This window comes from Mytilus edulis, chromosome 14 (genome assembly GCF_963676685.1).
Source record: "Mytilus edulis chromosome 14, xbMytEdul2.2, whole genome shotgun sequence".
NCBI classification, from domain to species: domain Eukaryota; kingdom Metazoa; phylum Mollusca; class Bivalvia; order Mytilida; family Mytilidae; genus Mytilus; species Mytilus edulis.
The window spans coordinates 70497767-70569855 of record NC_092357.1 but is presented as its reverse complement, the minus strand read 5'-3'; the positions used below and the strand labels follow the sequence as shown (position 1 = coordinate 70569855).

The 72089-nt window shown below is 31.9% G+C and overlaps 1 protein-coding gene and 2 long non-coding RNA genes across 3 annotated transcripts; 2 read left to right on the top strand and 1 right to left on the bottom strand.

Annotated features, from left to right (window-relative positions):
- The first annotated feature begins 12311 nt into the window (after positions 1-12311).
- On the top strand, positions 12312-43448 carry LOC139504444 (uncharacterized). Its single transcript, XM_071294529.1, has 5 exons — positions 12312-12534; positions 14039-14280; positions 19780-20368; positions 36999-37058; positions 40405-43448. Exons 1-5 carry the CDS (start codon positions 12312-12314, stop codon positions 43446-43448), a joined length of 4158 nt encoding a protein of 1385 aa, XP_071150630.1.
- An 8469-nt stretch (positions 43449-51917) lies between these two features.
- Positions 51918-56705, bottom strand: LOC139503776 (uncharacterized). The gene is made up of 3 exons (XR_011659190.1): positions 56359-56705; positions 53159-53246; positions 51918-52417 (listed from the first exon to the last, which is right to left on the bottom strand). It is a non-coding gene; the product is annotated as an uncharacterized lncRNA (long non-coding RNA).
- Positions 56706-63070: 6365 nt separating this feature from the next.
- On the top strand, positions 63071-67376 carry LOC139503775 (uncharacterized). The gene is made up of 3 exons (XR_011659189.1): positions 63071-63188; positions 65184-65382; positions 66763-67376. It is a non-coding gene; the product is annotated as an uncharacterized lncRNA (long non-coding RNA).
- The last annotated feature ends 4713 nt before the right edge of the window (positions 67377-72089 follow it).

Here is a 72089-nt window from a genome sequence, read left to right as displayed (position 1 = left end):
TAATTATTTCTTTGTAAACTCTGTAGCATTAACACGTCATAGGGAACATTAGTTTTACAAAAGGAATATCTAATAAAATAATTTCTGAAGGGAAGAAACGCCTAACGCAGAATTGGTAAGTTATTATGACATAAAGCTACCTTAATTCATTCATTTACCTATAAGATAAGAAAATGTGGTATGATTGCCAATGAAAAAAACTCTGCATAATAGACCATATGATTCAGAAATTTAAAACAACTATAGGTCGCCGTACGTATTCGGCAATGAATAAAGCACATACCGTATATATTTGTCCTGTATGCTTTATAGTTTGGCCTGTCCGTATAACTCTCTTATTGCTTTGTGAAGGCCTTACAATCCTATGTCTTACCTCCGTAGATACTTTATCTCACTTTCACTGCACTATCATAAGTAAAAAGAAAATTCACAACCTCATTTTAAGAAACATTAATTTCCAATCCCGTCCTCTGTTCCCCAGATATGACCTACCAAATTAGACTTATCACAGGGTGTTTACTAAGTTGAGCATTTGATTAACTAGTGTTCATAAAATTTATGATTATTGCATTATTGCATCATATACATTTATGCATATATGCATTCTATAATAAGGTGCCAAATTAATCTCACAGCAGAAACAAAACAAGGTTTCAACTTGTGGCTTTGTTTGTTCTGATCGTATGCAGTCTGATTCATAACATATTTTACTTGGCTTTCTCTTACCTTGTGATGTCATGTGCAAAAGTGTCTATACAGTATGGTTGTATGGCATTCTCATTTTATTGTCTTGTATCCTAATCGTCTTCGTATGATCTCTGTACTTTCTTATCTCAAGGTATGTCGCTAATAAAAACTGCAATTATGAAGGGTGGTAACTGTGATGTTATCATGTTGTCACCAATTGAGTGATACTATCCCCATCACCATTTACAAGTTAATTTTTATTTTTCATTTTTACATTATATTTTTTTTTATTCTATTTGATTTTATACTATATCATCATTTTTTATAACGAATAATTATTTACCACAAAGATATTAAAGACCTTGTAAATCGTTAAACTTTTGAAAAAAAGACCAATTTAAATACTTATATGATTTAAATGGTTGAGATCTTTTCAAATAATTGAACAGCGATTTGATCAATATGATATTTGTGGTAAATAATTAGTAAACAGAGCCATGTTAAGTTGACGTATACGAATACATGTATTTCAAAATATGATTCATTTTTTTTTAAACAAAAAAGGTTAGGCGCGCATTGATCGTTATAAAAAATGATGATATAGTATAAAATCAAATAGAATAAAAAAATATATATAATGTAAAAATGAAAAATAAAAATTAAATATATCTTCAATAATATACATTGATATCTTATACCAGACGTTTTTGTATGAAATTCAAGTAAAACAAATACAAAACCAACAAAGAAATTCATTGATTTTGAAACCATTATTTATCAATCAATACTTTAACACAGTTTTATTTGTATTCAAATTGATATTGTCAATCATTTCCCTTAATGTAAAATTAAGCAGATGTGGTTTGATTGCCAATAACACAGCTATCCACCAGAGTTCAAATAACGTGGATGAAAATAATGTTAGGCAATTATTTGGGTTTCCATAACGAGGAAACATATTCTGGCACCCACAAGAATAAGGTTAGCAAATTCTAACAACAAAACTCATGACCTAATTTATAACAAATCAATTTACAAAAAGCAAATACAACAGAACAAAAATACCAACAGCTACTGAAATACAGGCTCTTGACTTCTGAACAGGCTTTAAAGAATGTTGCCGGCTCTAAAATGGTTGTGTGCGCTAACTAACTTTTCCCAGACGATTGATATTTGTTTTTAAATTCACGTGTGTTTAATTCGATCTCCTATGTATGATGCGGGTTTTTTCCCGTTTTTCAACCGATGCAGTGGTAGAATCTATCATTTAACTCATGAACAATTATTATGTATAAATCTAACACGTATCATATTCCACCAGATTTAAATGCTTGAACTATTCAATGGTACTTTAGTGTATCAGCGTTTTTGACTTAATGATTTCTTTATAGACTCTGTACATATAAACACGTCATAAGGAACATTAGTTTTACACAAGGAATATATAATAATTTAATTTCTGAAGGGAAGAAATGCCTTACGCAAAATCGGTAAGTTATTATGACATAAAGCTACGTTAATTCATTCATTTAACTATAAGATAAGCAAATGTGGTATGATTGCCAATGAAAAAACTCTGCCTAATAGACTATATGATTCAGAAATTTAAAACAACTATAGGTCGCCGTACGGATTCGGCAATGAATAAAGAACATGCCGTATATATTTGTCCTGTATGCTTTATAGTTTGGCCTGTCCGTATAACTCTCTTATTAATTTGTGAATGCCTAACAATGCTCTGTCTTACATCCGTAGATACTTAACCTCACTTTTACTTCACTATCATAAGTAAATGGAAAGTTCACAACCTAATTTTAAGAAACATTAATTCCAAATCCCGACCTCCCTTCCCCAAATATGACCTACCAAATAAGACTTATCACAGGGATTTCACTTAGTTGAGCATGAGATAAACAAGTGTTCATAAAATTTATAATTTTGGATAATATATATTAATAAATATATGCATTCTATAGTAAGGTGCCACATTAATATAACAGAAGACGCAATACAAGGTTTCAACTTGTGGCCTTGTTTGTTCTGATCGTTTGGCAGTCTGATTATAATATATTATAACGTTAATTGAAATGGAACTAACTTTGAAATATTTTGAAATTTTTAATATGTGTGATCCTTTGTTGTCTGTACAGCATTTTGTGACTGAGACGAACTAAATAAAGTTTCTAGATTCAGTATCTATTAAAACACAAAACTGTATGTGTACATGTACGTCATGAAATATTTAACTTTTGTTGTATGACCAAGCATAAAGGCACATATGGAGAAGGATCTGCAACCTCCCTCCCCCCACGGAGTGCCTGTATAGCCCGGTTTGTGTGACTTAAGACTTCAGTCTTCTGTGTTATGTTTTGAAAACTGTTTTTGGTATTGTCGTCACTATAAGTCATCCTTTTTTTTAAGATTTTGAACGACTAACGTTTTAACATTTTTCATTTCATTTTTCGACGTAGCTAATTTTTATTTTAGAATTGATATCGACATATACATATATGTAAGGGTATCTTGTAGTAATAATTCATATGTAAAATTTAAACGTATTGAAAGTCTTCTTCCACAAAATTCGTTCTAATAATTGCCCTCAAAAGTTCAAAAGACGTATGTCTTATGTTCTCTTAAGTGAATTCCATTTAATAGTGGGTAACATAGCGACCCACTAAAGTTGACCATAAACAGACACTTGATACTTTATCTTAACATTTAAATTCATACAAAGCAAATCGGTTCAATGAATCCACTGATATACTGACAATAAAAGCTCTTTAATTATATTAAAATTAAGATCTATTTTTTTGTCCAGTTTAAATGGAATTTGTGTTTAAAAAAAAATCATGCTTTTTATCAATTTGTATTCTATATTTATAATCCTGGTACCTTTGATACCTATTGAAACAACACTGCAGTACTAATGTGTGTCTAGCATTTAGAGAATGTCAGAATCAAAGGCTATTAGTATGATATATGCTATTATGAAAAAAAAACCAGTACATGTGATTATACCTTGTTTACGGTGGATATGAATGGTCGAAATCCACCAAGAATGTCTTTCTGGCTAGTAACAATTATACCTATTCATTTGAAGCAACCTAAACTGCGAGTATTAATGTTGATGATTTCTTAGATTTCTTGCCGTCTAAGGTGTGAATATTAACGTTGATAATTTAGTTATGATATGCATGTATCTACTTGTCATTTTCCTCCCCGGCTGGACTTCTTGCTAAAACATACTTCCTCCGGTTTTGTCTATCTTTTTGTATTTAAAGAATTAAATCACAAAAAATACTGCACTCAGAGGAAAATTCAAAACGGAAAGTCCGTAATCAAATGGCAAAAGCAAAAGATTAAACACATCAAACGAATGGACAACTGTACTTGGTACAGGCATTTTCCTAATGTAGAAAATAGAAGAATGAACCTGGTTTTATAGCTAGCTACACGTCTCACTGATATGACAGTCGCATCAAATTCCATTATGATGACAACGATGCGTGAACAGAGATAACACGAAGACTATTTAGACGCAAGACAAACAATGTACGTGATCAATGGCAAAATGGGCTTCTCTTCATGATCAACTGTAACCCATCTATTGCAGTTTCGATGTTATTGCTCTCAACCAAGTGTTCCGTAATCTCCTTGGCTTTCTCTCACATTGTGGTTCCATATGCAAAAGTGTCTTTACAGTATAATTGTATGGCATTCTCGATATTGTCCTGCATCTAAATCGTCTTCGTATGATCTTCGTATTTTTTTTTTATCTCAAGGTATGTCGGTAATAAAAACTTCAATTTAAAGTGTGGTAATTTTGATGTTATCATGTTGTTATAATGCTGTTAATCAGTAGACACCAATAAGGTGAAACTGTCTCCATCATCATTTACAAGTTTAATTTTATTCATCATTTATTTACATTATATTGTTTTATTTACGGTACTTGTATACCGATTTATTCTATATAATAGTATATTATAACATCATTTTTAGAATGACCAATGAGCGTTAAACCTTTTTTTTCCATTGAATATCGAATCATATGTTCAAATGATGGTATACGTCAACTTAACATGGACCTATTTATTTTCCACAAAGATCATATCGATCATATCGCTGTACAATTATTTGAGAAGATCTTCACCATTTAAAGCCAATACGCATTTTAATTAGTCTGTATACAAAAGTTTAATGATTTACAAGGTCAATGATGTACATTGATATCTCATACCAGACGTTGTTGTAATAGACATGTTACGAAAAGGTATATTCACGACGCTGAGGTTGACAATTTACACATTAAATGTGGGGACTATGTCAAAACACAAAAACAGAAAAGAGATTAGCTTTTCATACATTGGATATTGATTCTTTGGAGACAAGTTATTACAAATATTCCGTATGAAAGAATATTCAATAGCATTTGAACCATAAGAAATATATGAAATAGATAATCATAAATTCTTTGATATTTCAAAGTTTAAAAAACTTTAATGCATAAAAAAGATGGGAGGAAAAGGTGGGCAGGTAAATGTGATAGATGTGCAGAGCAGCGGAGACACGGGGTACATACTTGTGTTAATTTTTAGGGAAAACTGTATGTATGACAAATGTGTGATCTCTATGGGCATGCTATCACTTAATAGACCTTGCAAATAATCTCAAGTTTTATAAAAAAAATTATACCTTCTCGGAATATATGTAAGGGTCATTTTTATATACATTGTTATGAAATGCAAACAAAGAGGTGACCATATGTATTTTGGTTAAGTTTTTTGCACCCTAATTTTTTATCTAACGTGGTCTATTTTATAACACCTAAACATGATTTTTATACATTTCAACAAAAACTTGTTGCATTATAGTTTTAGAAAAAATGCTGCCGGTCTTTCCTCTATTTTAGATACCAATCCTAAGGATTTCTCTAAAACCGTGTGTACCTGTACCTATTGATAATTTACGGAGGTAAAAGTCGTTTTGTCATTTTACACCCCCCCCCACCCCCCCACCCAAACCCAAATAAAAATCAAATGGTAACCCCTTAGTTTGAGTGAACATGTTTTTTTATATTAGTTTTAATTGTCTTTGAACTAGCATGCAGTATATGCGAGTACTTTTTGCTTTACTTCAGTGCTTTGTCTATCGGTTGTATGTTGGTTGTTTATAAGCCTCGTGTCGATCTTATGAAATAAGCCAATTAACTTATTTTAATTTGTAGTTGGCCATTATTTTGAACTGCAACATTGAGCGCTCACAAACATGTTTAACCCTGTCATACTTTTAATTGAACCAAGTTTAGAGTTAGATTTCCCCAAATATTTTGTCATCTTAGCGGATAAAATTTATCCATGTCGATCGCCCCTCGTTCCCACCACTCAATCCTGCACTCGTAAACATTTCGTAAACATTTCACGTCTTATATTCGATGTTACGCTATGATGTTCTAGATAATGTGATTTAAATTAACCAAGAAGCACATCTGTTTAAATCTTTAATCAATGTTTTGACACCGTCCCCACATTTAAAGTCTAATTTGTCAACCTCAGCGTCGAGAATATACCTTTTCGTAACATGTCTATTAAATTCAAGTAAAACAACTTAAAAGAAAACAAAGAAAATCGTTGATTTTAAAACCACTATTTATCAATTAATACTTTAACTCAGTTTTCTCTGTACTCAAATTGTTATTGTCAGACATTTCCCCTAATATAAAATGAAGCAGATGTGGTTTGATTGCCAATAACACAACTATTCATGATAGTTCAAATAACGGGGATGAAAGTAATGATAGGCAACTATACGTCTTTCAACAACGAGAAAACACATACTGGCCCCGACAAGAACAAGGTTTACCAATTCTAACAACAAAGCTCATGACCTAATTTATCACAAACGATATACGAAAAGCAAAATATAACAGACCAAAAAAAAAAACGTCAACCTAAAGGCTCTTGACTTTTGGACAGGCTTCGAAGAATGTTGCCGGGTTTAAAATGGCTGTGTGCGCTAACTAATACTTTTCCCAGACGGTTGATATTTAGATTCACGTGTGTTTAATTTTATCTCCTTTCTTCATTGGTCAAAGTTCGTGTTGATGTAACACATTACAACGTTGCATAAAATAAAATAAAATTGTTTTGGATGTCTCTAAAAAAAAAGAGATAAAGTTTTCCTACACACAGATAAATGTAGCCGTATGTGGCACAATTTTTTGGAATTTGTGGTCATCAATGCTCTTCATCTTTGCTTGACTTTCTTTACTATTTGAACAGAGCGTCACTGGTGAGTCTTATGTAGACGAAACCTGTAGTCCCCGGTGTGTGTTTCTTAAGACTCAAGGTTTCTATGTTATATTTTGTGAACTGTTTTTGGTATTGTCCTCGATTTTCATGGCATTGGTTTTTTTTATTTTCGACTTGTGTGTTTAAACATCCCTTTGGTATCTTTTGCTTCTTCTTTAACTTTTTTTTTAAAACATTAACTCGCCTTAAAAATCGACGTTGTCTTTCATTGCATGTCCTGTTCGTAATTCTGTGCTTTAAAAATTTATAAAAAAAATCTAGCCCTTTAATTGTTGGAACATACAAAGCTTGGACAGCTGAATATTTTATCTATGATGGTCCCTAAGCTTAATTTTTGACTTGTTTCTTTAAACTGTTAATGTTCTTTTTTTCATGATTTTGTTTGACTCACGTTTAAACAAAAATCATTTTATTTTTCTCAACACTTACTTTTATTTTAGAATTTAAATCGACATTTAAATGTATGTAAAGGTACCTTGTAATAATAAATAATATGTAAATTTAACGTATTGCAATGTGTGTTTTTTTATACAAAATTCGTTCTAATAACTGCCCTCAGAAGTTCAAATGACTACATATCATGTTCTTTCAATTACTTCCTTCGTAAATTCTATTTAAAGGTGTGTAACAGAGCGACCCACTGTTGTTTGTCCTAAATATATATTTGATATCGGTTGAATGATTCCACTGATAACTTGGCAAACAACTCTTTAATTATATTAGAAAAATATGTTTTCTCGAGTTTAAATATAATTCGTGTTCAAACATTCAAATAAATTTTTTGTCTATCTAAATTTTTTTCTGATACAGTTCTGCATTGTTTATTTGTGTCAAAAGTATCAGAAGTAAAAACAAATACAATTTTTAATGTTAATAAATTATGTTAATAAAATAGACCAGCATTAAGTAAAAACTTGCATTTCTTTCATGTTAACAGTGAATACATATTGTCCCAATCCACTGAGCGTATGTTTTCGGCTAACACAAATTATTTATAGCATTGTTGAGCATGTCAAACTGCGAATACCTATTTTGGTAATCAAATAGGGTTATTGTCTCATAAAACGAAATAATAAATGTTAATGAAAAAGAGGTGCATAAATTAGTTTGATCAATATGGGATATCGTATCGTTGCACTGCTCAGTCTTTTGTAGACGAAACGCGCGTCTGGCGTCCATTCAAAATTTTATCCTGTTATCTATGACGAATTTATTGACAACTACTTAGTCGATGCCACTACTGGTGCAGTTTTAATTCACCGAGGGTATCACCAGCCCAGTAGTTAGCACTTCTGTGCTGACATGAGTTATCATTGATATGGTCATATTTATAATTAACTGTTAACAACATTTTAAAATTTTAAAATACTTAGGCTTTTCTACCCCAGGAATAGACTACCTTAGCTATATTTGGCACAGATTTTGGGAATTTTTATCCGTAATTCTCTTCAATTTAACCTTTTTAGATTCGAGCGTCACCGATAAGTCCTTTGTAGACAAAACGCGCATCTGGCATATGTACAAAATTTAATCCTGTTATCTACGACAAATTTATTGACATGGCACAACTCATTGCAATCCATTGATGCGTTACAAATATCTAAACATTTAACCAACAAATACAAATTCAAAATCAGGATTAACCATAACAGTTGCAATATCAAGACATTAGAAGTTTAACGTTCAAAATTCATTCTTTAAGAACAACAGTACTTTGTACAATATGTTGTTATCAAGATGGAATGAAATGACGTTATCTCCCTGTTGAATTAACTACTGAAAAAAATACACAAATATTTCCGTATACGTTATTTTTATCAGGCAATTATTCAAGTCCATACAAACCAAATGCTTGGGGAAAAAATTATACCTAGTAAAAATGCATACTTGACATTTTTCTATTATTATCAAGTAGATTCTTTCAATTTAATTTAAATATATCTTATAAGTCCTGTACAATCGCATGATCTTATCGTTCCAGATCTTTATAAGGAGTCAAAACCAGAGTTTCTGGTTACCAACTGCACAGAAACTATGACCAATGACAATTTTAACATGATATTGATTACATTAGACTTTGGTGTTTTATATCTTAAATTTAAATAGATCTAAATACAACACAATTTTATTACGACATGAATGTTCAAGGTACAACATTATTTCGATTGATAGTCAATTAACAAGGTGCGTTATGTGCTTTTTAAATTTCTCATTGGTTTCGTCTTTTGATGATTTGTGATGAAAAAATTCACAACACAAGTTATAAATTTTAAATATTTTATATAAACTGATTTAAAAAATTTCTTCAGATACTGATGTATGCATATTTGTACAGATTTGGTTCGAGTCCTGTTTTTATATTTCATTCAACTTTTCTACTTCACTATTATAATTTAGAATTGATATCAATAAATACAAACATGCAATGGTACAACGTAGTAAATTTGTAACACTTTAACGCATTAACGTTCTACCTAAATCAAATTCGTTCTAAAAACAACCCTTATAAGTTTAAATGACCGCATGTCTTATTCTTTAAATTACTACTTTTCAATCTTTTGTTAATTCTATTCTACGGAGGGTAACGTAGTAGCTAACTGTTATTTATAATAAATAGAAATGTGAAACTTAACCTTAGCATTTCAATGCAAACAAAGCAAATCGGTTCAATGATTCGAACTGATTTACTGATAGTAAAAGATCTATAATTATTAAAAAAAATAAGATCGTCATTCCTTCGAGTTTAAATGGAATCCGTGTTTTTAAACTGTTTTAAAATCCGTGTATATAACTTATTTATAAAGCACTGCAGTACACATTTTGGTAGCAGTTATGTGGCATTGTTTGCCTTGCTCATTTGCACAGTTTGATATATGATACATTATAACATTAATTGAAATAGAGCGATTTTTTTTAAATCTCTTGATATTTTCAATGTGTATGATTATATGTGGTCTCTACAACATATTGTGATCAAGGCCGAACTAAATAAAGTTTTTTTCTTGATTCATTATCTATTAAAACATAAAAATGTATGTGTAAGTCATGCAATGTTTATTTTTGTTGTATGAAAAAAATATATAGGAGTTTTTAAAGTGTTTTTCCATTCAAAAGTAGTTCAATTTTAGATTTAAACTTTACAAACAATGGTTTGTTTGGCAAAGCACAATCACTTTTCCTTCTTATTATAAGCAGGGACTCGATGACTATTAAAATGAACGTTAGGCGTCGGCAACGATCGAATGATTTCATTGTTAATTTCTTTTCAAAATCAGTCCAAATATATGTGTTGTTAATTATTTGTACAGAAACAGGAACACTATGTCTATCAAATGACTGAATGTCTTATTCTTCAAATGACTGAATGTTTTATTCTTCAAATTACTGAATGTCTTATTCTTCAAATGACTGAATGTCTTATTATTCAAATGACTGAATGTCTTATTCTTCAAATTACTTCTTTTTTGTATTCTATTTAATGACAGATAAAATACCGACCTTCTGATGTTCATGATACATATAAGTTTGATACCCGATCTTCACACTTAATGACATAGAACCTATATCGGTTCAAAGATGTCAATGATATATTGATACTAATAGATCTTTATTCTTAATATTTTAAAAGAGTTTAAATGTATTTCGTGTTTTTTTGTCATTGAACGATATATCATATGTATTCGTTCAGTGTTTATTTACTTGTTTTGTTAATATGTCTTTTGATTAAAGCATTGTTCATAATTTAGTGTGTCTTTCTCTAATAAAAAAACAAAGGAGATGGGGTATCCATCCATGACACAAAATCTGACTATCAAAACGCAAAGAAATAGCTTTCTATGTTGTGATGTTGCACTAATGTTTTGGGTGAGGGGAAGGATTTTACCTTTTAAACAACGTTTGCACAAACTGCGTTTATTTATTCAGGAACCTGATGTTAAGTGGTTACTGTTTTTTGATGTCGTTCATGAGTGTTTCCCGTTTTGTATATAGATTAAACCGTTGGTTTTCCCATTTGTATGGTTTTACACTAGTCATGTTTGGGTTCCATTATAGGTTGCCTTTCGTTGTGAGTCAAGGCCCTATATTGAAGTCTGTAATTTGACCTATAATGGTTTTCTTTTACAAACTGTGACTTAGATGGAGAGTTTCATTGGCACTCATACGAAAATTTCTTATATCTATTAATTGATTAAGAGAAGAAAATGTTATTGGTGAGCTGAAATCCATCCATCAGTAAAAAGAAGGGCGAAAAATAACAGAAGTATTGAAAAAATATAGAGATGATATATTGTTTTTAAAGAAAAAGTTGGGCACTTTTAGTTGTTTGTAATCAGACCATGAGGTACCAACATGACTGATCTAAAATGCAAGGTCATAATATTCAAGGAAATTTGTGCATATTGACACTTCATTATATTAACACCGTCAATATGTTTTGACAATTACTCTTGAAATTTTTAATGCGCTCTATTTGATGTAAAAAAAAATCATAGGTATGAAAATACTCAATTGGTATGCCAGAACGTGCATCTATAAAAACAAATTGATGTCTTTATTGTTGTCGACAGAAGTTAATGTAACCTTGCGTTTGTAAAGTCCATGTTTGCACGAAATTCCGACGACGCTATATTAAATTAAATTTTATTTAAACATGAATTTCTGGAGACATTTACTTCCATAACCATCATTTACCTGACCAGATTCAAATCAGAATTTCAATTCCAGCTGATTCGGTGCTATAATATATGGATAATTCCAACGACTCATTTCATATTTTCTATATTCTGCTTCTGATCAAGAAACGGAGGACAACTTAGATAGTAAGGATTTGCCCTTTTCTTAATCTCTATTGATACATTGCCTATTATTGTGCTTTTACCACATCTATATGTGTACAAATACGTATGATTAAACACAGAATATTCATATTCTTGACTCAGTTAAGAAATTTCCAACGTGATTAAACTTGGTTTTATAGATAGCTAAACCTCCCATTTAGCTTAAAGTTGTTCATATTTTTGATTTAATGATAGAATTGGAGAAGCAACAGACATACTATGTATTGTTAATTGGAAAAACATATCTGTACATCCTTTGTCATGTGCATAATATGTAACAATAAAAAAAAATAACAAGTAGTGACAAAAAAAATGGTACAATAGAAATGTAACCCAAGCGTATGCTGATGATCTGACAGAAGGCCACCAAACTTTCCATTGAATGATATAGAATTGAAAGGCGTTAAATAATCATATAAGTTATATTTGAAATTGTATATTTTCTGTACTTTTAGATTTTTGAATATTGAACAACATGGTGTCAAAAGAGGAGGATAACTTTCTTCGTATTGTGTATCTACACTACAGAGTAGCCACTGAAGCACTTACAAATTTCTTTGATAAGTTACATCCAAGTTTATCCGCTGATTTGAATATACCAGGAAACAAGGCTATATTGCGAGATCTGTATATTCCCCCTCCTAGGAAAAAACGAGTTCTCTATCGAGGACAGTGGGATACTTTGTATCCTCCACCAGGTAAGTTTCTAGGAGAAAACGATTCATCTATTAATATTTATGGAATATAATGTATCCTTCATCAGGCCAATTCCTAAGAGATAACAAAATCATTATCAAAGACTATGACATATTTTGTTTCTTCCACCAGACAATTTTCTGAGAGTTTTAATCACTTGGTTTCAAGCAGAATGAACATTTCTATTTTCTAGTTACAAAAATTTGAATATTAACTGTTTAAAAAAATGTTTCTGAGAAAGGTAAACGTAAAACTTCGGTGATGGATGATATATTTCTTGTTAATGTCCAGATTACTGACATAAGGTGAAATGTTGTTACTTTACCATTATGAAAAAAGCAGTAAAAAATCTTGTTATTGTCTATTATTTATTATTTGTTATTTGGCCGTTGTATTTTGGGGTGTAACAGTGCATACGTTTTTCACCTCTTGATATTAAGGTACCGTCTCATGACATGTTCATTTACAAGTGTAAATTAAGTACGGCGTTCGAATAAAAATTGAACAAATGATGAATTCCAAAGATGCATTTTTCGCATCAATCTAACTTCGGTGTTTTGTTATGTTAACCAGAAAAGTAAACAATTTGAGTAACGAGACTTTCAATGGACAAACACCTTGCAAGGTACAGCACATTTAAAGTACGAATCTTCAAGCTTTTGATTTTAATACAAAGGACAAACTCGTTCTTGCACTATAAAACAACATACGGTTTACAATGTAGCATTTAAACTTGACTTAAAAGACAAAAAACACTTATCAAACATGATCAAATGTGTATTGTATTTCTGTTACAATCAATCATGTATTGCTTAATAAAAAATATCTAAGCGCACTACTACTATCGGTATTATCAGATTTGAAGCATCAATAAGCTAGTTTTACCAGTTTGTTCTATTTGATAATGGATGACATTTCGTTAGTTGACGTTTGTGTGGTTACTACAATAAGTGTCTTGTACGTTGTAAGGACGTCACTGATATGCATGCAAAATATACAAAGAAGCTAGCTCTTACAATGGAATATAAGTCCTGGTATTTTTTTTAACAGTGTTTGAATTAAGACAGGTTTACAACGTGCAATAGCCAAAAGGTTACGATTTCGATCGAGATCACTTTTTCATCAGTCAACAGCAAATATAAAAAAAAAATAAACCTTAAAGAAAAAGCTACAGATATAATTACGGTACCATCAACTGTTGATGGATGAATAAGAGATATTCAATGTTGTGATTGCATCGTAAAAAAGGCTGAAGATACTCAAGAAACATCCAAACTATTATGTCATATAACAAACTGGCAACGCCATGTAAAAAGCGAAAAGACAAACAACAGTTACAAAACACTTACATATCTGTCCATAGTCATTTACATTATATGTGTTATTACAGTCTCACTGACGGTTAACGCAGCACAATAAGACTCGACTAGGGTGCCAGTTCCTGAATATAGATCATTCATAAATGAAATATAGCTACTGTTTAAATGTTATACATTTCTTTCACAGGGACAACAGCAGTTACATCAGCAGATTTAGACTTGACATTAATCGTTTGTCTTCTACGTAGCATACCCCCATTGTTGACAGCACCTCTAACTGGATTTGACAATTTACCTCCTTATCATGACCAAAGCGACGGAGCAAACATTGCACGCTTGAAATATTATAAAAACTTTCTTGTGTCACATTCAAAGGATGGTAAATTACCTACTTCAGACTTTGAGAGAATCTGGAGTGAATTAGAACAGGTATTACTATTTAACTCCTGTAAAAAAATTAAGCTGAGAGCATCTGTGGCACGCGAGAAACAGGATTATTTTTTTATATACAAATGCACATGCATGGCTTTACAATGTGTCGATAACTTTATCTTGGCATTGCACAAGGTCGTGTTTTTGAGCGATGTATTTGTGCTTTGTATCCTTCTGATAAGTTAAGACCTTTTCAAATGTCATATTCCTGACCTGTTACAATCATTTCATTATGCAAAAAGCCCAAAAATAATTAGATAAACGGGAAAACCAACGGTCTAATTCATATAAAAAACGAGAAACGAGAATAACCTATGCAGCACACAAAAGACAACCACAGAACATCAGGCTCCTGACTTAGGACAAGTGCATCAAAATGCAGCGGGTTTAAACGTCTTCACAGGCACCAGCTTTCAAACTTGAGGTATAGTTTCAAGATATTGACGTTGTTTATCATATTAGTTATGTAATATAGTGTTCTTTTATTTGTGTTTCTAAGTTATTGATGTTTACTGCTTGGTCTATCTGTTGTAACATTCTTTGGGAGTGGCTCGGTACTTGTACAGCCCGCTATTGTGTTTTTTCTTTGATGACATATTTGTTTGTTTTTATAGTGATTGAGATTATAACACAATGCTTTATCCCTTTTTTGACATTTTCACCTATTGTGTTAGTTTTTTAGTGTTCACACATTAATATATTGTTTTTAATATAATTGTATGCGACTGTCAAAATAGTGAGAGGTTAAGCTTTTTTTTAAACCAAGTTTATTCCACCATTTTCTACATATGGATATACCTGTACCAAGTCCGGAATATGACAGTTCCTTTAGAATTGTCCTTGTAGTTTTTGTTTTTTGTTTTTTTGTTTGTTTTTCTTACGTTTTACTAAAAGAAATGTATTATTTGAATTGTTATGAAAAACGTAATGTGTTATGTCCCATTAGAGAATTTTACGTTTCAAACGAAACTTACGTACGGTAACGTAAGAAACTTAGGCTAACAATTATACGGACTTACAAGACATAATATAAATTGTGGTTGTCTCCCTTCGCCGGTTCGGTATTTAAGATTTCAGTCGGATTATATAGATAGGTATAATATTGTTTTAATTCTAAAATAACATGCATGTAACAGGCACGGACCATACGATTCTTTTTTTTGGGTGGGGGTAGGGGAGGGGGTGGGGGTTGCTGCGAATTAAAAATGAAGATATTTCTGCCCATTAGATAATTTCTAAAACAAAATTTCAACATCAGACAGAGTCTCCCCCCCTCCAAAAAAAATCGAAATGATCGATGAATTAATTACAAATTAAATACAGAATAACCGTAAATTGTCTCGTAATATCAACATGATCAATGTTATTTGTATAAGGCTTAGAAACAGGTATAAAGCGAGGCTGTTTCTAAGCATTGATTTATCGAGACAATGTATGGTTATTCTATATTTATGTGTTAAGCATTAGGTTCTTTTTTTATACAATCATATCAGTTGAGACGGGGCTAGATCAAATTTGAAAGAAATAGGCAGGACCCTCGAATTTATGATGAAACAAAGTTTTGAATAGTACATGTATTTACAAAATCGAAAGGCAGAATAAAAAAATGGCCGCAAAACAAGATAATTGGAATATAGAAAAAAAATCATATGTTGTTATTGAGCTTGGACAAAATAGGCTCAATCAAAATTTCGCCTAAAAAGTTATGCATGCAACCCCTCCACTAAAAATAAATAGGTTGCGTCCTGATCGAAAACATTACAAGGTGTACAAAAAATAGAAAATAACACATTTGCAGAAAAATAATTTGCCACAAACGTTTTTGGCATTTGAATGTCAATACTTTCCATTTCTTTTTATCCGTCTTCCTTCTTCTCGAGACTGAGGGAATTATCGACCTCACTATACCAGAATATAAATAAGTCGGCATGGTCCGCATTATATCGATCTGACGGAAAGGAGTTCAACTATCTGACTATACTTCATGTTATCGCACCGCGGGTAAATTATCAAGTTGTGATTGGTTTAAAAACGTTACGTGGTGACCCCCTATGAGACCGTAAGGAGTAGTAAATTTCATAGAGGGTTCATGATGCGTTAATGGTGACGTCATCTATTGATGTTGTTGTGTTTCATTGATTATTTTTCAACAAAACGCAGCAAAAAAAGTACAGCGTGTGATAAATTCGTTATAGGTTAACTACTAACCCCTACGGATCCATAGAGGGTGAATAAAATCCATAGGGGATTCGACCTCCGTCCTCACCCCCTATGGATTTTACTAACCCTCTATGGGATCTTAGGGGTCAGTAGCGAACCATATAACTTATACGGTCGGGTCAGTTAAAATAAAAGGTATTGTAGTTCCATCGGTGTAATTTAAGAAGTAAATCGGTTTAGTCATGTTTGTACATAAGCTGACAGAGTTACAGGTCGACATTTTTACACTACAAAGGTTGAAAAGTTGACCCTAGAAAGGTCTACAAGGTTGACAAGTGTTAAGGTCGACAGGTTGACAAGTCGACATCTTGAAAAGTCGATTAATGCATGATAGGTGTAAAGGTTAAAATGTTGACAGGTTGACATGTTGAAAAGTCGATAAATGCACAGGTCGACAGGTTGACAAGTGTAAAGACTCAAGGTTCACAGATTTACAGGTCGACATGTTGAAAAGTCGATAAATGCATAGGTCGACAGGTTGACAAATGTAAAGGTTAACTCTCGTGTAGTGTTGAATGATGTGTTGGACTTGCAAAGAGAAGGGCTGAATTTATAAATGATCTTGATGAAGAACAAGCTGTTCCTACGGCTGCAGGATAAGGCCATGCATGATTTGTTTTTATTTCGTTCTTACAAGATAAAATTATCAATATTTAAAAAACTTTTCAGTCCATTTTTCAAATTACAGTCCTTGCGGTAAATTAAAAAAGTACGATTCCTTTTTCCTTTTTTACACCAACTCGTGTAGGGGAGTGAGATTTAAACAGACTCAACTGATATACATTACATCTGAAAATTGGACTAAAAACTGATAAATCTGAACATTTTTTTGTTTCTCAGTCATTTAACATGCTTAAGACTTTTCAGTTCGATTTGGCCGTCAAGTTCAGTTTCATTATTGGTATCTAGTGGCAAGTTTTATGTCGTCACTTCGAAAACATTTTTGTGCATTATGTTTAATTTAAAATAAATATGTTATACTGAACAATAATGATATATGATTAATAAATAAAAAATATATTATGAATTAGAAAAGAAAATCAACCTAAAAACCAACTAAAAAGGCAGAGGTCAGGGTCATCAATTATGGAATTCTGCGCATTAATTTCAGTTGCTCACATGTACAACAGATAAAAAGTTACAAATAATTTAATCAGTGGCTCTACCAGTGGGGGGGGGTCTGTGATTGGATCTTACTTTTTTTTTCGATAAATAGAAAAAAATATGTGAATTATACGGTAAAGTAGACAACATTGTTTTTTTTATTCTGGGACCCTTCTTTTTAAAATGTCTGGATCCGCCCGTGTTACTTTATCTACCAATTTAGAACCACGGTTTTGCGATATATCTAAGTTTATTGTAGTCAGGATTATCTAAAATACCTTTCCCTTTTCACGAACGTGAACTACCGAACGAATAAAACTATTTACCGGATTTATAATATCATAAGCAACACGATGGGTGCACATGTGGACCAGGATCTCTTACCCTTTCAGAGTGCCCCAGTTTTTGATGGGGTCCGTGTTGCTTAGTCTTTAGTTTTTTTCTATGTTATGTCTTCTGTACTATTATTTGTTTTATTGTCTTTCTGTATTGTCAAAGCTATGGCGTTGTCAGTTTATTTTCAATCTATGAGGTTGACTGTCCCTCTGGTATCTTTTGTCCCTCTTTAATCATTAAGCAGATATGGTCTGATAGCTATCCAAATTGAAACGACAGAAATTTAAGCGAATCAAATATGCTGCTCCATTCAGCTTTGGTTGTCACTTATGCCTATAATTGGGTTCAAATATTATAGGCAATGCAATAGGAAAAACATTTAAAGATTACTATTTCCGAAAACCCTACTCGGCATGGTTCACCTATTATGGTAATGTAATGTTATGCCTGTGACAGTCAATTTCTTAAGTTTATACACTGATTGTCGTAAACAGGTCCGATAATCTTAGCATAAAGTCACGCTTCGATGACATAAATGGTTGAAATATTATAACCCATTCTTCATCATTCGATACCGTATCTCGCCTTTGGATTTTTTTTTTCTTTTCCCGTGACAGCCTTTTTTTTTTTTTTTAGAGTAATAACCTTTTACCAGGGATACTTCGAAGGGTAATAGTAACACTATGCTACCTTCAATCGCGCTGTCAGTCCGTAGGTCCGTCCGTTTGTAACAAACCTGTTGACACTCGAATCTGCATCCTTCAAGGGATTCTAAGCATGACAAATTTATCACACCGCTATATGCTTTTTTTGCATTTGCCATAATGAATTTTCCAGGTAAAAATGTTCTTGATAGATTGTGGCACATACGACACAGATCATTCATTGGAAAAAAAGATAAAATCTGAGTTATCAATAAGACAAAAGAAGTGTTTGGTATTCTTACAAATATTAATAAAAGCCCTTACGATATGATGATAAAATAATCCGGGTATTTCAATATGCCTAAATATTAGAGAAAAAAAACACTACAACCTACATGTATATATATACCTAAATTACTGAACTTGTACAATGTCCTGCATTTGATCAACTTTATCCTGTTTAGAATAAGTATGTTCAAAACTATGTGGCCGTATAATCTCGCGACACGCCATATTCTCAAATTGGTTGAAAAAAAACGCTTTTTGTACGAAAATAGGAAACATCATTAATAACTGCATATCATTCAAAATATACCTGTGTCCCCTGCGAACAAAGTTTGCATTTTCTTACGTTCAGATATAATACTAGTGTAAATGTTCGGTTGTAGAGTACGCTATTTTAAATAGATTTGAACTAAATGGAAAAAGGGAGACAAACACAATTTTACAACGACCAAGTTAAGGTGTATTACGTACGTCAAAATATATGATTTTTGTTTAATTTACAAGTTAAATGGTCAACGGGAGATAACAATGAACATTTTTTGAAATGTAAAGGTATGTTTCGTATTACGTACGTCAAAAACCTAAAAAAATCTCTAATAGGTCACAAAGTAGGTCGGTCTGAATATTAACTCTGCGTCGGAATTTTCCACAATGTCATGGAAGCAAGACCAGAACATCAGATGAAGAAAAACACAAAAATGGCAGGAAACATTTCACTTTCCGTCATCATTGTGCCGACTACACTTATAAAAGGTTGACGTCCATGGTCGTTGTAAACTTTAAAATATCCTTTTCTAGTTTAAATATCGATCGTTTGACGTATTATTATGTGTTAGACACATTGAACTCAATATCGAGACATGTTCATATCATGATACAATTCAGTTGTAAATCATTTTCTTTTCAGGCAATTAAGGGTATTGACAATTCACATGCTACTGCTGTAAGTTTGAAAGATGCAGAAACAAAGATGCTGGATAATTCGATGGCACAATTGTTGTCAACACAACTACAACTCGTCACAAAAGTTTCTAATTTTGAAGAGGAGTTGCAACACATTTCTATACATATTGACAGAGATGTACAGGAAAAGAGGCAACTAAAACAGATAGCAGACACTCTTGATGAAAGAATGAAAATTAAAGAAGATAGTTTTGAAAGGGAATATAAAGAATGTAAAGAAAATATAGATATGTTATCCAGACAACTGAATACTAGTGAAGTACAAATGTATGAAAGAATTGAAAGTATTGAAACATATTTAGAGGAATTGCAGAATTTACAACACTCTCTTGATTTACAATTCACTAGAATCAAAACCATTGCCATACAAAGTAAGAAGGAAAAAGAAGTTTTTGAAAAAGATGTACAGTTAGTGTGCAGTCGTATTCAAGTTGATATCACCAATCATGAAGAAAGAATAGCAGCACTTGAGAACAAATCTGGAACTCTTCATGAAATAAAGAGAGCCGTTGACAGCCTGAAAAGGAAATTAGGTATCTGTTTATAGATTCAACGAAATATATTCGTATTTATGCGCACTTTTGAATAAGACAGATAAAACACGAAAACTTACCCGCAGTTAAATATGAAGCATAATGCAGGCGTGGCTTTTGTCTTCAAGTATTATGTTATATTTTTTGTTTATTAATTATCAAATACTGAAGTGTTTCTAATATTTGATTTCGAGTACGACCGAAGAACAAAATTTTAAAAGGCCCATTTTGTGCAACAATTTTACATTAGTTTTATGTGACGTTTTATTATATAGACCTTATCAACATTTGATTAATATTCGATTGATATGTGCCAATTCGATTTGGCACATACAACTTGTAGGCATTCTATCATTGTATAAAATGTCATCATTCTGCTATGGATACTCTTTCGATCATAAGCAGTTTCTGTCAAACTTCCGTAAAATTTCACGAAAACTTGCTCACATACTGAACTAAATATTGATGCCGCCGACGAAATTTAGGATCGTTATGTCACAGGCTCGACAAAAATGAAAACCACATATCGAATCTCAGCAGATAATGAATTGCTTGAACAAACGGAAAGAGAGTAATATTCACAGTAGATTCAGACTTTGACCATGCTGACAGAACAAATACATACAGATGGGTGCAGTCCTAACCTGTACAGCAAGTTAACTTGATAACCGGTCATTTGGACTGGGTAAAGTTAACCTGTGACCGGATTTATGACTGCTTTGACCAGTCCTAGGACCAAAATCTAGTTAACTTTAAAAGCGGATTTGGTCTTATGTCTGCCAAAAAGTAAACTTGGAAACAGGTCCGCTATTGATTTAAGTTAACCTCGAACCAGTCCTGTCATAAGTTAACATAAGTTAACTTTTGCTTTGACAAATCCATTCGAAACCAGACCTGTTCCCAAGTTAACTTTTGACTAGTCTGCTCAACACTAAGTTAACCTGTAACCAGGACCGCTCTACATCGATTTTTTAAAAATATTTTTTAATATTTTTGTTTCGTAGTATAAATATCGAAAATAAAGTTAAATTTATACTTCCGTTATATAAACAGGATAAAATACAAATATTTTAAAATAAAGTACGCATAAAACGTTGCATGTAACAAAGAATTATCTGTGACCTGCCAATCTATAAATTAAAAAAAACGATCTTGGTTACAATGAAAACTGGCACTGCATATATATTCCAATACCTATCAAATTCAACCACATCTGCACTTTATTATGTATATCTATGAAAGGACGAACATTAGATGTTAGTTATATATATACGTCATTGTTAGTTATAACAACATTTCAGTAGTTTTGATACCTCATGCTGACTAGTACAACTAAATTGTTTGACCGCATCCACCAAAACTGACCATATGTGCAATTTAATTTGTCAATTTATATATCCGCATTGTAAATCAGACATTTTTTATGTCAGGATTCAATGTATAATACAATGAACAGCAATATTGCAACACAATAACGACGAATTTTCGTTCGCATAATTTTAGGGTGCCAGCAATGTTTTCATCCTTTTATTTAAAATATTGATACGTAACAAAATTTCGGTAGTTTTGATACCTCATGCTGACTTGTACAACATAATTATTTGACCGCAACGAACAACTCTGACCATATGTTTACTTGAATTTGTAAATGTATATACCAGCATAGTAGATCAGCCATATTTTTTATATCAGGATTCAATGTATAATACAATGGACAGCAATATTGCAATACAATAACAACAAATTTTGTTCGCATAAAGGAGTAGGTCCGGTAAGGACCGATTTTGACCTCAAATTTCAGGTTCATCGAACGAAAGATTTTGGACAGTTTTTAAACACTTAAGTGTCTATTTACATTGATTCGATTAGTTAATTCAAAAGATTTCAACTGATTTAGTCATTAAAAACGCTCCGATTCAAGCTTAAATATATAAAATCTATCAAATATGCCAAAAAACGTCACTTTTCAGCTTTTTTTTGTCAAAAATGAAAGTGGCTGCATCCGTGTTCATCCTCAACCTTTATATATGTTATGTATCATCATCAAATACTACTTACATTTCAATATTATGAATGAACACGAATGCGGCCACTTTCATGATAGACGGAAACCGTCTAAAATTTAACTAAAATGCTCAAATTGTGAAGATTTTAGTGATTTAGCATGACTTAATGATGCTAGTATCCGATATATGTGCATTGTATTGTTAAAAACAACCCATATTTATGTAGCAGAAGCATTCTACTTTCTAGTAAATGGCTAAAAGATTACATTTTCATACTTTTGTAAAACTGCTATATTTTGGGGCCAAAAAGGGGTCTTACTGAGCCTACTCCTTTAGGTTGCCAGCATGTCCTCTTTTTATTCAAAATATTGATAGGTTATAAAATTTCAGTGGTTTTAATACCTCTTGCTGACTTAAACAACAAAATGATTTGACCGCATACACCAAAATTGACCATCAAGACCATATGTTAACTTTAATTTGTAAATCTATATACCCGCATAGTAAATCAGCCGCCTTTTTTATGTCATGATTCAATGTATAATACAATGGACAGCAATATTGCAATACAATAACAACACTTTTTTGTTCTCAAAAATTTAGGTTGCTAGCAATTTTGTCCTCCTTTTATTCAAAATATTGATACGTAACAAAATTTCAGTAGTTTTGATACCCCATGCTGACTTGTAAACAGAATTATTTGACCGCATCCACCAAAACTGACCGTGAAGACCATAATTTATGTTCACTTTAATTTGTAAATCTATTTACATGTAATAGCATTGTAAATCAGCCATATGTTTTATGTCAGGATTCAATGTATAATACAATGGACAGCAATATTGCAATACAATAACAACATTTTTTTGTTCTCATAAATTTAGGGTGCCAACATTTCCTCCTTTTATTCAAAATATTGATACGTAACAAAATTTCAGTAGTTTTAATAACTCGCGCTGACTTGTACAAAAATATTATTTGACTGCATCCACCAAAACTGACCATATGTGCACTTTAAATCTATATACCCGCATATAATTGTACCTTGTGCCTTAGTGTTTTTTTTTGTTTTCTGGCGCTCCTGTTCACATTTTAGTAGGACCGCAAATGTAAGCAATAATATTGGAAAACAATTAATGCAAAATTTTTCTGCATAAATTGAGAGTGTCAGCATTTCATCTCTGTATTCATAATATTTGATAGTCACTAGCGATAGTAGTTCAGGATGGTGTGTAAAACAAAACTATTAGGCGGCATCATCCAAGTATCAACACTGACATGTCTGAATTCAATTGTACTTCTTAATAAAAAAAAAAATATATGAGGTTCTCTGGGTACTGGGAATAGTATACCAGTTTATCTATTATGTCACTTGATTGATTTTGTTTGTAGTTTAACATCAAGTGGTAACTATTTCATTCAAGTGCACATTGGCTAAATTTTTGTGACCTCCAATATAGCAACTGATCAATACAAATCGGCAAAGATCTCTCGACAAATCTGACGAATTTGACGAGATTGTTGATAGTTTTACCGCACCATATGTATCCGGACACTGTACAATTTTCGTTAGAATATCCTGCGGAAAATAGAATAGTAAATCCAATGCACAAAAATTGAATTACAATGAAATATCCATGCATGTAATACATAAGTAAAATCAAGGAAGAGACAGGTAAAAAACGTGGAACGAAGCAACGTCGACAATGATGTTGATATCACATGATATGATATTATTGTTCCTTATTTCTATCCGCCTTCTTATAATAAAAAAAACCCTCTCATTTCCTTTATGATAGATCTATGTGTTTGTATGGCCATTGTTTTATGTATATAAGAATATATCAAATAAAAAAAAATGTATAATATCTAGTAGAGTATAGCGAGTAAAACAATTTGCCTTCTGGGGAAAAACAATGCGAATGCTGTTTACATATTTTAATTAAACCTCAAGTCTGATATGAAAACTCTTAAACGCGATAATCTGTCATTAACAGACCTCTCCTCAGGTCTGGTCAGGAGCAGACCTGTCCACAGGTCTGGTCTGGGGCAGACCTGTCCCCAGGACTGGTCAAAAGCAGACTTGTCCACAGGTCTGGTCTGGGGCAGACCTGTCCTCAGGATTGGTTAAAAGCAGACTTGTCCACAGGTCTGGTCTGGAGCAGACCTTTCAATAGGTCTGCAGCAGTCCTTAAAAGGCATACCGTAGGTCTGGTCCACCAACGACGAAGTTAACTTGCTTGTCTGCTTAAACATTCTCAAGTTAACTTAGAAATCAGTCAACAAATTAATTTGTGTCAAGGATAGGACCGCACCCATTTGTAATATGATAACATTTGGTTAAAAAGTAAACTTCGTCACTTTTAATCGCAATTACAAGCCACCGAAGAGAGTATTACAAGGGCGATGTTCTTTCTATTTTAGCGATGTTCTTTCTATTTTATTAAGATTAAAATAAATCATTTATCAAAATTCTTCAAGGGTACGTGTTTTGACGTCAACGTAGCTACACGCATGTTAATCGCTCTATTTAAAATTTCCAGAGATTCACTATACATTTTCAAAAAATACCAATTTTTTTTCTGAAATTCCATTCAAAATATTTTTACAAATGATTCAGAGAAGGAGATTTAAACTGTATCAAGATGTTAAAACAAGTTTTACCTACTTTACAATTAGAATGGACAAGTAATCGGGAAAAAAGGGGGTCACAATTTCGAATGGTATTTAATGTTCTAGCACAATTTGTATCTACAGATGGGTGCACTCCTAACCTGTACAGCAAGTTAACTTGATAACCAGTCATTTAGACTGGTCAAAGTTAACCTGTGACCGAAGATAGGACTGCTCTGACCAGTCCTAGGACCAAAATCTAGTTAACTTGAAAAGCGGACTTGGACCTAGGACTGTTTTTATGTCTGCCAAAAAGTTAACTTGGAAACAGGTCTGCTATTGATATAAGTTAACTTCGAACCAGTCCTGTCATAAGTTAACATAAGTTAACTTCGGAACCAGTCCTGTCATAAACTCATAAAGTTAACATAAGTTAACTTGGAAACCGGTCCTGCCACAAAGTTAACTTCTGCTTGAACAAATCCGATCAAAACCTGACCTGTTCCCAAGTTAACTTTTGACTGGTCTGGTCAACACTAAGTTAACTTGTAACCAGGAACGCTCTTCGTTGATTTAAAAAAAAATATTTTTAATATCTTTGTTTCGTAGTATAAACATCGAAAATAAAGTAATTTGAAAATTAATACTTCCGTTTTATGAACAGGATTAAACACAAATAATTGAAAATAAGTACGCACAGAACGTAACACAAATTTATCTGTGATCTGACAATCTATCTATTATAAAAACGATCTCGGTTACAATGATAACAGGCACTGAATATATATATATATTCCGAGATCAAATTCAATCATATTATGTATATTTTGGAAAAGAAGTATATTTGATGTTAGGTGTATACGTCCTTGTTAGTTATACATCCTTGACCTATGCAGCCACAATCAGCAATAGTTTAATTCATTTAAATAATGACTACAAATTTTTGTTCGCCTAAATTAAGGGTGCCAGCATGTCTTCTTTTTACTCAAAATACTGATACGTAACAAAATTTCAGTAGTTTTGATGCCTCCAGTTGACTTGTACAACAAAATTATTTGACCGCATCCACCAAAACTGACCATATATGCACTTTAATTTGTAAATCTATATACCCGCATAGTAAATCAGCAATATTTTTTATGTCAGGATTCAATGTATAATACAATCATGACAATGGACAGCAAAATTGCAATAGGTAACAAAAAATTTTGGTTCGCATAAATTTAGGATACCAGCATCTCCTCATTTTATTCAAAATATTGATACGTAACAAAATTTCAGTAGTGTTGATACCTCCAGCTGACTTGTACAACAAAATTATTTGACCGCATTACCAAAACTGACCATATGTGAACTTTAAATTGTAAATCTATATACCAGCATTGTAAATCAGCCTTATTTTTAATGTCAGGATTCAATGTATAATACAATCATGACAATGGACAGCAATATTGCAATATAATAACAACAAATTTTTGTTCGCCTAAATTAAGGGTGCCAGCATGTCCTCTTTTTACTTAAAATACTGATACGTAACAAAATTTCAGTAGTTTTGATGCCTCCAGTTGACTTGTACAACAAAATTATTTGACCGCATCCACCAAAACTGACCATATATGCACTTTAATTTGTAAATCTATATACCCGCATAGTAAATCAGCCATATTTTTTATGTCAGGATTCAATGTATAATACAATCATGACAATGGACAGCAATATTGCAATATAATAACAACAAATTTTTGTTCGCATAAATTTAGGATACCAGCATGTCCTTATTTTATTCAAAATATTGATATGTAACAAAATTTCAGTAGTTTTGATACCTCCAGTTGACTTGTACAACAAAATTATTTGACCGCATCCACCAAAACTGACCATATGTGCACTTTAATTTGTAAATCTATATACCCGCATAGTTAATCAGCCATATTTTTTATGTCAGGATTCAATGTATAATACAATCATGACAATGGACAGCAAAATTGAAATATATAATAACAAAAAATTTTGGTTCGCATAAATTTAGGATACCAGCATGTCCTCATTTTATTCAAAATATTGATACGTAACAAAATTTCAGTAGTTTTGATACCTCCAGCTGACTTGTACAACTAAATTATTTGACCACATTACCAAAACTGACCATATGTGAACTTTAAATTGTAAATCTATATACCAGCATAGAAAATCAGCCTTATTTTTAATGTCAGGATTCAATGTATAATACAATCATGACAATGGACAGCAATATTGCAATATAATAACAACAAATTTTTGTTCGCCTAAATTAAGGGTACCAGCATGTCCTCTTTTTACTTAAAATACTGATACGTAACAAAATTTCAGTAGTTTTGATACCTCCAGTTGACTTGTACAACAAAATTATTTGACCGCATCCACCAAAACTGACCATATGTGCACTTTAATTTGTAAATCTATATAGCCGCATAGTAAATCAGCCACATTTTTGATGTCAGGATTCAATGTATAATACAATCATGACAATGGACAGCAAAATTGCAATATAATAACAAAAAATTTTGGTTCGCATAAATTTAGGATACCAGCATGTCCTCATTTTATTCAAAATATTGATACGTAACAAAATTTCAGTAGTTTTGATACCTCCAGCTGACTTGTACACCAAAATTATTTGACCACATTACCAAAACTGACCATATGTGAACTTTAGATTGTAAATCTATATACCAGCATAGTAAATCAGCCTTATTTTTAATGTCAGGATTCAATGTATAATACAATCATGACAATGGACAGCAATATTGCAATATAATAACAACAAATTTTTGTTCACCTAAATTAAGGGTGCCAGCATGTCCTCTTTTTACTTAAAATACTGATACGTAACAAAATTTCAGTAGTTTTAATGCCTCCAGTTGACTTGTACAACAAAATTATTTGACCGCATCCACCAAAACTGACCATATATGCACTTTAATTTGTAAATCTATATACCCGCATAGTAAATCAGCCATATTTTTTATGTCAGGATTCAATGTATAATACAATCATGACAATGGACAGCAATATTGCAATATAATAACAACAAATTTTTGTTCGCATAAATTTAGGATACCAGCATGTCCTCATTTTATTCAAAATATTGATCATAACAAAATTTCAGTAGTTTTGATACCTCCAGTTGACTTGTACAACAAAATTATTTGACCGCATCCACCAAAACTGACCATTTGTGCACTTTAATTTGTAAATCTATCCTGCATAGTTAATCAGCCATATTTTTTATGCCAGAATCAATGTATAATACAATCATGACAATGGACAGCAATATTGCAATATAATAACAACAAATTTTTGTTCACATAAATTTAGGATACCAGCATGTCCTCATTTTTTTCAAAATATTGATACGTAACAAAATTTCAGTAGTTTTGATACCTCCAGCTGACTTGTACAACAAAATTATTTGACCGCATTACCAAAACTGACCATATGTGCACTTAAATTTGTAAATCTACACCATGACGTACCCGCATAGTATTAATCAGCCATATTTTTTATGTCAGGAATCATTGTATAATATAATCATGACAATGGACAGCAATATTGTAATTTAATAACAACAAATTTTTGTTCGCATAAATTTAGGATACCAGCGTGTCCTCCTTTTATTCAAAATATTGATACGTAACAAAATTTCAGTAGTTTAACTTTTAATACCTCATGCTGACTTGGAAAACAAAACTATTTGACCAAAACTGATCATATGTGCACTTTTATTTGCAAATCTATATACCCGCATACCATTGTACCGAGCGCCTTAATGTCTTCTCCTGGCGCTCCTGTTTACATTTTAGTAGGACCGTAAATGTACACGTAATCAATAATATTGGAAAACCATTAATGCAAAAAATATTCTGAATAAATTGAGAATGTCAGAATTTCATCTCTTTATTTATAATAACAGTCACATCATATATAGGAGTTCATGATGGTGTACGTGTAAAACAAAACTATTATGCCACATCATCAAAGTACCAACACTGACATGTCTGAATTCATTTGTACTATTTACAATGATTTAATAAAAAAAAGTATACGAGGTTCTCTTCTTGGAATCTATTATGTCGGTTGATTGATTTTGTTTATAGTTAAACGTCAAGTGGCAACTATTTCATTAAAGTGCGCATTGAGTATAATTTTAGGACGTCCCATATAAATATCGGCAATGACAAATCTCTCGATAAATCTGACGAATTTGACGAGATTGTTGATAGTTTTACCACATCGTATGCTTACGGACACTGTACAATTTCTGTTAGAACATTCTGCGGGAAATAGAATAGTAAATCCAATGCAAACAAGTTGAATATCAATGAAATATCCATGCAAGTATAAATTTATGCATAAAGTAAAATTTAGGAAGGGACAGGTAAACAACGGGGAACGAAGTAACGTAGACAATGTTGCCGATATCCCGTGATATAAGAATATTGTTCCGATGCGTTGGATAACCTTTCTATCCGCCTTCTAATATAAAAAAAACTCTGTGTGATCGTATAGCCATTTTTTATTTATATAAAAATACATGTATATCAAATAAAAGAGAGCATTTGTATAATATCTAGTAGAGTCTAGCGAGTAAATAATAAATGATATCTGTGGAAAAACAATGCGAATGTTGTTTACATATTTTAATGAAAGCTCAAGTCTGATATGAAAACTCTTAATATAACGATAATCTGTCATAAGCAGACCTGTCCTCGGGTCTGGTCAATAGCAGACTTGTCCACAGGTCTGGTCAAAAGCAGACCTGTCCTCAGGTCTGGTCAGGAGCAGACCTGTCCACAGGTCTGGTCTGAGGCAGACCTGTCCTTAGGACTGGTCAAAAGCAGACTTGTCCACAGGTCTGGTCTGGGGCAGACCTGTCCTCAGGACTGGTCAAAATCAGACTTGTCCACAGGTCTGGTCTGGAGCAGACTTGTCGATAGGTCTGCAGCAGTCCTAAAAAAGCAGACCGTAGGTCTGGTCCACCAACGACGAAGTTAACTTGCTTGACTGCTTAAAAATTCTCAAGTTAACTTAGAAAGCAGTCAACAAGTTAATTAACTCTAAGTTAACTTTTGTCAAGGTTAGGACCGCACCCATCTGTATCTAAAAAAAACTTTTGTTTTATTTTAAAAATCCTTGGTCGATTAATTGATTATACAATGCATGACAAAATTCATTTAGAGTAAGTTCGGTTAGGGTAATATTCGGACCTTGATATTCAGTACATGGTTTGAAGATAAAAAAAAATGTTTCAGGTTGATGAAAAGACACATTAGCAAGTGAAATGATAAATATGTGTGTGCAACTTTTCTCATAAAAATTTTACATCACAACCCAAATAGGAAACCAGTACGCCACCATTGATTTCCTCCTACTAGTCTTTGTTAAATTTGCACTTTTCAAAAAATTGTGCAGAATTTATCTTTGTTTCAAATAAACATGGAAAAGAAAAACTTGTCATGCGTGGCGTTTTACCCTGTCCAGTACTATAGAAATACATTTTCATTGCATATGAAAAAATAACCATCACTGGAAGTTAACCAATCAATTTGTTTCTCCTTTTTTTAACCTAGTGCCTTTAAACACCCAAGATATATGTTTACGACCTAGAATTGTTTGATTGCGATAAAATGTAGGATTAATCACCTACAACTGTCAAACTCAAGGGAACATTTTTTCGACCTATTTTCGTATGCAACCGGATGTGACGTATAGTTTTGGTGGTATTACACCAAAAGAAGAGTTTTTTGTTGAATAAACTGAATGTAAATTTTTCCGTCGTACTAATGATTATTTCAAGCATTTCTGTCAAGTTTTGTCATAATCAGATCAATAGTTTGATAAAAATCTAGTATAATGTCAGATGACATCTCATGCAATTCTAGCAATTTTTTTCGAACAATCCAAACCAAGCCGAATCATGATAGAGTAAATTGTGAATCAAAATGATCTAAAATTAATCGTATCTGGATTCAAATGGTTTATGATACAAACGATGACTTTAGAATGATGAATATCACTACTGGACATATTTGTCTTCCTTATAAGGTCTCTTTTTGTCCATTAATACATGTACCTCTTATTTCCTTAAAATTTCAATTCTTTAAGCCAAAAAGGGACATAAAAAGCTGCTGTTTTAGTGAATAATTTGTTATTACTGCTTTAAAAATAATTTCATGTATTATAACTATATTTTCATTAAACATGTTTAAGTATGTTTCACGAAAAACATTCTATTATTGCTAAATATAAGAAATAAGGATTAACAGCTCCATTCTGTTATTCATGTAAGGTTATTATTTTCTCGTAACATACGTTTTGGGGACTCTTCCACTCAGAATAGTTTCATTTTTGTATATATGTCCCTAGAATAGCAAGACATTTTAACATATGAGAGTACTCACAAGGTCAAAGGTGCATGAACAGCTTCCCATATAAGATGTAATACCACCATTGATTTCCCCCCTTAAAGTCTTTGTTAAATTTGCACTTTTCAAAAAATTGTGCAGAATTTATCTTTGTTTCAAATATAGAAATACTTGGCATGAGTAAAGTTTTATCCTGTCCAGTACTATAGAAAAATATTCACATAACATTTCGTTGCATATAAGAAAATAACCATTACTGGACGTGAAACAATCGAATTTTCGAATAAAGCTTTAGTAACCATGTAACCTCAAGTTTCCAAAAATATTTTATAGAAACCACAAATAAAAAAAAAATGGTGCATTGAAATACCAAAGATATATGTTTACGACCCAGACTTTTTTCCTACTGCAATGACATATAGGATTAATTACCTACAACTGTCGAATTCAAAGTAATATTTTTTTCTACCTATGTTTGTATGCAACCGAATGTGATGTACTATGATTTGGTGTTATTTCACATACAAAATCACCTGGATTTCTTTCAAATGTTGTTTAGGAAAACATAGAGCGCAAGTTTTGACTAATTAAATATTCAAATAAGAAATGTGAAATACCATGCCAAAATTTATAAAATAAAACCGTGTCAAAACATGCATCAAGACCGAAAAAATCAATAAAAAGAACTCGTATTTTTGAACTCTCTTAAAAATCAAAACGTTTGCTTTTTGTGAGGTCTTTGTTTTAACTTGTTTTACAAATATTTATATGTGGTTTACAATTTCGAATTAGTAGATGATCCCGTTTCGAAATTGTAACCCAAATATACAAAGTGCTTGGCTTTAAAAAAAAATTAGTATACTATACAATATTTTTTATATTAAGGACATTATTTGATCATTTCTGACCGCCTCGGTAATTTCCTTGAAGCATACCAAGTATATGCTTCATTTATATAATAAATCCAAATATCAAAAGATTTGAGACACAATTATATAAAATGTAACTATAGGAACGTCCTTGTAAGACAGAAGTCTACCACAACGAATCGCATCTATACACTATATACTTATCTAGAATGTACACTACTCGACTCGATCAGTTTTTTTGAAAGTCATATGGAAATGTAGTATTGAAAATGGAAATATCAAAGTGTGAACCGGCTAATAAGGACCACCATAAACACGTAATTTTCTTAAACATCAAAAGAATGTTTGACACTCCAAAAGCAGGTTATTACTATCAAATTGCTTTTTTAATAAAAAAAAAAAAGTCAACACGTGAACCTTAGAACTTTTTTTATGCTAATTCCTATTTCAACTGAATTGTAAATTATATCTCAATATTTTCATTACCATGTGTGTGGAGAATAATATTTTCTGTTTATTGTCAATCAGGACAATTATGACATGTTGAGAGGGGTGTTACATATAAAGTAGGGAGTTAAGGAATGTTTTTCTTTTAATAGTTCTTTCTGGATGGTGTTAGCATTCATTTTTACCAGTTTGAATAGTCAAACTACTACCAATATATGAAACATCTATGTTGTTTATTCGTAGAGGTAATATTTCACCTAGAATACCTCAGTAATTTATATAATTATTTTTCTTTTCAAAATACATATTTCAGAGCAAGTACGATATTTTGTTTCATAAAATGTGGAAGTTTTATTCATACCAAATAAGAAAAACTCTACTTGATTATAATTCTATTTTGTGCCGTAATATCCTGTCCCACCTTAGAAATGGGTTTGGATCCAGTTAAATAATTCATGTTGCTGCTTATACATAGATATAGGAAGATGTGCTATGAGTGTCAATTAGACAACACTCCATCCGAGTAACAATTTATAAAACTGTAAACCATTATAGATCAAGGTACGGCCTTCAACACGGCGCCTTGGCTCTCACCGCACAGCAGGCTATAAAGAGTCCCAAACAATACTAGTGAAAACCATTCAAATGGGAAACACGGGATGATCTATATAAAAACGAAAAACACGTATATGAACTACATAAACAAACGGCAACCATTGTACATCATATTCCTGACTTAGGACAGGTGCAAACATTTGCAGCGGGATTAAACGTTTTAATAGTACCAAACATCACAACATAGAGAGAAACACTATCACATATCAATTGGAAGGCTTAACTCAATCAAAAAACGCAAATTAACACACAATGAATTACTATACTTAATATACCTGTCCAAATCCGGAGCCTTTTTTTTTTGGTTTTGATTATTACCGTGTCTGTTTGTCGTTGTTGTTTGGGTATTATTTGATATTTTCTTTCCATTTGAACTTATCTGAGACGTTTATTAGTAAAACAAAACAGATGCAGATATATGCATGATTGTGAAAATATACCACATATGGAGGAGACGCTCGGGCCTATGATTTGTATTACTTCCCATTAAACTGCCGAGATCCTCATCCCTAAACCATATATATTCCTGTTCGTCAACTCAAGAATGTTCGAATGACATACAGGATCAATCTCTTAAGCGTCAAATATGCATATCACTTTACTTGATCAAACCAATTTGTACTGACTCGGCCCAATGTCAGGTTTATTATAGGAGCTTTGTTTGGGAGATTTCATAGCAATATCCTGTTACAATTATTTCTTGTTTATTATAGAATTTTATGGATGCAAGAAATAGGTCTCGATTGTATTTACTTTAATTATTTTTTAAGTTATTTCTGGACATTTTATTTTCATTTCAGGCTGAAATAAATAATAAACCCAATTCTTCCACAATATTCATTCTAACTTCTGCCACGTTTACCTTGTTTTTTTTTTAAATTAACTGCCTATAGCGCCCTTGGTACTTTGATAATAGTTATCAAAGGTACCAGGATTATAACTTTGTACGCCAGACGCGCGTTTCGTCTACATAAGACTCATCAGTGACGCTCATATCAAAATATTTATAAAGCCAAACAAGTACAAAGTTGAAGAGCATTGAGGATCCAAAATTCCAAAAAGTTGTGCCAAATACGGCTAAGGTAATCTATGCCTGGGATAAGAAAATCCTTAGTTTTTTTCAAAAATTCAAAGTTTGGGAAACAGGAAATTTATAAAAATGACCACATTATTGATATTCATGTCAACACCGAAGTGTTGACTACTGAGCTGGTGATACCTTCGGGGACGAAACGTCCACCAGCAGTGGCATCGACCCAGTGGTGTAAATAGTTATCAAAGGTACCAGGATTATAATTTTGTACGCCAGACGCGCGTTTCGTCTACATAAGACTCATCAGTGACGCTCATATCAAAATATTTATAAAGCCAAACAAGTACAAAGTTGAAGAGCATTGAGGATCCAAAATTCCAAAAAGTTGTGCCAAATACGGCTAGGGTAATCTATGCCTGGAATAAGAAAAACCTTAGTTTTTTTCAAAAATTCAAAGTTATGGAAACAGGAAATTTATAAAAATGACAACGTTATTGATATTCATGTCAACACCGAAGTGTTGACTACTGGGCTGGTGATACCCTCGGGGACGAAACGTCCACCAGCAGTGGCATCGACCCAGTGGTGTAAATAGTTATCAAAGGTACCAGGATTATAATTGTGTACGCCAGACGCGCGTTTCGTCTACATAAGACTCATCAGTGACGCTCATATCAAAATATTTTTAAAGCCAAACAAGTACAAAGATGAAGAGCATTGAGGATCCAAAATTCCAAAAAGTTGTGCCAAATACGGCTAAGGTAATCTATGCCTGGGATAAGAAAATCCTTAGTTTTTTTCAAAAATTCAAAGTTTGGGAAACAGGAAATTTATAAAAATGACCACATTATTGATATTCATGTCAACACCGAAGTGTTGACTACTGAGCTGGTGATACCTTCGGGGACGAAACGTCCACCAGCAGTGGCATCGACCCAGTGGTGTAAATAGTTATCAAAGGTACCAGGATTATAATTTTGTACGCCAGACGCGCGTTTCGTCTACATAAGACTCATCAGTGACGCTCATATCAAAATATTTATAAAGCCAAACAAGTACAAAGTTGAAGAGCATTGAGGATCCAAAATTCCAAAAAGTTGTGCCAAATACGGCTAGGGTAATCTATGCCTGGAATAAGAAAAACCTTAGTTTTTTTCAAAAATTCAAAGTTATGGAAACAGGAAATTTATAAAAATGACAACGTTATTGATATTCATGTCAACACCGAAGTGTTGACTACTGGGCTGGTGATACCCTCGGGGACGAAACGTCCACCAGCAGTGGCATCGACCCAGTGGTGTAAATAGTTATCAAAGGTACCAGGATTATAATTGTGTACGCCAGACGCGCGTTTCGTCTACATAAGACTCATCAGTGACGCTCATATCAAAATATTTTTAAAGCCAAACAAGTACAAAGATGAAGAGCATTGAGGATCCAAAATTCCAAAAAGTTGTGCCAAATACGGCTAAGGTAATCTATGCCTGGGATAAGAAAATCCTTAGTTTTTTTTCAAATATTCAAAGTTTGGGAAACAGGAAATTTATAAAAATGACCACATTATTGATATTCATGTCGACACCGAAGTGTTGACTACTGGGCTGGTGATACCCTCGAGGACGAAACGTCCACCAGCAGTGGCATCGACCCAGTGGTGTAAATAGTTATCAAAGGTACCAGGATTATAATTTTGTACGCCAGACACGCGTTTCGTCTACATAAGACTCATCAGTGACGCTCATATCAAAATATTTATAAAGCCAAACAAGTACAAAGTTGAAGAGCATTGAGGATCCAAAATTCCAAAAAGTTGTGCCAAATACGGCTAAGTTAATCTATGCCTGGGATAAGAAAATCCTTAGTTTTTTCAAAAATTCAAAGTTTGTTTAGACACTTTTAAATAACAAGAACTGTCAGCAAGATTCGATCTATAAATAGTAAAAGAAATATTGTACCAAAATCGAAAGTAGACTATCGGAATAATCACCCTCTGATGTTGATGTTTACACATTTTTGTGTTTCGGGAATAAAACTAAAGAATTCAATCTGGAAAACAATGTTAGGAAGTGCCCATTGTTGAAGTTTTACATAGACCTAGTTGAGCGACAAAAGCTATTAAGAATCGTTAATTTATTTAATACACCTTAGAGATGAATATTTATTTGAATATTTGATTGTCCGATATAAATGCACGAGAAGGGGCCTTACTGACATGTATGTGGTCTAGATCAATTTGAATATTTATTTAGTGCCAGAATGTTTACATACGTTTAATACAATGACTGACGAGCGCCAAAAATGTATCCAATATACTTGCTGTGGATAACTTTGATTTCTGTGAGGACAAATGAATCAAAAGTCATGACCATTTCAATACATTTTTTTTTATAACTACATAGCAAATTAATGGAATTGATTATCTTTATGTTGATATATAAACATTGGAACATTGAATACCCATTGGTGGACTTCGTATGTTGTCTGCTCTATGGTCGGGTGATTGTCTCTTTAACACGTTCCCCGTTTCCATTCTCAATTTTATTTAACACACAGGAAAAAGGCAGAGCCGGATGACTTAATTCCAGAAAACATTTAAAACAACATTTGCGGAATAGTATTATTGGTTAACTTTTTAAATTTCAGAACTCATAGAGGCAGAGATGAAAAAACAAGATGAAGATCATATTCCAAAGCATATCAGAGGTATTATTAAATTAAATTAAAATAGTCTTATTTGTCACGAAACTTCATCAATTACTTACTACATGTAACTAATAAGTCGTATGTGGTAACGAATAATCTCAAGGCCATGGAAATATGAAATGGTTTCACTTTACACTTTTTTTTAGTAAACAATCAGTTTAACATTACATTTGAGACATTTGAATTAATCAGTTGGTATTTTTAGAGTCGAGTTTGCCATGATGCTATGATTTCACCTAACATAAAGAAAAATACCTTTTTGTTACGTGTTTTTTTGCACTTTGATGTTAAAAAGGGATATAAATCTCCAATGGTAGAAAACACTCTACTTTTTCAATATTTCAATTCACTGGAAGAAATTACTAATCTAATTTGGACCACACAAATTTAATTCAGTAAAATATTGTATGTGAACCTGATTGCTAATTAATAAAAAAGTGTATTGACAATGATTATTATAACACAACACTTTCAATTTGTACATGTAACCCTAATAAATATTACTGTCCAGTTGTCAGTGAAACAAGCAATATTCAATTATAGTTTTTTCTTTTATGCATTCCTCCTAGATATGGTGATGTGTAAGTCATAAATATACTGTTTTCACCCAAAAGATCTATGTTAAAATTAGACGGTATAAAACAATGAAAATGGATTGATTGAAGGATCAATTTGTTCACCCAACATGGCTACAAATGTGATATCGAAAATAGTGAAATACAAACTTCTATATCACATACGAAAATGTAACACCTCTTTTAATGGAATATACATAGCGGAAAATGAAATATTCAAATCTAGTTAAAATGGAAAATATAAAAAAAAAACATACTAAAATTTACCAAAGTGTAGATAACCATCATGTCAATAAAATGCGATATTGTTTATACTCCCTACAAAACTCTAGATCTCATTTAAGAAGTTGCACCAGTTTACTTTGATCAATGACCACTAAGGCTTCTAGCAATAGTAGATTTCAATGCAGAAAGACTGTTAATGCAATGTCTTTTACCTTAACTTGTTAACTCTTTTGAAAAATACGGAGTAACACATACAGAATTTCTGATCAAATATCAGAACAAAAAATAGATTGAACATAGCATATTTTTTCATCTTGTATCGATACTATAGCTTCAGCCATATCATTCTAATTTCAACTGTGAGAGTAATGATAATAAGGAAGTCTATAACCCATGTGTATACGTTATTTTTGTAAATTTCCAAGTAACACTACACCAGTGACAATTGCACGAGTGATTGGACATTATCAATGTTGACTCTAAATGCATGAGTGATCAACCATTCATTAATTATAAAAATACAAACTGGATAATCGGAATGTGTTTATAAGGTCTCATCCTCATTTGTTAGCTACAATGTAATTGTACTCTTATAGTCATAGCAATGAAATAAAATTTGGCAACAACAGTCAGCATTTAGTTTATCAACTTTTTTCAGATTATCTCCCAATATATACAGCGTCCATTCTCTTTTTTTTACAATAAATTGAAGAAACCAAACGAGCATGTTTTAGTTTTCCATTTTTTTTTATATATCTTAACAAAACGGAAATAGTAGTGTGTTCGATTTACGCTTGTATTACATGTATCATCAGATAAAAACGAAATTCGACATAATTATTTAATTTTTCCTATATATCCTGCATGTCCTCTCTGTTGAAAAATTGACAATGTTTGCCTTTTCATGTTTCAAAGTCATCAAAATTATATAATGTCTTCATAATGTTGTTTCTTTTTTTTTTGGGTGTGCATTAAATTTGATTTTGTAATTTAGGCAAAATAGACCTGACCGCCAGACTTCTGAGTTTAGTGAATTAAAGCGATTAACACTGTATGAAAAAACGTCTCTCAAATTTATTTGTTTAATCTGTAATAAGAGATAAATAAAAAAAAAATACCATTACCAAGTTAAAGAGAAAACAAATTAGGATTAAACATTAAAACATACTTAAATGAAAAAAAGGTTAAGAAACATATGATTTTTCCTATATTGCAAGGAGTCAGTCTGTTGCTCTACTTTCAAGGCGGAGAGCATGTTGATTCGAGCAGTATGGGTGGGATCTGGATTTATTGGAGAAAGGACCCAGTGGTCAAATAAGAGATAGTTCTTTCACTATATGATAAACATATGGTAAAAATAAACAGGTTGCTGTATGTTACTCTCACAGTTCTATATGTAACAAAATGATACGTTCAAAAGAAACCAATCAAAGCGTGTTGCTCAGTAAATAATTTTGAAAAAACAATATGTAAACAAAATCCTCACTTTTTTTTTTTAATTTTGCAAAACTACTATGTTGTCAATTCACAAGCTAAATGCTGCAAATATCGAAACTTTATAGAGTATTTGGCTTGTTCAATAAAATTATCGATGAGTAATAGTCGTCAAACTCTATCCGTTGGTATATTCATTGCGAACAACAGTTATGAAATCTTTTTTCATCAGAATTTTGACCTAAGAAATTAAATGTCCGTACATAATGATCATAATATGAACATGATGAATAAAAAAAAAGACGAAGAATATCCTAATATTTTAGTATCTAAATTAACAGACAAACAATTTGCTATGCATTACAATTTACTTTTAGATTTTTTGCCTGGAATTTCTCAAAATATTAAGTTATTGAACATGATAGCATTGAAATAATTCTAACTTCAATTTGCTTCAGTCGTATTTAGTGGAACTAATAAGTAGAGGGATGTAATGAATGATTAAGCCTTACAAACGTTTTGAAATATCATCCATGTAATTGCAGTATCGATTTTCATGATGGTTGTCTGCTGTTGTTTGTTTGTCTTTTTTCATTTTTAGCCATGGCGTTGTCAGTTTGTTTTAGATTTATGAGTTTGACTGTCCCTGTTATCTTTCGTCCCTCTTTTGTCTTGCACCATTATGGTAGCTGTCAAAACCATACGTTTGATTACAAACTTTTAAAGTATGCAAAGCTGAAATAAATGTGTCCAAACATATTCTATGTGTACATTAGGGTCTTGAAAAAGGTGATCGAGAGACCCACATTATATGTACTCTATTTAATGCAATGGAATGATTTCTCAAAATAATTTATTTAAACTGTATTCCAAAATTTAAAAAAAGTTTTCATCATCAAAGAACACATTATACTATCATTCTATTTATTTTACACCATTACTGTGACATTGATCATAAGGACTCTGAACATAATATTCTATTTAAGCAAAGCAAAGAGGTTTGATTTATTGAAACTCTAATTCGTCGCTGTAACCAGATATACTTGTTTTATGTTGCGGACAAAATATTTTCAAAACAAAACATACGCGTCTATGTTGATTTTCCTTTGTAGCTCATCATCGACAAGAAATAAAAGAATGGGAGCAGGACGAAACTACTTTCGTAAAGACCAGAGCAACACGTCACATTCTTAAATATTTAACCTCAAATAACTCTATTGTTGTCACTGGGAGCTCAGGTTGTGGTAAATCGTCAAATATACACCATGCTGCTTTACACTTACGCGACAGTTTTGGATATAAGATAATACCGGTTTTAACGGGACCAACAGATATTATAAATTACTATAATGAAAACAAAAAACAAGTGTTTATTGTTGATGACATATGTGGAAAGGAAACAATCAACACACATTTATTACAAATGTGGCTCGATTATTCAGAAGGAATGGAGAAAATTTTTAGAATTGCAGGAAAAAGTATTGAGAATAAAACTGATGACAATGTTTCAATGATATCAGGTCCAAAATTAATGATTTCCTGTAGACTACACGTATATAAAGAATCACAATTGCAATTTCTAACATTACTATCAAGAAATGAATGCAATATATTATCGAAAGATTTGTGTCTACTACAAGATGAAAGAATACTTATGGCACATATGTACCTTACAGATGACATGACTAGTAATTTGAATGTTATAAAAGTCATGGAGGAAGTCGATTTCTTTCCATTGCTTTGTAAGTTGGCAACAAACAAATCATCTGAAGAAGTTATCAAACTATTTACAGCTCCAGTGGATTGCATTACACAGAATATCAATCACATTGTTCTTAGAAATAAGGAACAATTCTGTGCCCTTGTTCTTTGTATCTTATTCGACAATGGATTCGACACAGATTGGCTGAACTTAAAATCCGCCCAAGTTATGAATGATAAAAAACTTTTAGAAATTGTTAAAGCCTTTAACAAAGACTTAAGCAATGAAATGTCAAGAAATGCTCTAAAAATAGGTTTCAATACCTTAAGTGGTACATATTTAAAACAAAGAGGTACAGAGTATAGAATGATACATGACAAAGTGCATGATATGGCAGCTGTAGTATGTGGACAGCACCTTATAGAATGTTTCATCAAATATTCTCCATCTGTTTTTATAAGAGATCATTTCATCTTTGAATCCCTTACGAGAGTTGTAAGAAATACACATTTAATTGTAATATTAAAAGACCAAGAAGAAAATTATTTTGACAGACTGTTATGTGACTTAAAATGTAATGTCATTACAAGTACATTCCATAATAAACAGCTAGAATATCAGTTATTTATGGATAAGTTACTAAGCTTTTTTGGAAGGAGTGATGATGCAAAAACTGTACTTAAGGATCTTGATACAAAAGGTTGCATTACACAAAATGATGTTGATCAACTCGAATATCCTTCTTACTCACATCTTCAAACAACACCTTTAATAGAATCAGCAACAAGGGGTTACATTGATATTGTTCACTTTCTTGTTAATACTGTTAGATGTAATGTGAATAAAACAGACGGATTAGGCCAGTCCCCTTTATATAAGTCATCTAAAAGGGGACATTCAGATATGGTTAAACTGTTATTAGAGATCAATGCTGATGTCATTCAGTTTAATGATCATAAAGAGTCTCCGTTGGATGCTGCCTGTAAAGGAGGATATACAGATGTAGTTAAACTGTTAATGCAGAACAATACTAATGTGTCTTGGTGTAATGATTATCAAGAGTCTCCATTGTATGTTGCTTGTGAAAGAGGACATACAGATATAGGAGAACTGTTACTTCAGAACAATGCTTGTGTCTCTCAGTGTAATTTTGAAGAAGAGTCTCCATTGTTTGTGGCCAGTAAAGGGGGATATACAGATACAGTGGCACTGTTACTTAAGAACAATGCTGATATCTCTCAGTGTAATAGTAGAGGAGAGTCTCCATTGTTTGTGGCCTGTAAAGGAGGACATACAGATACAGTAGATTTTTTAATTAAGAACCATGCGGATGTCTCTCAGTGTAATTTTGAAGAGGAATCTTCATTGTTTGTGGCCTGTAAAGAGGGACATAAAGAAACAGTGGCACTGTTACTGCAGAACTATTCTTGTGTCTCTCAGTGTAATTGTGTAGATGAGTCTCCATTGTATGTGGCCTGTGAAGGAGGACATACAGATATAGTAGAAATGTTACTTCAAAGTAATGCTGATGTATCTCAGTGCAATCGGTGTGCAGAGTCTCCATTGTACGTTGCCTGTGCCGCTGGACATACAGATACAGTAGATTTTTTACTACACAACAATGCTGATATCAATCAGTGTGATGATCGTGATAATTCTCCATTGTTTGTGGCCTGTGAAGGAGGACATACAGATACAGTAGATTTTTTACTACACAACAATGCGAATGTCTCTCAGTGTAATAAGTTTGGTCAGTCTCCAATGTTTGTGGCCTGTGAAGGAGGACATACAAATACAGTAAAGGTGTTACTTCAGAATAATGCTGACGTCAATCAGTGTAATTATCGTGTTGAGTCTTCATTGTTTATTGCATGTGCAGGAGGACATACAGATACGGTTGAGTTTTTACTTCAGAATAATGCTGACCTCTCTCAGTGTGATTATTTAGGTAATTCTCCATTGTATGTTGCCTGTGCAAGCGGGCATGAAGATACAGTAGAACTGTTACTTAAGAAAAATGCTGATGTCTCCAAGTGTAACAAGATGGGAATGTCTCCATTATATGTGGCATGTAAATTTAGATGTAGAGATACAGTAAAACTGTTACTGCAGAAAAATGCTGATGTCTCTCAGTGTGAACAACAAGATGGAAAGTCACCTTTACATGTGGCTTGTAAACTTCGTATACCTGACATCAGTGAACCAATAGGCAAATTTTGGGATCCTAATGTGAAATGGTCCTCTCGATTTAGAAGACATGATGATCATAAACTCGACTATACATATGAAGGTTACTTTGAAACTATAAAACTATTAATCGCATGGAATGCAGATGTAGGTTTGTGTGATAAGGAAGGTCAGACACCACTTGATTATGCCCGTAAATCACAAAGCACGAGACTCGTAAAACTTCTTGAAAAAAGTCATCAAATACAAGCATCAAATTTAAAGTAAACATTTTATAAATTAGACATTTCAACTAAAAATAATACTTGAACTGTAAGACTCTTTAAAGTAAATCTATAAAAAAAAAATCCGGACCACGAACTAAGTGAAGAAAATTCAAAAACGAATGTGTGAAATGGAAACAACGTTTTTTAAAATTCAGGCCATTGGATCGTTGAAATTTGCTAAATGCCATGGAGAAGACATAATTGTGAATGCAATTTATTGAATGTATTGGTATTTGATAAGTGACGACGTAGTGATAAGTGAAAGACGTAGTGGATGTCATTAAGGAAATATTTGACAAACATTTGCTGTGTAATTCTCAATACAACTGCTGATTTTTTTCACAAACCTTAATTTTAATAAACAAACATCTATTCCCACTCTGCCCTATATAGTAATGTACACTAGTATCACTTGTTTGTTATGTATTATGTTGTGTACAACCTGAAAGTTTATTTAACTTATATTTTTGTATTTGGGCTTTTAATAAAGTTATAAGTTTTTTGACACGTACATGTACGTTTTTGCACCATGTGATAAACGTTTATCTTCTAAATTCATCAGCTTACAGATTTAAATTGAAATTTATAAAATGCTATTCTCCTAGTCCTAAAAACTGGAAATAAATTAATAAGGACACCTGAATGATTTGAATTATATTTTATTGTTTTACTTATATCCAAATCATATCCATAACAGGTATTTTTGTTTTGTAGCAATTCTTAGTATTAGAATGTATAATGCAGTCATGAAAATATGACAGGAATATGCAAAGCTACAAACTATTTACTAGTATCATCCATTTGTGTTAAGGGGTTCATAAAAAATTGATAACATGCACAACAATTTTGTGCAAAACATAATTTGTACAACATTACAATTTGTACAGAATATATACTCTTTTCTCTTTGTTGTAAATACACTCTGACCAATTAAGTTGTACTTGTCTTTAGAGAACGTGACATTGTTATTCTAAACGAGGTTGTATTCTTTGTCATTCTACATAGAAATATGGAGTTCTTTTACTGACATTTCCATTGATACATTATTTGTACATGTGACAATATTTTCATACAATTCTTGTTATCAGTTATAATGTTTTCTTAATACAATGTATCAAAAGTGTTACTATATCATGTATATTAAGTAAATACTATTCTTTATTTTTCTACTTAGATGTACTATTTACAATTTATTTACACTACTAACTGATAGACTTGATTCATACTGTATGAATTGAAACACTATTTTATATTTATAGTTCGACTTTCGGAAATTCGTATTTAAGATTTTGTATTTCTTAAGATCAGTTGGACATTTTGTTCGAATATCTTGAGTAGAAAGTCTCGCCAGTATTAGATAAAACATTTCTATGTCCCGCCTACGATAGAAGATTGGCATTATGTTTCTTGTTTGTTTGTCCTCCAATACGACTTTTTGTCTGTCCCGTATTATATTACTGTAGATACCATGAAGTTGTGGTAACATAAAGTTGAGAATTATTACCCATGTCCACTATGAGGCCATATTCTGTGTCAAATAATAATATCATGGTTAACTGAACATTGACAATTGATACGGTTGCCTATCATTTCGGGCGTCAATTTTATTGACTTTTTTTAATAGTTGTGTCATTGGTAATCATGTACAAATGATATTACGAGCAAGGAAATATTTTAAAAGAAAGCGCTAATGAAAACATTTGTTTTTATATATTCCGTTTTGTAGAATAGTTAGATTTTCAAAATTCAGTATTCGATCCCGAATAAACCTGTTTTACTTCACTAGTGTACAAAACGCGTCAAAAGTGTGCATCTGTAACTACAATTTTAGAGTACATTTTAAACAACATAATTTGCTAAAACAGTCAACTGAAACTGAAAGCTTGTAATTAGTAAGTTTATATATGAAATGTATGTGATTGGGTTGGTATATCCGTGAAGTGTATGTTATTCGTCAGTATGTAGACAGGGTATATGCATCTATGAAGTATAATATGATATTAGTCATAATATGCATATATATTTATTGTATGCAATTGATTGTATACCCGTTATATAAATATACCTTCTATATGTTAATTGTAATGACTACCTTATGATGCTGTTTTTTTTTGTAAATGCAAGCGTACTGTTTTATTATGGCATACACTGTAAGTAAAATGTATTCTTGCATGATTTGTAAGAAACACTCATTTATCATCTTAAAGACATGTTATAGGGTTCTTTCATGTCTTTGTTAAGACAATTAACTTTTACTGTTTAGTTCATGTCTGTTTATATTACTTTAGGGTGGCTCGGTACTTCTACATCAAGCCATTGTGTTTTTGAGCTGTGTTCATGTTTGTATCATTGTCTTTATATTTTCTGATGTGCTTTGTCTATATGTTTTTCTTTGTTGAGTTTTTTTTTTATAATGATTAAGATAACAACTAAATGTTGACTGCTGTACCCCTTTTTGACAGTTTACCCTAATAAGTCTGTTTTTATTGTTAACACATTGTGTTATAATGGAATTGTATGTGACTGTCATACAAGTGAGATGTTTAGCTAGTTATAAAACCATATTTTATTCCACCATGTTCTACATTAGGAATTTCCTTCATCGAATTAGAAATATGACAGTTGTTTTCCATTTGTTTGGTGTGGCCTAGCATTTTATTTTGGCGTTTGATAAGTGACATTCCAAATCCATTTTTTCTTTGAGTTGGGTATTTTTGCTATTTTACATTTTTCATATTTTTGTATTGTAATAAACAATAGTATTACATTGGTAACAGTAATACTATGACTTTTCAATCAAGGAAAACCGCTTATTTTATATATGTTAGCCACCATGTAAAATCACAATTAGTCTGCAAATTTACAAAGGTTTATGACTAAGGTTGAATATGTGCTACTGTAATTCAATTCTACAACTGGTCACAGATTATAAAATCACTTTTGAATTCAAATTCATGTATAAGTGTATTAAAAACCAATGAATGTTTTTTTGTTGTTTTTTTTATTAAAACAGGGGAATCAATTATTCTCTCTATTTGATTTACATTCTTGTTTGTCCAGGATTTTATATGTATTCAATCCACATTTAAAATATATGCTTTGTATGTGCTTTTATGATGTTTTTTTCTTACTACGTTTGTAGTAATTATGTTCATAAGCCATGGTACTACTAATAAAAGCTAGATTCATATTTGTACAAGTATCTCATCAATGTTCATGTCAATGTCAATATTTGAATTAACTTGATTTGCTGTTGAATAGTTTTATTTCCCGAAGGCCATTTCGACTTGTAGTTTGACCTTTATATAAATTTGTTTTTAATGTATATATTGAAATTGTCATTTGATTTACATGTGTATTAGAAGTTTTATGTATTAGTGATTGATATTGTATATATTGAAATTACCATTTGCCTTATAGTATGACTTTCGTATGTTTGTGTTAAATACTGTATCTATTGAAATTACCACTTGACTTATGATATGACATATATACATTAGTTTTCTGTACTGTATCTATTGAAATGACCATTTGACTTATAGTATAACTTTTATATAGTTGATTTATTGATTAAAAACTGTTTCTATTGAAATGACCATTTTTACTCATACTTTGTTTGACGTTTAGATATTAGTGATTTACATTTTATTGATACCAATACCTCTCTGTTAAAAAATTCATCAATCGATAGAGAAACAAATCCGAGTTACAATATAAAACTGAGGGAAACGTATCAAATATAAGAGAACTACGACACAACACCGAAATGTAACTCACACATAAGCGAACTATAATGTAACAATGGCCATTTTCCTGACTTGGTACAGGGTATTTTCTGAAAAAAAATGGTGAGCTTCTCTCAATATATCAAATGTTAAGATCCATTTGTCCTGAAATTTTCAGATTAATCGGGCAACCTGTTGTTGGGTTGCTGCCCCTGAATTGGTGAATATTGGGAAATTTTGCCGTTTTTTGTTATTGTCTTACAAAATATTATACATACAGATAAACTGTGAACAGCAATGATTATCCGCAAAGTAAGATCTACAAATAAGTCAAAATGACCAAAATGGTCAGTTGACCCCTTAAGGATTTATAACCCTTTATAATCATTTTTTTTGTAAAATTTTGTAATATTTTACGAAAATCTTCTCCTCTGAAACTAGTACTGTTAGACAAGTCTAACTAAACTTGTCCACAATCATCATTATGGTTTCTAGTTTGAAAAATGTGTCCGGTGAACCAGCAAACCAACCAAGATGGCCGCAGTAAATGTTATCAAGTGAATATAAAAGATTTACATGATAAACTGACGTCTTAACTAATTACAGAAAACAAAACCCGAATACATAATATATTGAAGACCAACACAGAAAATAGACACACCCGACTCAGTCCAGGTCTGAACGCAAAAAGTCATAACAATGACGTCACATACGAAGTGATGAAAAGGCACAATATTACGTCACGCAGACATATGCATTTCTGAAACAGCACAATGACAAATGACGTCATATTTGAAAAACTATATCTAAAAAATAAGAGAGAAATAGGATTGATTTAAGATTATAATAGAACTAAATACTGAAATTCCATTTAAAATTGATAATATCTGTCATATGCAAGTAATATTTTACTTTTCTTTAATCCTGAATTATAATCTTTTGTTAATGTTGTAACTTTTGTCAACTTTGAATTGACATGTAGGAAACCAACTAAGGTTTGTTGTTATTGTAATTACAAATTGAGTATAGTTGTAGGACAATATAAAAGATTAATCAGAGATGTGAAAATTTATCTAATAAGCACAAACTAAATTAAAAGTTGGATAAATATTTTGTTTGAAATATGCAAATTTTAGTAAGATCTGGACATGTTAAATGCAATGATTTTTAGTACTTTTATTTTTTAACAATTTGATTAAACAATTCTATTAAAATTTTACATAGTTTTTAACTGGTAACTTTATTTCATCCATATTTGAACTTCCATAAACTGCACCTTGAAATACATATAAAGTTTGGAAGAGGTCAGAAGACAAACAGTAAACTCATTATAAAGATATCTTCATTTGAATTCAAAATAATTCAGAGATCAATGATGATAAAGTGTAATGGGTCTTAACCAATATGACCAGTGACACAATGTTTAAGTATATGTCAGTATATGTAGTGAACTTATGTGGTTTATTAAATAGATGAAGTTTGAAGTTATCATTTTTCATATATACAACAAAATCCTCTTGTAAAAGTGCTACAGTTTTATTAAACGTTAATTCATTCACATCATTTAAAATGGTTTTTTTTTATTCATTGTAATCAGATGTAATCATTAATTTAATCAGACACTTTCAGAAAAGATGTAATCATTAATTTAATTTAATCGTACAAATGACAATGTAATTGTAATTTACTCAATTACATTGAAAGTAATCGGACCCATCTCTGCACAATGGTAATTTGATATGTTCATGACATAGTATAAAAAGTAAAATCACAAAAATACTGAACTCAGAGGAAAATCAATTCGGAAAGTCCATAATCACATGGCAAAATCAAATAACAAAACGCATCAAAAACGAATGAACAAGAACTGTCATATTCCTGACTTGCTACAGGCATTTTCAAATGTAGAAAATGGTGGATTGAACCTGGTTTTATAGCTAACTAAACCTCTCACGTGTATGCTAGTCGTATCACATTCCATTATATTGTCACCGATGCGTGAACAAAACATCATAGTATATGTATTCGTATACAAACGTGCTTAATAGTAGAATACACCTTTACTGTACGATGTTCTGTATATAAATAAAAGTATATTATAATATTGGACTGTTAGAAATAATTAGATATAACAATGTATTTTTACCTTAAATTGCTTTCAAATTCGCACTAACACAAATTACGAAATAAAATTATACATAATAACAACTAAACTGTATTTGTTTTTTTTATTGATTTAGTTTGATTTGTGCTGCTTAATCTTTAGTGTTTAATGCTGTGTCCACTAGTAGCACGATTTCAGTCTGAAACGGTCATTTTGGTCTGATCACATCTTGATTGACTGGATTTACCGCTAGAAAAAATCGTCAAGATATTTAAGATCGTTAAGTCATCATTCAGATCGATAGCCTCATCAAGTAAATCAGTTCGTTAAGGCATGTCAAGACGGTAAAGACTGAATCGTCTAGCGGGTTGTTTAGACCCGTTAAGACCGTGTCAGACCAAAACAGACCATGGATACAAAAGAAAGTTCAAAATTTTCAGACCCTGTTTAGATCCGTTCAGTATACCGGTATGATACCACGAGTTGCGCCCCTTCTACTCGATAATGCATTTTAGATTAATACATGTATATATGTATTTTATTATTAGAATTTGAAGTATATTTTGATTAATTAAAAAAAAAACATTAAATCTTGTGTCAATTCTTTATTTCTTTTCTTGTTTTGTTGAGGAACTAATAAATTATTCGTCTATATACATATGTTGTTTATTTTTTAATAAATGTTAGTTTATATAAATATATATTGATAATTAAATGCAAGGACGTACGTTAATTGTATACACACCAGAATGTATGCCATAAATCTAACCTTGAAATGTTGTGACCACCGGTAAACATGTTTTTTTGTATTTGAAGATTAGTAACGGAAAATCCTAAACGTAACCTAAAAAAGTTAAGGAGATGTGGTATGATTGCCAATGAGACAATCCACAGAAATGCAGCGGAGGCAAATTAACACAGTCATGCATATTTTTGTTTTATGCATGACAGTTTCTTTAATTCGTTTTCTGTTGATATATGTCATAGTTTACCGTTGAAGCTGTTGCTTTTTTGGTATGTTTATTTTTTTTTCGTGCGAGTTACTCTATTAAAGTTGGAAAAAAATATTCCCGACATTCGGAAATTCGAAAAAAAAATTCCCGGATCCCGAAACCTGATCATATACTGCATTCAGTCTCTGTCGGGACGGTGTTAAAGTATCACCGTATAAAAATTTTCAAACAATATATACTTATAATATTTATTTTCTTATCCATATAATATGTATATAGTACTTTGTATATACTTTGAATATATATATGGCGTTGATTTAAAATAAAATCTGTTTTAGTTAAAACGGTCGAGTTCAATGGCACGTGCTAGTAATCAACCGGGTCAACAGGTAACAAAATCAATGATCCATAACGTAAGAAAGTACATGCCTATTATATTTTACAATTACTCTCATCATCATTCTTGATAAAAAGGTCTAAACTTTAATAAAGAATGAATGAACACGTATTAGTGATTTCTGACCTTCAGTTTTTAATATAAATTAATGCTTATGTTTTTTTTATATTGAGCAAAGTAACGAATGTGAATCTATTATACGTTAAAGGTTCTTACAATATCATATATGTCTAAACACTATACAAAAAGACCATGCAAAATATTTGAGCGCCGCATGTAAAACCATTAAAAAAACATGTACTGTTAGGAAGTTTGTTTAGTATTCAAAAGAAACGTTTCGCTTCTCTACTTTAGAGAGTATATTCCTTTAAATTGTGTCAGTTATATAAAGTAGTGTGTATTTGTATTCTAACACTGGACACTTTTAATTTGCAAAACACTCATTTGCAAATCCGCCGCCGCCTCAAACAAGAGCTACACTATCATGTATATAACCAAAATGTGCGGAATTACATGGGATTCAATAATTTCATTGGTTTTATACTGTTACTTTCATATTTATTTTGCCATTTGAATTATAAAAACATGGGATTTTCAATATCCCATGGGACAGGGCAAAATCCCATGGGATTTACCATTATCCCATGGGATTTTTTTTGGTCCCATCGGATTATTGTTGTCCCATGGGATATTTGTTGTCCCATGGGACAAAAAAAATCCCATGGGACTATAATTATCCCATGGGATTTTTAATATCCCATGGGACAAAATAAAATCCTATGGGATTAAAATTATAAATATATATATATATAAATATAAAGTTATGTGTATGTTACAATGAATGCTGTTTGGTAGTAAAATGTTTTAAATGTATACGAGTTTTTTTTATATTTTTTATATATACATATATATAATTTTTTTTAAATTTTGTCACAAACATGTTTTTTATTTGTTTATATGACAATAAAGATTATTCTTATTTTGGAATGTATAATAATAATATTTTACAGTCAAAGAATAAAGTCCTTTCACTGAAACAAAATGATGAAATTTCTAAATAAATGAAAAAATATTGTTTTGAACTCTTTGTCTTGTTTATTCTATTATGAAAAATAGAACTGAAAAAATATTTCATATTCTGACTGAATAGTTCACTCTTTTCATGAGGTAAGATTTTCTTTGTTATAGGTTCATTGCAATACTTGTATAGGCAAACGATTTGAATTATAATATATAACTTTGTGGTGTACATAATAGTATGCTTATATTTGCAAATTTATAATATAAACACTTTTTGTTAAAGTTTTTGCTTTCTTTATTCACAACTTGCTATGTACAATTATTCAGTCCACTATATAAGAGTGAAGTCAATAAATAATTTCATTCACTAGAATATTCCTGCAATTCTTAGACAAAACATTTTTTCAATCTGTTCTTCAAAGATCTTCCTCTGTACATCTTTATTGAATCGAGAGATTCAAATGAGAAGACAAAGCAAGTTTATTTGGACAACAACATTCTAATATCTTGTTCATTCGTTCCATCTTTCAATTGATAATTACATTGTTGTATTTATATGATCAAGTTCTTGTGCATCAATGATCGTGATGATATGACTCCTTTTTGTTTATAGTCATCATGTTGAAATTTCCTCTTTCAAATAAATGTAGGAAAAAACATGTTCCATTTCAAATTAATAAAAAAGTCGCACTATGGAGAAAAATATCAGCTTTAAGTTTTCCGTTCAGTATTGATCTGTGAATGATGACCATGAAAATCCAGATTTCTGACCTAAAAATACACAAACTCAAAAATTATCAGTGAAGAGATCAATAAAATGGCTATTTTATCATGTTTATGATTAATATGATAAACTTTCATTTAAATATTCAAGTACTAAATTACAGAAATCGCTTAAATTTTATAATAGTTTAGTTAAAGTACAGCTTATTTAAAATTATAATAAAAAATATAGGCCACCGTTGAGTTAAATAAGATATCACATTTTTAATGCCAAAAAATGGCATTTTTGCACCAAAGGGAGATAATTTGGAGCTTTTTCAATGATATATGCATTTTAAAAGTCATCTGGGGCCAAACCAAATTGATTGTTTTGAATGATTTGGTGTACCATATGATAAAGATATAAATAAATTGAGTTATGAAAAAAAAATATTAAAACATTTTTCTGAAATTGTTATACCCTAGAGCCTCCTTAAATGTCATTTGATCTCTATTGGAGAAATGTCTCATTGGAAATCAGACTGCTAAGTGTTTCTTATTTTTTGTTTGAATTGATGCTCTGTTTCAAATTTGGTTAGTGTTGACTTTTATAGATTACTATAACATGTATAGGGTATGGGTTTTCTCATTACTTACAGGTCATCAATGGCCTCTAATAAGTAATTACAATGCTTACATCCACTAAATTGAACTCTGATGGATAGTTTTCTCTTTAATCATACCACATCTTATTTTAATAAATATTTAATTATTATTCAAGGACAAAATTTTTTATAACAGTGGACTTACCATTTAGGCTTTGTTGACCTCTGTAAATCTTATTTTGTTGATAATTTCTTCTGTTTATAGTTTCCCCTTTATCTTTCATGTTCTTGCCCTACACATAAAAGGGTAAACATCATTTAATGACAAAAATAACTACTACATGTATTACATAATTAGTAGGCAACTGAAAATTTTGTCTTATTTGTATATAACATCAACTTACTCATCATTCTTGCTGTTCAATATCATGAATATTATCATTATTCTATGAATATGAGGTCACAGTAAAATTAACCTTGGCAGGCAGACATCTTTTTTTTATTTGATACCTTGTAGTCATTCCATACAACAAGTAGACCTATGCTTAAAAAATCTAAGGCCAAAATTAAAAATATGTTTGTTTCCCCTCCCCCCACACAGGTCAAAAATAAGCGCCCGGGTCAAAAAATTATTTTCCACAAAAAAATCGAAATTATTTTTATCCTGAAAATAATTTGTTTCCATTTTTGGAAAGTGCTTGAAAGCAGAAGGATTGATAATCTAAATAAATACACTCAAATTGAGCACAAACAACTGATAAGTGGTCTGGACTGGACAAGTCAAACCATTCATGTGACCATGCTATGACAATCACATCCAGTTAAAAAAAACTAGAGGCTCTCAAGAGCCTGTGTCGCTCACCTGTTAATGTGTTTACTGATGTCGGCCATCTTCGTTGGTAGGCGGGGTCATTAGACACTTTTTTTTAAATAGATACCCTAGTATTATGATTGTGGCCAAGTTTGGTTAAATTTGGCCAAGTAGTTTTAGAAATGATTTTTATACAAGTTACAAAAATGACGAAAAGTTGTTCAATATTGACTATAAAGGGCAATAACTCCTTAAGGGGTCCTCTAACAATTTTGATCATGCTGACTTATTTGTAGATCTTACTTTGCTGAACATTATTGCTGTCTACAGTTTATCTCTATCTATAATAGTATTCAAGATAATAACCAAAAACGGCAAAATTACCTTAAAATCACCAATTCTAGGGCAGCAACCTAACAACAGGTTGTCCAATTCAACTGAAAATTTGTGAGGGGATATATCTTATTCTGATGGACATTTAAATCTTGAAAGATTTGCCCTAAATGTCTTAGTTTCAAAGATATAAAGCAAAACCTGCATTTTACCACTATGTTCTAATTTTAGCCATGTCGGCCATTTTGTTTGGTAGGCTGGGTCAGCGGACACATTTTTTAAACTACAAACCACAATGATAATTGTGGCCAAGTTTGGTTAAATTTGGCAAAGTAGTTTCAGAGAAGAAGATTTTTAAAAAAGTTACAAAAAATGATGAAAAGTTGTTAAAAATTGACTATAAAGGGCAATAACTCCTTAAGGTCATGTTGACTTATTTGTAGGTCTTACTTTGCTGAACATTATTGCTTTTACAGTTTATCTCTATCTATAATAGTATTCAAGATAATAACCAAAAACTGCAAAATTTCCTTAAAATAACCATTTCACAGGCAGCAACCCATCAACAGGTTGTCCGATTCGTCTGAAAATTTCAGGGCAGATAGATCTTGACCTGATCAACAATTTTACTCCATGTCAGATTTGCTCTAAATGCTTTGGTTTTTGAGTTATAAGCCAAAAACTGCATTTCACCCCTATGTTCTATTTTTAGCCATGGCGGCCATCTTGGTTGGTTTGACAGGTCACGCCACACATTTTTTAAACTAGATACCCCAAGGATGATTGTGGCCAAGTTTGGTAGAATTTGGCCAAGTAGTTTCAGAGGAGAAGATTTTTGTAAAAGTTTACGGAAGACGGACGCAGGACGACAGACGACAAACGCCAGGTGATGAGAAAAGCTCACTTGACCTTTCAGGTCAGGTGAGCTAAAAAAAACCTGCCTTCCTGGTCTGTTTACAAAGGGTAGACCCGGGGGAGGGGAAACAGACATTCTTTTAAATGTGGCCTGATAAAATGACAAAACCAAGAAAACTTATCATTGACCAAAGAACAATAAAATGCGGTCATGGTTTATATATGAATCTGCCATTCAGACATGCACACCTTACAATTGTTTCATATCTACCAAATATAATCTACCTGTAACTTTAAACATATGATAAATTGACAAAACAATGCAGTGTTTCATTGACCAATGAACCATGCATGAAAATGTGGTCAAGTTCATATAAAATATGACAGACAGATATAAGTGCATCTTACAATTATTTCATTCACTAAATAAAGGGGCCTTATTGCTTACAGTATCCGGAAAATAGACCAAACCACAAAAACTAAATATTTTCAAAGTTCCTTATACCCTGCCAATTTGTTATGGTTGTGCCTGTTCCAAGTCAGGATCCGATAATTCAGTGATTGTCGTTTGTTTATGTGTAACATATCTGTTTTTCAATTTTTTTGTACATAAATTAAAGCACAATACATTTGTACATGAAACACAAGGCTCATCACTGAGATAGTAGTCTCAGATAGAGGGAGGCGGGGTCAACCAAACTCCCCTATTCAATCTGAATGCAGGACAGAAAGTCACAGTCAAAAAGTCACACACTGTCACAGGACAAAAAGTCACAATTTAGTTTTGAGATTATTTTTCTTTGAACAAGAAAACACTCTTTTTGTATTTTTCTTGAAGTTTTATACATGAACATGATGTAGCAACTTTTAAATTAAAATTTATTAAAAACAAATAAATCAGTGCATTAGGTTTGCGCACATTACCATTACATTTGCACACAAAAATCATTACGTTTGTGTGCAGCTTTTGATTACATTTGCACGCATTTTTTAACATGTAAATATAAAAAAAAAGATATAGTACATGTAGTATGATTGCCTTTTACAGCTGACTATGCGGTATGGGCTTTACCTCGGGCTTTGCTCATTGTTGAAGGCTGTTTGGTGACCTATGGTTGTTAATGTCTGTGTCATTTTGGTCTCTTGTGGACAGTTGTCTCATTGGCAATCATACCACATCTTCTTTTTTATATTATGAACAATTTCCTAAAATTAAAAATGAATATATGTAATAAAAAGAAGATATTTCAAAATCTTTTTTCATTTATATTCAATCAATTGTCAACAAATTGTTTGTGACTTTTTGTCCTATCAACTTTGTTACTTTATGCCTGAGTTTGACATGTGTTTGACTTTTTGTCCTGTGACTTTTTGTCGGAATGTCCTGTGACTTTCTGTTCGTTTACCTTCCATCTAAATCAGTGAACTGAATAATTGTTTTTTGCAGAAGTCCGGGGAGTGTTAAAAAATCACATGTGCAAGTTGAGAGTCAACACTTACACAGGGACTACACAATACTTTTTCAGAATGTCAGCAAAAAAGAATCACTGGTGACAGGGGAGTGTAACCGATGAATTGATCCTGAATCAGATAAGATTTTCCCGGTACGTCTAAACACCGCTCAGGAGGACCTCCTGGGTGCACACATGCAGGACATACAAAGTGCACTCATGGCAGACCCTATATAGTCGCCGTCGTATCTGCACACATGATGGATGTATATATTCGTTATAGATCGTCATACACTTCTCATTTTAGAGTTAAATTTGCAAGCAACCTCTTGTAAGATTTTAAAATAATAATGCTACTAAGGCCGGAATATATTATTTCCCGGCCAATTTTCGCAATTTTTTCGCCTTATAAAATATTTAGGCGACTGTGCTTTTAGTGAATATAAACGATTACGAGGCCTCACGAATAAATATAAATATGAAATATACTGGAACATCGATTAGCATAGATCGAGCAGCAGAGTAAACTTCCACATAAATCTCGAAGTTATTTACGCCGGATAATATAGACTGTGCTCCTGAATAAAGTTGTCAAATACATTAATTTGTGTTTTTTACTTCTACAAGAAATTTGATTCAAATGCTAATTACGCACCATTTGCTGAGCAGAGAATCATTCTAAGCCAGGAACCGTCTATACCTCAGTCTATACTAACTGATAACAGTAAGAATAGAAAGTCTCTGTAAAAAGGCAGTCAATCCTAACAGAACTGTATTAACTTAATGATACATGTACATCAAGTTCCAGCACCTCACCAAGCACCCTTGCCTTGCATACTGAGATGGCAAACTGGTGTGTGTCAGTATTTTAATATAAAACTGCGTAGGTTCATATCGTTTGATTCAACGTTTGTTTGGTTATTTTTTAAGGATCGTTGTAAAATTATATCTAAATCTTTGTTAAAATACGATTTTAAATTGTTCAATTCTTTCTATTTCATAATTTTGTCAAAGTCTACTTTTTAAAGTTTTAAATTTTACAGAAAAAATGAATATTCCATTTTGATTTGAAGAAAATCTTTTTGAACTGTCATGACATGGTGTTGCAAAGCTGATTACAGGTAACTATAACATACAGTAATTTTCCATTTCGACAGTGCGTGTATTCTCGGGTGTGTATAACGTATAGTTTTCTAGAGAACATCCTGTCTACGTGTAATACAGATTGATGACATTATACAACATTTCTTTGGTTAAATGTGATAAGGTATCTGTGTCCATTCCCTATTTCAACACCACTAATTTTTCGAAGAAAAAAAATCGAAAAAAAATTTATATGAAATTAAGAAGAAAAGTAGCAAATATAAACTTCAGTAATTGCGCATTGAGTAAACATAATTCCAATATTGCATGAACAAATCCGTGAGAAAACGTATATATACATGTATGAATAAAGATGTGTTTTAAAAGACCTATTGGCATTATTTCACACTAGGACCTAAGATAACTAGAACTAAGCAATGGTTGATCCAGAAATTTTCATAAGTGTGGACTCATTGACTGCCTTAGAGTGTTCACGTCCAGTCATGCTTCCGTGATTCCCTATATAATCTACCATTTGTTTCCAAAGATTTAGGAGGGGGGCTGGTACACACATATATATATATAAATATACCTCTGCGGCGGAGCCAGCCATTTGAAAAGGAGGGGGGTCTCAACCCAGGACAAAAGGGGGAGGGGGTGGTTCCAACCATATGTCCCCATTCAAATGCATTGATCGTTCAAAAAAAGGGGAGGTTCCAACCCCCGAAACCCTCCCCCTGGATCTGCCACTGATACCTAGTATGCATATAATTAAGAACAGCTTTGAATATATGCATATAAAATAATGGTACGTTTAAAAACCGTTCAGGATCTCCTGGTTGCACACAGGACATTAAGTAACTAGGACATATATATATAACTAGAACACACCCGTGATATCGCGGGTTCGTGACTGATATATAACTTTGCGTATGCCTTATTTTAGTATTGGTATTGTAATCTGATAAAGTCATGCCGATTATAACATGCATAAGGTGCACAGTTTTCTCTGCTTTTAAAATCTTTCTGTTTGAACCCGTCGATCTGGAACCTATCAATTATTGGTAATATTAATAATTTGGAAAACAAAAGGGCCTGAAATGGAGAATTTTTACTCAACAGTATACAGCAAAATTCTAAATACACTGTTTGGAGGTGCGCCTGTTAGATGCGGAACGTACAGATAAGGTAATAGGTAACAGGTGAATATACTATTGGTATCAGTGTCGGACTCGATCCGGAACTTCTTAATTATTGGCAATATTAATTACGTGGAAAACAAATGGGCCTAGAGTGGTGTAATTTTTAATCAACACCATCGTACTATATTAGTTATATATAAAGTTGAATTCTTTGATTCATCGTTTTTACGTGATGACGGCTGACAAATTGGACCTCGTAATTTTAGTATTATAGATAGTAAGAGTTCAGGGTATACATTCGATAACTAACATATTTTATAATTTTGTTATTTTTGTTTTGATAAAATCAGAGACATATAATACATGTATTGAGACATATATATATGTGTGTCTCTGAAAAAATCAAACCATCTTTAAAGAAGTTATTTCAGTTTGAATCGACTGTCTTTTGCATTAGAATTCCAAAACGTTAATGTTATTTACAAATGCCAAAACCTGCAAGAAAGAAACATTTATATTCGGTGATTTTTACACTAAACGTTTTCGTAATTTGTTTTAAAAAATATTAAAAAGTACATGTACATCGTTTTTTCAAGATTTGTATAGTAACTGGTTTAATTAAGTCCCCTTGATGAAATTTAAATTGCGAGACGCTAATTAATAAACTATGATCTATCTATCGGCATGCGTCGTTATTTGGGATACGTCACGGATGACCGATGATCATATTCAATACGATATACCAATCATCATTTGAATTTGGTCAATTGATCTTTAATAATTAGGACTAATTGGTGATGGCAGAGAATAAGTCGCTGGTGATGGTTAAAAACACATAGAAGTAAACTTTGCAAAAAAAAAAGGTTTCCTCGGAAAAAATTATGAAAATATATGAATATGCTAAATATTTTTTTTTTCCGAAATAATAATTAAAGACGTTTAGAAATAACAAATTTTCACAGTTGGGAAATTTTCAATTCAAGTTATTTCATTTTGAAAAAGTTGAGAAATATAGATCTTATTATTATGTTAAATGTGGGCCGCTTGGAGATCAACTTGTGAAACCCTGCATAATTAGGGTTTGTCTACTTTCGTCTTTTTCAATTGCCAAACATTCTATAATCAAGGATTTGTACAAGGCCTTGTTATAATGAATATTATCGCCAATATCACCATAATTAAATAAAGAACAGATACAATATTCGCCTAAAGAGTTTGCCATCTAACAATTCAAAATGAAATGTTGAGTCGAAACTGAGGTACCAAATCTATAAAAAGAATCACTATTTTAGTCGAAATTAAACTGTATATATTCTTTTTTTCAAAACTCCTGAAATAATTTAACATTATCTATAGAGAGCTTACATATGCAAATCTGTTTAGAAGTATGTGAGCGTAAATACAATTTGTTTATTACCCCCCCCCCTTTTTTCCTTCTATAAAATTTAATTGTAAACGATTTTCGTTCTTAATTTGTGTTTGCTCATTAACTGGGGTTCATGCTGTCAAAAAACAAAAATGTCTCCTTGTGTAAAATTTATTGATAAAAAAAAAATTGAAGCTTCCAGAAGAATAACGGTACGTCTAAACACCGCTTGAAGGACCTCCTGATTGCACTCATGACATACGAAGTGCACTCAGGACCCTTTATAGTCATCGCACACAGGATGGATGCATATATTCTTTATACGCTTCTTATCTTAAGAGTTAAATTTGGTAGAATTTGAAATCGAACTTAGATAGATATGTTACATTTGTAATTCTTAGAAAATAATAAGGGCACGTGTCACTGATTACACAACTACTGAGCCATGAATTATCCAATCAACAAAATTAATTGGATTATCTTTATTGTTGTTTTATACATTGTGTTGTTAGTACAGTGTGACCATGCGGGAAGTAATATTGTGACGTCTAGAATGAATATCACGATGTTTTAAGATTTTCGTCTTTTATTAAGATTTCGTTCCATAAATTTTTAAGTTTTATTCTTAATTTTATTATCATGTCCTGGACCAGTAATTAATTCTTTGCACGAGTTTGAAAAGGGAAATAAATGTTCATACTTTAAAAGAATTTATATTAATTAAAGTTTTGTATATGGAATCCGTTCTAAACGGTAAAAGCCGTACTTTTCAAACAATCAAACTCATATACATGTAGTTAGATGTTATTTCTCATTTTTATCGAACTTGTCCAGGAATTTTATTTTTGAGTTATACGAATATTTTAAGAAATCCGTTTTTATTAAGTTTTTTTTTTCTCTAATTAAAGTCGTTTTGTCCAGTTTCACAAGCCTAAAACGAATTTCAATGCGAAAATAAATTCTGAAAATGAACTTGTCTCCGTTTTCGTCTCCGTTTTTTAAAAATTATGATATTTTGGGTATAATTATTTCTAAAAAAATATGTAAGTTAGATTGTAGTAGCGAGAAATTATAAAAAAGAAGATATGGTATGATTGCTAATGAGACAACTATCCACAAAAGACCAAAATGACACAAACATTAACAAAGAAAGACTATTTCGAAGACAGTTTATTGACACGAAATCTGTTCAAACCACGACTAAGTCTTCGTGCACAGATTTCCGTTAAGGTTAAACTGAATATTGTACATAATTGTCTTCTCTTGTATAATGGTTTGTTGAGAATAAAGATATACAAATGTAATAAAATTTGATATTCAGTCAACATTGTGTTTGTTTAAAAACTTGATTTAGATAGAGAGAGAGAAAAGAATCACACTGAAAAACAAAAATCGAACTTGTTACAGAAAAAAAACTATAAAATAATTGTCTTTATTCGTGAACTGCAAAACACAACAAATTAATTTACCCGTCATCATGAAAAATAAACTGAAAAAGCACATCGAATGAGATATATATTTTATTTTCATGTTAAAGGTAAAACTGAACTAAACTATACAATTCCTAAAAAACAATAAAGATAATCCAATCAACAAAGGGATAATTCATGGCTCAGTAGTTGTGTAATCAGTGACACGTGCCCTCATTATTTTATAAGAATTAACATATCTATCTAAGTTCGATTCAGGCGCGGATCCAGAGGGGGGAGGGGGTTCCGGGGGGGTTGGACCCCCCCTTTTTTTGGCCGATCAATGCATTTGAATGGGGACATGTAGTTGAACCCCCCCCTTTTTTGCCCTGGGTTAGGACCCCCCCCCTTTTTTAAAATGGCTGGATCCGCCCCTGCGATTTCAACTTCTACCAAAATTTAACTCTAAAATAAGAAGCGTATAAAGAATATAAACATCCATCATGTGTGCAGATATGATTACGGTAATGGGTCCTGAGTGCACTTTGTATGTCCTGAGTGCACTCAGGAGGTCCTGAGCGGTTGTTTAGACGTACCCGAAGAATAAATCATTTCCTGAACCTAAAATACATTTATCTGTAATTAAAGAAAATTCGCCTAAAATATTCTCTCATATAAAAATTCGCCTAAAACATTCTCTCATATAAAAATTCGCTTAAAACATTCTCTCATATAAAAATTCGCCTAAAACATTCTCTCATATATTTAAACAATTAATTGTAAAATAATTAATTCAACGTCGGACTTTCTGTCTGTTTACTAATACTTTTCTTGTTCAGTTTAGTTTATACCCATAATAGATGAACGGAAATAAGTACTTTTTTTAGGAAAATTTACAACTAGATGAACGGAATTAAGTACTTTTTAGGAAAATTTACAACTCAAATTTTCAAAAACAAAATTCTACACTTTTTACCTGGATGTTTTTCTCTGTCTCGAAGCCGCAACCTTTGACCCCGTATCAAACGTAGCGACCAACACCTCACATGACGTATTCTCGATGTTGAGGCATTGACAATATACAATCACATTTATCAATATACAGCAAGTAAGTAATTTGGTGTTGAATGCCAGTAGATCAGAATTTGTTAATTGAACTTTACCTGTTTAAGGGGCACTAGCTGCCAAATTCATGTTCTTCATCGATTTTAATAAAATTCACATTAAACGTGTATATAGTGTTGAATTGTTTATTAAAATGTTGCGCACAATCTTGGCTGATATGCATAAAACCATTATATTTCATGACACTGCATGAAAAAGAAATTGACTTATCGTATAATACCAGAACCAGAGACATATATATTGTATCTAATATCTCTGCCAGAACTAAAAAATAAACTACAGTAAGTCCACATACACATAAGAGGGTTTGAATGTGAATTAACAAAATAGAGAACAAAGGACAAAGAAAAAAAAAGGAATAAAGAATAGTGAAAGAAAGAGAATACTGGAAAAAAGTGTAAGTTATTAAAAATATAACTAAAAAAAGAAGACAGAAAAAAAGACACCCCTCCGAGACGAGCCTTACATGCACTGTTATTACCCAAGGTTAATTTTACGGCGGCTCATTTTATTTTGGCTTAGAAATAAACATAATTGACAAGTTTCCTTCCCCTGCATTTTCGATCCCACATGTAAATAGCACGGTGATTTTCAAAAAGACATTGATACATCATTACAACACACACTTGCCGTCAGTATTTGAATATATTGATTAAGAAGGTATAGAAGATTAATGCACGCACACTATTATCCACCACTGGCCTAAATAGTTAGTCCGCAAACAACGAGGGTAATAAAAACCCAGCACTTTGAACACAGCCACCGGCACCGGTGTGAATCTGAAAGCTTCCCACTATCCATTTCTACCCATAGAAAACTTTTGCCTTTCATTTATCAAAAATGAAATATGTTGATATTAATGGTATATAAGAATTATTTGGGAATTCAAACCATTCCTATTGTAAGTGATAAAACTAAATTTATATCAGGGTGATTGAAATGAGGAAAAAAAGGGGGGATCAGGAGTTCAGGGCCCCCTGTTTGGGAAAAGAATTGGTTGATTATATATGGAATCACTGAGTCATGGCAGGAGCAGGCCCCTCTTAGGCAGTCGGTGGACCCCAACTATGAAAAATTCTGGATCCACCACTGTGGTCAGGGTGGTCTTCAGTTGTATTATCTTTTTTAAAAAAAATTACACCTGTATAGTGTATATTCTTTAGTGTAAATCAAGGGAAAATACTGTGAACTATCTGTGCATTGGGGCTTATTAAAAGGTATTTCGGGGGGGAAGAAAGAAGGGAGGGTGAGTCCATGGGAGGTAATCCCCACCCCTTTCAATTTGAGAATATGCTATTATCTTGTAAACGGTCCAGATCCCCATCCCTAAACCATATAAATTCTTGAATGGGACGATAAAACAAATCAAATGAAATTAAAAGGAGGTCTTTGGGGGTTTCACCACTCTGTTCAATTTGAGAATGTGCTATTATCTTGTGAACGATCCAGATCCCCACCCCTAAACCATATATATTCTTGTCGGGGACAATAAAATTAATAATGAAATAAAATAAAAGTGAAGTCCCACCCCCTCTAGTTTGAAAACTTGTAAACGGTCAAGATCCCCACCCCTAAACCATATTTATATATTCTTGTATAGAACAATAAAACAAATAAAAGGAAATATAGGGAGAGTCCATGGGGTTCACCCCCACCCCCACATGTTTGAGAAACTTTTAAATGGTTGAGATCCCCTGTCATCCAGTGGTTAGGTGAAAAAATTTCAGGATCCCTGATCCCCACCGTCAAACCATATATATTCTTGTATGAGACAAAAAAACAAATCAAATGAATATAGGATCATCCCCTTTGTCTTGGGTTGGGAACCCCCCTTTTTAAAATGGCTGGATCCGCCCCGGCATACCATCTAGCTAGCTATAAAGGCTTTAAAAATATGAAATCAAACAAGGAAATTAACAGTGTAGGCAACTGTTTTGAATTTAAAAAAAAGTCTTTTACATATATAACAATGTTAAATTTTTTGTGCATTTATTTTTGCTTATCGTATTTTCAATAATGGACAAAATTGCATGATTGAATATTGTAATTTAAGAAAAATCAGCATACATGATATAAAATGGGAAGTGGAAACTGGGAATTTGACAAAGAGACAACAACCCAATCAAAGAGCAGACAACGGCCGAAGGTCACCTATGGGTCTTCAATGCAGTGAGAAAAATTCGGCACTGGTCTTCAGCTCATAAATATGTATCAGAAATGAAAACGAGATACAGCTTTCAGTTGTATTAATAAAAACCTCACAATAAGTTCTGAATATCAGAATATACAGTATTGCAAGATTCTCTCAAAATGTACACATAGAGCTGAAAAACTGTCAGTGACTGTAAAATTAATCATGCTAACATTAAAGTCCATGGAGTCCATCTTAATATGCATACTCTCGTACAAAGAAATATAAGTATGCAATAGACATCAAGTTTTCAAAAATTAGAGTATCTATGCAATTAATTTACGACAAGATCTTAATCAAGTAATAATTTCGGTTTGTTTAAATATTTCGGAGGTTAGTATGACCTCCTCTTTGGTGATGATGTTTTCGTTTTAAAGTTGGGAAAATTGTTTGTACATGTACCAACAAAAATAAAAACACAAAGTCAATCTAGAATTATGTTTTTATCATTTTTTTATGTTTAGGTTGTCAGCAAGATGAAAAGGACAAGTATGCAGTTCAAAATTCAAAATGTGGATAAGTTGAGGTTCTAGGTCTTACCTTTGCAGATTTTCATATTTTGCATGAATGAAATCAAAGGTTATATGATGGACAGCAGAGAAAGAAAAAAACAACTTTTCAATTATCCTGCTCCTGGATAAATGTAAAACATCTTGTTTTTCGGTAAGTTTTATGCTCTGTTTTGATAGTGTTAGTGCATTCATCTTTCCAGTCTTTCCTCTAAATTGTAAGTTTTTGGTGAGTGTTCACCATGAATTTCAGTAAGTAACTTGTGGATTTACATGTATATACTCAAAATTTAGTACTAATATTAATGGGATTTTAGCATGACATCCTGCCAAATGCTTGTTAATCATGTTTATGTTCCAGAACAAACAAGTATTTGGACTGTACGCTTGCCCAATTTTAAGAAGTTGGTCAAGTTTATTACAAACAAATGTACAGTACAGATCAACATAACTGAAATCTTTAATAGATTAATACAAAAAGTTTAATTGCAGTTAAAATAAAAACACAGGTTTGGTCGAGCTGGTACCAGACAGTACAAATATACTTAAATGGTCTGACTGTACACATATGGTGGGACTGTAAGTTCTGGACCGTAAAAGTAACATCCGAATACTGATATGGTCTGGAACATTTATACATGTCTTAAAATTAATATCAAACACATTGGTGTTTGATAGAACTATAATGTTTTGGGATATCAAAATCAAAAATATCCCATTTTTACTTTTAATAAAGACATGAAAGAAGAAGATTATTGATGTATGTTTAAATGTATATTAAAATGAGACAGCAAGCCAACAACACAAAAAATAAGGATAAAACATACATATTTTTTTTGTATCAATGTTATAATTTCCAATATGTTCAAGGTATTTTTTCATTGAAATAAAACACAAATTGAAATCTGTCTGAACTTCAAAAGCTTAAAGAAATATTGTTTCTGTTGTCTGCATTTTGTATAATATATTGCAAATTCTTGTGAATAATGGAATGTTATTATAGTTGTCTAAACTTTTAACATTGATCTTTATACAGTAAATTCATAAATTATTGCGTGCATTTATTATTGCGATTCTGTCATTTTAGACTTAAATGCGATTTTAAATTTTACGATTTTGAGAAAAATCCTGTTTAATCCATATAAAATATTTCATAATGCGAGTTTAAATTATTGCGTTTACAACTCCGTTGCATTTTTCGCAATAAAAAAAACTCGCATTAATTCCGAATTTACAGTATATATATATATTATGTATATAACTTGGGAAAATACCCAAATGTTATAAAGAAGAATAAATTAATTGATTGTTATATGGTATTAGAATAGGAAGATGTGGTATATTGCTAATTTGACAACCCTCCATCAGAGACCAAAGGATGTAGGCCGTTAGCAACTGATGACACTGGACAACCTTTAACAATCAGTAAAATCCATATCGCATAGCTATTTTTATTGAAAATCATATTATTGCTACATGTATGAAAACAATTTTGTATAATCCATTACTTTAGATTTTATTGGTTCTTTTTCAGAAGGATTGAAATTCACCACCTAGAATAAATGGAGAAAACATAGAAACAAGACCAGAATAAATTCAAAGACAAAAGTTGGATCAGTTATTATTTTCATCACTCAGTCAATGATTTGAAGTTCTTTTAAATTCAAAAAAATATTGAAACCACAATAATGTCAAAGTTCTGTGCTGAATGTCCAAAAAGTGGACTATACCATCAAACAATGCTGGATGATAAGAAACTATTAATGTTTTGTGTTGAGAGATATTGTGAAAAAAATAGATTTACTTAAATAGCTACTAGTATGTTAAGCCTAACAATAGAGTTTTTATTGATTTCAAATGGCAAATAATTGTGTTTCAAGAAAGTATTCTATAATTCATGAATAAACATATATTGATACTTACATTATCTGCTTTGTTGTTTAAAAGTTTAGTTTTGAACAGTTAAAGAACAATATGCTAAATTAACATTTCCCAAGAAAAAAAGATATTCAATTAAAAAGATTCATCTTATAATAATTTACTACCAAATAGAAAACATTGTAACATACACATTACTGTTTATTTATATCTATATATTTACAATTAGAATCCCATAGGATTTTAATTTGTCCCATGGGATATTAAAAATCCCATGGGATAATAAAAATCCCATGGGATTTTTTTTGTCCCATCGGACAACAAATATCCCATGGGACTACAATAATCCCATGGGACAAAAAAAAATCCCATGGGATTTAACCAAAATCCCATGGGATAATGGTAAATCCCATGGGATTTTGCCCTGTCCCATGGGATATTGAAAATCCCATGTTTTTATAATTCAAATTGCAAAATAAATATGAAAGTAACTGTAGAAAACCAATGAAATTATTGAATCCCATGTAATTCTGCACATTTTGGTTATATACATGATATTGTAGCTCTTGTTTGAGGCGGCGGCGGATTTGCAAATGAGTGTTTTGCAAATTAAAAGTGTCCAGTGTTAATTAGTCAAATAATCATATAAGTAGGTATACCATTATAACAGTACAGCAGAATAGGATCAAATGGATTTTTAGCATTAATGAATGAATTTAATTTCGTACCTTCTCAGTCAGAAATAAAAACTTCCCTTTAATTGGTAAGTTCCTTTACATTATGAACTGATACTGGTGAGAACCCAACCACTTTAAAAGGGGGTCCCAACCGAGCATAAAAAAAGGGGCGAGTTCCGACTGTATATATATGCCCCCATTCAAATGCATTGATCGTCTAAAAAGTTTAAGATTCGACGGTTTTCTCCAACAATATGGTTTGATAAATTTCTTTCGAAGTTCATTATACTTTTCACATACTAAAATAAGGCAGCAACCATTTGATTTTCTTGCGGGGGGGGGGGGGGGGGATTGGGCTATGGATTTTTTTCCCCAGACAAACATTTTTTTTAGCGACAAATTTTTTTCTTTCAATATTAGCATTACATATAGTGTCAGCTGAGGGTGAAACAAACATTTTTTTTCTCAGGGTCAATAACAAATTATTTTTTCTCCAAAACTGGAAACAAACTTTTATTTCTAGAAAAAAAACATAGCCCCCCCCCCCCCTTTCCACCCCCAGAAAATCAAATGGTTGCTGCCTAAAGCTACCGTTTAATCTATCTTTGAATTCAATTAAAAACAAGTTCAAATTTTTTTTTAACCTAATGTAACCGTATATTAAAGCGTTGTCATCCGTATCAATAAATTGTTTATCAAAATTGAAGTGCATGAGTATTATTAACGTCTGGGATGAGTGTGAGATTTCTCTGTTGATGGGAATAAACAAAATTTAGCTGAATTTGTATTATTCAAATTAATGAAAAGGCAAGCTAGTGTGTGTTTAAAATGATATTGTTGGAATGGATTTAAAACATTACAAATGTGTGTAACCGATTTTAGGTTTTGGACTGCGAATATGAAAATAATTTATTTGTGAAATCACATTCTTTAAGATGACATATTTTGTAAGTACGTTAACCTTTTATTCTAATTATAGTATCTTTGAAATGCATTTTATAGCTGACTATGCGGTATGTGCTTTGCTCATTGTTGACGGCCGTACGGTGACATATAGTTGTTAATGTCTGTGTACTTTTGGTCTCTTGTGGACAGTTGTCTCATTCGCAATCATACCACATCTTCAGTCTTGTATATTTATATAGCTGTTACTTACAACTGTCATGTGTACATGTTCCAGGCTCGTGCCGCTGAAAGAGGTCCCTTTTCAAGTTTGAAAATAGGTGAATAGGTCGGGAAAACTATCAGAAATAAATATGATAAAAATAACAGTAAAGTTCCCACTACTTTTTTGGTAAACTTTCTTGCTATTCCCGAGTGTGTTTTTGTGATTTATGCAATTTTATTCATGGACTAGCTAGCATAAAGAATTACATGTACATTTAAATAGTATAGATCGATTCGTGTTTTAAAATCAAACAAACGCTACTGCTTGCACTGATGATAAAAAAATTACTTTTATATATATATATAAAAAAAACAATGTATTTGTTACATGTTATTGGGATTAAATTGTATATTTTGAAGATCATATTCCGTAATGTTATGCCCTGAATTCTATTCGATGTCTATAAAGCAAATAAAATCTATTTGTACTCGTAACAAAAAGGAGAAAAGATTGGGCTGCCTCTCTTCAATTTTGTCCAGTTACCAAAGTAAAATCAAAATTAAATTCTCCGACAATGCACATGGTGATATTGTATATGTCATTCAAACACTTACACTTGTTCTTTTATTTGTGTGGCAATTTTAATGACCATTTTAATTCAAAGCTTGGATTTGCATCCTTCATTCTCCAGTACGTTTGAATTTCTACATACATCACAGTCAGTAATTAAATTAAAGTTGTGTGTTAAACGTCAATACGAAAGCAAACAATCCATAGTAAAAAAAATATTTAGAGGGCACATATGTATCTTTCGTCTGACAGCACGTATACACCACTGTTATCGTAAATTATATAAACATAGATTTTTTTTTTTTTTAAGACAAAAAAGAGAAAAGAACTGATAAGTGCGGGTAATCCATGCGCCTTGTTTCGATATCTTAAAAATTAATTATTCTTTTATCTATTATAACACGTGAAAACTACACCGGTGAGTTCCATACATGTCATAAACTTACAGCTGGTCCTGAACATGCATGAAGTATTTGCCACTGGACTTTAAACAACAATCAATCACACTATAACTTATAGTATATATAGTTGTGAAATACAAAATGTATATTATAATGATACATTTAGATAAATAAATAGATTAATCTATTTATTTATCTAAATGTATCATTATAATATACATTTTGTATTTCACAACTATATATACTATAAGTTATAGTGTGATTGATTGTTGTTTAAAGTCCAGTGGCAAATACTTCATGCATGTTCAGGACCAGCTGTAAGTTTATGACATGTATGGAACTCACCGGTGTAGTTTTCACGTGTTATAATAGATAAAAGAATAATTAATTTTTAAGATATCGAAACAAGGCGCATGGATTACCCGCACTTATCAGTTCTTTTCTCTTTTTTGTCTTAAAAAAAAATAAATCTATGTTTATATAATTTACGATAACAGTGGTGTATACGTGCTGTCAGACGAAAGATACATATGTGCCCTCTAAATATTTTTTTTACTATGGATTGTTTGCTTTCGTATTGACGTTTAACACACAACTTTAATTTAATTACTGACTGTGATGTATGTAGAAATTCAAACGTACTGGAGAATGAAGGATGCAAATCCAAGCTTTGAATTAAAATGGTCATTAAAATTGCCACACAAATAAAAGAACAAGTGTAAGTGTTTGAATGACATATACAATATCACCATGTGCATTGTCGGAGAATTTAATTTTGATTTTACTTTGGTAACTGGACAAAATTGAAGAGAGGCAGCCCAATCTTTTCTCCTTTTTGTTACGAGTACAAATAGATTTTATTTGCTTTATAGACATCGAATAGAATTCAGGGCATAACATTACGGAATATGATCTTCAAAATATACAATTTAATCCCAATAACATGTAACAAATACATTGTTTTTTTTATATATATATATAAAAGTAATTTTTTTATCATCAGTGCAAGCAGTAGCGTTTGTTTGATTTTAAAACACGAATCGATCTATACTATTTAAATGTACATGTAATTCTTTATGCTAGCTAGTCCATGAATAAAATTGCATAAATCACAAAAACACACTCGGGAATAGCAAGAAAGTTTACCAAAAAAGTAGTGGGAACTTTACTGTTATTTTTATCATATTTATTTCTGATAGTTTTCCCGACCTATTCACCTATTTTCAAACTTGAAAAGGGACCTCTTTCAGCGGCACGAGCCTGGAACATGTACACATGACAGTTGTAAGTAACAGCTATATAAATATACAAGACTGAAGATGTGGTATGATTGCGAATGAGACAACTGTCCACAAGAGACCAAAAGTACACAGACATTAACAACTATATGTCACCGTACGGCCGTCAACAATGAGCAAAGCACATACCGCATAGTCAGCTATAAAATGCATTTCAAAGATACTATAATTAGAATAAAAGGTTAACGTACTTACAAAATATGTCATCTTAAAGAATGTGATTTCACAAATAAATTATTTTCATATTCGCAGTCCAAAACCTAAAATCGGTTACACACATTTGTAATGTTTTAAATCCATTCCAACAATATCATTTTAAACACACACTAGCTTGCCTTTTCATTAATTTGAATAATACAAATTCAGCTAAATTTTGTTTATTCCCATCAACAGAGAAATCTCACACTCATCCCAGACGTTAATAATACTCATGCACTTCAATTTTGATAAACAATTTATTGATACGGATGACAACGCTTTAATATACGGTTACATTAGGTTAAAAAAAAATTTGAACTTGTTTTTAATTGAATTCAAAGATAGATTAAACGGTAGCTTTAGGCAGCAACCATTTGATTTTCTGGGGGTGGAAAGGGGGGGGGGGGCTATGTTTTTTTTCTAGAAATAAAAGTTTGTTTCCAGTTTTGGAGAAAAAATAATTTGTTATTGACCCTGAGAAAAAAAATGTTTGTTTCACCCTCAGCTGACACTATATGTAATGCTAATATTGAAAGAAAAAAATTTGTCGCTAAAAAAAATGTTTGTCTGGGGAAAAAAATCCATAGCCCAATCCCCCCCCCCCCCCCGCAAGAAAATCAAATGGTTGCTGCCTTATTTTAGTATGTGAAAAGTATAATGAACTTCGAAAGAAATTTATCAAACCATATTGTTGGAGAAAACCGTCGAATCTTAAACTTTTTAGACGATCA

What these genes read in the sequence shown, in the direction of transcription:
- LOC139504444 (XM_071294529.1), top strand. Translation starts at nt 12,312, where the DNA reads ATGGTGTCAAAAGAGGAGGATAACTTTCTTCGTATTGTGTATCTACAC. An exon ending in TACTTTGTATCCTCCACCAG is followed by an intron (nt 12,535 to 14,038) that starts GTAAGTTTCTAG and finishes TTTCTTTCACAG; the next exon opens with GGACAACAGCAGTTACATCA. An exon ending in TCTGGAGTGAATTAGAACAG is followed by an intron (nt 14,281 to 19,779) that starts GTATTACTATTT and finishes TTTTCTTTTCAG; the next exon opens with GCAATTAAGGGTATTGACAA.